This window comes from Polyodon spathula, chromosome 3 (assembly GCF_017654505.1).
Source record: "Polyodon spathula isolate WHYD16114869_AA chromosome 3, ASM1765450v1, whole genome shotgun sequence".
In the NCBI taxonomy this organism is placed as follows: domain Eukaryota; kingdom Metazoa; phylum Chordata; class Actinopteri; order Acipenseriformes; family Polyodontidae; genus Polyodon; species Polyodon spathula.
Window position 1 is genome coordinate 8,744,575 of NC_054536.1, and position 72,089 is coordinate 8,816,663.

The following is a 72,089-nucleotide window of genomic DNA, read 5'->3' on the forward strand; positions in this document are numbered from 1 at the left end:
GCATTTCAACACATTTTTGTCGCTGATCAATGATGCCTAAAACTATCTCCTCACCTTTCCATAAAATAGGAAATTGATTATTAGCTTATTTACTTGTATTAAGTCACATTTTAGTATCCTTGTCCAGTTTTTAAGGCTTTTGCAAACACATCAACTGCTTTAATAAATAAAAATATCAACTCTGATCCATAAGTAAGGAGAAGGGTTTTCATATTGTATTGTAATAAAACAGCAGACAGTGTTCCAATGCAGCAAAGGAGATAAATTAAAAGAAAACCTGCAGCTGTTAATAGTATATATTGTGCAGGGATTTTTTTTTTTTTTTAATAACCAGTGTAGTTTTCTAGTAAGTTTTCTCATGTCACTGTTTAATAAGGGATTTGTAAGAACATGTTGATCCTGTTTGACTTTATGCAATGTTTTAAATGTAAAAAAGCATATTTGACAATAAAGTCAAAACAGACAATTGATCTCAAATAGTTTTTACATGCGAGTAAATCATGCCATTTCATAATTCAATACAACCCTAAAGGAAGACTCATTTGGCACTTGGTGTGTCTTACCTTATTATTTCTTCTGGGTAGCAGTTGTTTATGGAGTTAATATACTCTTGGAGAACTGAACCTGGCTCACTCTTGATCTCCTGAATCTTTCTGAGGCCACCGCTGGTTACAAAGAGCCAACGAGCCTTACTGTCATGTGGAAGTACCTTAAGAGACAAGGGTTATAACTGATCAAAAACAACACAGATTATATCTATCTCTATCTATACATATCTATCTATATATCTATCTTTATATCTATCTATGGTTAAAAAGAAACAACTTCCTTTGGTAATTAGTGAATCAGCTCAAAATATGTTTAAATGGGACATCATGTGATCAAAAATAAAACTAGAAGTCCTAATTATAAAACACTTATTACTGGTATCAGAAACCCTGGTTAGCACTAATCTTGGAATTACAATAAATGAGTAAGCTGTCCAAGGTTGTCCAAGATTAGCGCTAATCAGGTTCTGTGAATCCAGTCGACTGAGCTTAAATCAGTGTTTTCATGCTATAACTTCATGGCAAAACACATTTTGTATTGAATTCTTTTCTTTTTTTTCCCTACCTTGCTGAACTGCCCAACTACATGCTTTAGAATATTGAGAGGAGCCTCATGTAACAAGGGTTCCAGTGCTGGCAGATATGTACATTTCTGCAGGATGCTCTTGAGGGCCTTTTTCGTCTGTATTAGTGAAACACATTAATGGAAACTGTTAGGCATCTGCCTAAAACAATGACAGGAATTCACAGCCCATGGTGTTCTGCATTCCTGGGCCTTGAAAGCTAGAAAGCCGGCTTACTGCTTCAGACAGACTGGTGTCTATTTTCAGAAATGCTACAGCAGCCTGAAACTAAATACCAATTATGTCAGCTGAGCAAGAACACACTTCAATTGCTTCATGATTTACCGTATTCCATATACAGGATTAGAGATGACAACAACAATAGCAGAATGTACATGTGGTATGGAGTTTAAGGTATTTATGATATCCACCAGTCTTAAGGAAGCTGGCACTTCAACAGAGTAACTGAATGAAACAGCTGAATGCATACACAATTAATCAGTTTCAAGCAGTTTACCAGTAACATGTTTTGATTTTATTCTATCTGACGGAGATAATTAAAGAAGAATACATTAAAAAAAATTGGTTTAACCCAAACATCTTTTGTAACGGATAACTGCATTATAAAGAAATATATCTATTATTGGGGAACATATGTGAAAAGAAGTTTATCTCTAAAGCAATAAGGTCTTAAAGAGCAACTTGGTACACCATTTGAAACATCAGGCTTATCTTTGCTAATGTATTACTCTTCTTGTTAAGATTCACTTTGTATCGTTTTCTGTTTCATGTGACTTTTTAAAACTCAAGGCATTTAAGCACCCCTGTGGCATCATTCGACCTAAAAGTAGGTCTGGTACACCAGACTGTAGCCACTAACCTGTCCCCCTTTAAAACACTGCCTCAAATGGGTGTAATTACTACATCAGACAAAAATATCACGTAGAACAAATGTGACATTTCTTACATCCACTAGGAGCAGTGTTGAAGAGGATGGGTTAATGATTATACTATGATGTATCTGATGTGCCTTTAGTTTAGAAATAACATGATGCCTAAAACAGAAAATGAGTCAAACTGAATCTAAAAAAACAAGATTATTACTTTTTATACCAATGTGTGTGTGTGTTTTTTTTTTATAACTAATCTAGTTCTTTCTAATTAAACACGTTTTTTAAAAGTAACACAGTACAGTATCATTCTTAGGCAAGTGGCACACGAGTGACACATCTCATTTCAGATGAAGAATCAGAAGGCATCACATTTTATTTGTTTTACCTTAACCTGAAGGTCCTCTGAGCTTTCAGATTCCATGTAAAGGGAAAGCAGCCTAGGAAGAACATTTGCCACGGCAACAGCACGCACGTGCTCTGGAGTGTGCCTTCCAATCTGCCCCAGGGCCCAGGCCATCGCTGCCTTAATGTGGTCCTCTGGTTCCTCTGACAGGCAGATAGCCAACTGTGGCACCCCCTGCCGTGCCCGTCAAAAAACCAAACACACACAATGCCAGTCTGACAGGAGATCTTTGATAGGTTCATACTAATAAGGAAATTTAGCAAAAGCACGCTTCCACTTTTCCTATTGCACTACTTCTCCTGCAAGCTAAAGAGCAGCTGATTATTATCACACAGCTGCTCGGTTTGGTCGGATTGGGTGACAGAATGACAGAAACACAAAGATTCTGGAAATAATAGAGACACTACCTCTGTTTCTTTTTCAGGTTTGTGGGAAGGTTAAGAAAGGAATCGACAGATTACAGGAAAGAAAGAAAGACATTAGTGATAAATATTTTGCATTATCACGAAAGAATGATATGAGGACTTATTTCATAGAATGGCTGCAGAAAACCACAATACCCACTGGACAAGTGTAATTTATGAGTCTGTTTGAGGCCCTCATTATAAATGGTAATGAGCAGATAATGAAGCAAGCACTAACCTTGGAGACAATCACTGCCATGGCCAGGTTCTCTGAGTGAGCTGCCACATAACCAAGCATCATAATACCAGGCAATCTGACATTCCCTCTGGAGTCACCGATGTAATCAATGACAGCAGCCACTCCTTCAGCATTAACAATGAGTTGGGAGAGCTACAAAAAGTGAGAGATGCTACTCTTAGAGAAACAGATGAGACAAAACATACACAGGACAATCAAAGGAAAATTCAATTTCACACTTAAATAAAGATATTCTAGCACAATATACATTTTTGCTGACACTGCTGATATTTGTATTTGAATTTGTAAAGCCATCTCAATTTCTCTTAGACCAATATTTATAAATTTGAGTTGTGATCAGAAAGTAGGGAGTTAAGAATTATAAAAAGATATATAATTATTCTATTTAGAATACAATTTTACACAGGGGTTTGTGAAACTGTAATAAATACTTTCTAAGACATCATTATTTTAAGCAATTTAAAACTAATTTTTGAAACTAGATTTGTTATCAGCACATTAAAAATCTTAATCAGTCATTTAGAATTTACAAAATTGTAATCTACATTTCAAGTTAGTAATCCCCCTTGATTTATCATCACCAAACGCATATCTAAAATGAACCATAACACAGCAGATTTGCTCTTTACAGCACCAGTCAGGATCTCTGACTAAACCTCACATATATGATGTTTACAAGTTCCTTCGAAGGATGTTGGGTTATATATTGAAGTCTGTCATTATCACATATCTGTAAGATAGAAGTCTCCATGCATTGTTCATTACGTGGTTTAAACTTTCTCAAATCAAGTACTCCCTGGGAAAAAAGTATTTTTACATATACTGCTGCTATACCAGAGCTCTATTAATGGAAAGTTATAATGGAATTCACAGCACTTCTGAAATAACATGCATTTTGTATATAAAACTGTTCAGCCCTGCATCAATTTCATTACAACCAACACACTAATGCAGTATATGCCCTAAAACAGACAAACAGTGCTTTTATTTTCTATACCAATACTTACCTCAGGAGTGTGCTTAGTGATTTCCCTGATTAAAGTTGCAACGTTTTTCTTCACATATTCATCAGGATCTTTTAGGCACGCAAGGACAGCTGGGAAGATTTCTGCTTCAACCACCATTTCTGCAAGATCCACGGAGTGTTTTGATATCTGGCTGAGGGCTGAAAACACCTGACGCTGGAATAAAAAAATAAAATAAAAAAGGATAAGAGTCAGACGGGAACAATAAACGTAGATGAATACTATCATAACTCAATAACAGTCACTCACTATGACTGTATTCCTTTGTACCAGCGGAGCAGAGCTCTGCCGCCTCTAGCAGACGCTCTCTGAAGGAATGCTTAGAAGGGTTATAGGTCTGTGCTGGGCGAAATAACAATTTTTAGCCAGCACCATAGTAACTGACATCACATTGAATGAAGACCTCCTCTGCTCTTTCAGGCTAGCTAATATCTACTTGATCTCTGTTCCTGCAGACAAGCTGTCTTTTTACCTGCCGAAACTAAGCAGCGGATGTTACCAAGCTGCTGAACCCTGGAAGTCTGCCTAGACCCAGTAGTGGTCACTGGAGAGACATAATGATGATAATGCAAACAAGCCCCATCAATTTTTTCCTCACTGACCATGTGTCAGCGCAAAGGCCAATGGCACACTCATTATTGGTCTCTAGCCAAGATAAAAAATTTGGCATAATCAAGGTTCAAACCACTCATGCATGGCACATATTGCACTTTAATTGTCAATGATATTGCTGGATGGGTTGTTAGTAGTTATAACTAAGGTGTAAAACAAGTATACAAATCGTGCATCTGACTACAGAATGAATATGATTTAATTATTATGAAAACACACAAATAATTCCCTAAATGTAGCCATTGCTAATGTTCTTAGAAGATCTGTGTCTTTTTTAAATATATATATATATATATATATATATATATATATATATATATATATATATATATATATATATATATATATATAAAAATGTTGACTCATAATTACAGATTATAATAATCTAGCTCTGCCCTGAGTTTGCATAACAAATGCAGATGATGACATTCTAATTAATGTTTTTTTTATTATGTTTATATAAAATAAATCACAAATAATTAAACTGTTTGTATGGTAAATTAAGACTCATGAATACAATTGTAGTTATCCTTACTTTTAGTTTAGCATCGGGGTTGAGAATCATTTGGCATAAATGAGCAATAGCCCCAGCGTCCACCACAGTCTGTGCCAGCTCTGGGGAGTGCTTTGAGATGTTACTTAGGGCTGAAGCAGCAATCCTTTTCAAAGCAACTTCTGGCTCTTGGATACACAGGACTAAAAGAGGGATGGCTCTCTACAACAGCCTGTGATAGCTCTGTAGACCAAAAGAAAAATAATGAAGTGAGTATAGGTGAATGACCCTTGTGCTGGTCATTTTTCACCCTGACAGATGCAGCGATGAATGAAAAAAAAAAAAAGGGGGTATGTCCCGTCACCACATCTGCATTTCAAATCAGCTGGTCTTGCCTCATACAGCATGTGGACTGATCATCAGATGAAGAGGACACAGGTCAATGGATTGGCCCCATTAACATGCGCACATTTCAGGCAGATTGCGCTGCTGTATTTTGTTATTCTGTTAAGAAGGCGAGCACATCTCAGCTGTTTAAACACTGGGTATTTTACAATTGTCAACAGGCAAACACATTGACGATGAGCAGCTCAGAACAACAAACAGCACGGCTCAATTTAAAAAGATTTTCCAGTTATCCCAATTAGACAATATTATGTGCTGTTTACAGTACAGATTAATGGCTTTTCAAATGTTTATTTTAGATGTATCTTTGAACGACACTGATGATTTTTTAATTACTGTGAAAAAAAATTATACAAATAACAGGCAAAGCATATAACTAAATGTTGACAGAACTTTTAGGGTAATTTTGATGTTGTGTTAGAAAACTAATTACAGAATGTTTGGACAATACAGTAATTATTTTGCTAGGAAATTAGATGGATAGAGTTTGGATAACACTTTTTTTTAACTAATCCGATCGTTCCATTGCAGTAACTTTTTTATTTTTTATTTCAGTATTGTTTGAAATAGAACTAGAATGAACTACAAAGATAATTTAAGAAATAGAAGAACGCTGCATAAAAATGTGTTTTATGATAATTTCCTATAAAGTCAGACAGTGCAGTGAACTCAGATATAACCATATTCTAAAATAGAATATTTATCACATTTTGCATTACACTTAAAAACTAATTATTGCTTAATTATCCAATATCTAGCCATCTCACATCTTGTTTATACACTGGACCCTTTCTTGGTGTTCCCAGTGGCAGATCTGGAAATGTCAGAGAGAAAGAGAGAAACTGCAAACACTACTATATCCAAAGACAATTAATCTATTATAGTGCACAGTATCAAGAGGTAAACACAATCCTCATTCATTTGACAGCAGGATTCTAGGAAGAAGAAACAAGCCGCTGTAATTAATGGAAGCAACACTGTACATATGCGTAAATGAAATGAAAATGCTCGGGCACAGAAAAACTAAAACAACAGAGCAGATTTCAGAGAATTTCTAATTGATCCTTTAGAGGACCAAAAAAGCAATATTAAAAATAGGTGTCATGGTAATTATTTAATTAATTATAATTATTATTAGGACTTGATTTGCTAATCCTTACGTAATTTACAAAAGCAGTGCAAGGGTGTAGTTGCATGTCTGCTCCAGATTTATTTCTATATTACATCAGTATTTAGTTTTATAAGTAGAGCAACTGTCCTAGTTAAAATGTGCTCCCAGAAATAAAACTTCCTGTGACAATACCAGGGAATTCTATATGCAGTATTTTACAGTTGCACAACAAGAATTGAAAGAAATCTTGTTGACCAGGTGTCATTTTGAAGTCTATCTTGCATTGATCCGGCATGCTGAGAGAATGACTGGATGAATCACACTGTTCCAAATTATAATAATTTAGGTTTAAACTTTTTTTTTTTTTCTTTTTCAAACAGTGTACTTGGTATATGAACAGGACACTACATGAACATACGTGGAGTGCTGTAATTATTTAACATCATGTATTCATCTATCCTCATTTTTGGAAAAACTACAGTACTCCATGAAGGTTAAAAAGTGCTCCATGAACATTGGTAAAGCATGCTCTCTTTATCACATGCTGAACAAAATGTTCCAGAACTTTTCATCAGTGATCTGGGTGAGCTGACAACAATGTGTGTTCATCGAGAACTCTCACTTACCCACAGTTATGCCAAACAACAGAGTATCACACCATTCTAACGGGAACAATAATCGTAGATGAATATAGTTAAGTCCAACATGTTTTTGTTTGGAGATGTTTTTACATATTATGAGTACATATTAGAAAATAATGTTCATTTACATAATATAAATGCACACATTACTTACACATGTATTGTAGTGTATACATACATCAGTTTTGTGTTCATGTCCCTTGGCGTGGGATTTGTATTCATTTTAGATTTCTGTATAGTATAAGTCTAGGCCCTTGACTACCAGTGATGTCTGGTGATTGTTCTAAGATATATAAAGGTACTTGTTCCTTATTGTCTATTTTAACATTCATTTTATAATATTTTTAAGTATGTTATTCTTCGCAATTATTATTATTACATTTTTATGGGATTGTAGCTGAATGTTTTTTAACCACATATATTTCATACTGTTAAGTATTGAAACCTTTATTCATTGACTAACATCTACAGTATCTGCTCAACCAATCAAACACAAAATTATTATACTGTATTTACAGTATAATTGTAAATCTCGAAAAACTACTCACTTCTAAATCTTTTGTAGTCATTTTTGTATTACTTTAGTATAAATACATGTTAATTTGGATTCATATGTTGTTTTTTTCTGACTTTATGTGAACAAAAAGACACACATTTGCCCGTTTTCCCATTAGAAATAGTGATATTTTGAAATATCACTGTCCTGGTCACAACAGCAAAGTTTGTGGGGAATAATAGCCATTTTCTATACTTTTGAGGCATAAGCAATTAGGAAGTAACACTTACTACCCAGGAACAAAAATTGTGTTACATAGTGTTAACCATGTGCCCACATAAGCCAAGAAGTGTGTCAACATACAGCTTGCAGTTTTAAATTGAGTTAATAGCTATCCACAAGGTTTTAAGAGACAGGTGTATTTCATTTAGTAATTGTGCAAAACGTTTTTTGTTTGTTTTTTTACCTCCATTGTGTCTTGCAATATATCCTAGAGCCCAGGCTGCTGCCTCCTTTACTCCAGGATCAAATTCCTCCAGGGAAATGACAAGGGCATCCAGTGCACCACAGTCCACCACTGCCTGGGCCAGTTCGGGGGAGTGCTTGGCCACAGCCCTCAGCACAAACGCAGCAGCTTTCTTATAGAACCTCTGAATGAACACAAACACAAGATTAATATTGAATTAACATGCATACATTTGATTAGCACGTTACACTTTCTAAATGTATACTATTGCATAACAGATCTGATGGCCAACTATTTCAGATTTTTGTGTTTGGATCCTTTGACAGGGGGGGTTCTGTGTTCATTTCGATTTTGTGTTTGGATCCTTTGACAGCGGGTTTTGTGTTCATGTAGATTTTGTGTTTGCACCCTTTGACAGGGGGTTCTGTGTTCATTTAGAATTTGCCAGTAGCAAAACCTTTTCTCAAGTACTTTTATCACTGAATGACAAATGCATCCCTGGTAATCTCTTATGCTTTCTATAACAGGGTAGAAATAATATCTTAGTACAGTGTTTTAGAGGTAGATAGGTTGCATGCACAACTCAACTCAACGTGTCAAACAGAAAAACACATTTTTTAAAAACTGACAATTTAATATAGAAATCTGCACCTTAATACTAAAATAAACAGTTTAGCAAATCTAGAAAATGTGTTTTTTTTTTTTTTTTTTTTTGTGGATGAAATGTCTGCAAAGTTAGAATGTCTTTTTGTGTAACTAGTGCATATTTTACCTTGACTCACTAATGTTAAGGGGCCTTGGTAATGATAAATAGCTTACATGTAAACAAGCAATTAAACATGTTGCTTTTTTGAAAATGCTTTATTGGCATATTTCCAGCTTTAAAATATAGCCTTTGGTTTAATAAAATGAAAAAGGGGGTCTATTCAATTAAACAGTGGCACATCTAAATACCACCACAAATTAGTACTAAACCCATAGCATTTTACTCATTAAAAAAAAAAAAAAAAAAAAAAAAAAATATATATATATATATATATATATATATATATATATATATATATATATATATATATATATATATATATATATATATAATGTATTATCTTAAGTATGGCTACCGACAGAAATGTTGGTTGTATCAAAGTCACCTTCTTTTAATGATTTAAAATGGTAGTGTTTAGAGCTGACAATTAAATAGACCTCACAATGTTTTACTTCATTTCTTTAAATTTGCCCAAATGTACTTAAACATAACACTTGGTATTTTCATTTCTTTTTTTTTGTAATGCTCTCTTTCACAAAGTTGTATTATTTTATACAGTAACTGCATATTGTATTGTATTGTAAGTTTCTAATTATTTAAAAGAAAGATGCATACATGTTTTCTATTATTATTATTGTTGTTGTTGTTGTTTGTTGTTATTATTATTATTATTAATAATAATAATAATAATAATATTATTATTATTATTATTATTATTATTATTATTATTATAATAATAATAATAATAATAATAATAATAAATAATAATAATAATAATAATAATAATAATACGTTTTGCTCAGCCAAAGAGTACACAAGCTGTGGAAGAATGTCTCCCTTAACGACTGCCTCTGCCAGGTTATCGTTATAATTGGCTAGCCTCCCCAGAGCCAAAGCTACTGTCTGCTGAATAGTTGGGACCACATCCAACAGAAGAGGCCTCAGCAGGGACATTACACCTAAACCAAACAAAGAAAGGGCTTGCTCATGAGCAAGAAAAAAAAATGGCTTCAAGTAAATACTTCTTTATGACTCATTTCCCAAACAAACTTTTCTTTAACCCAAAGTTGTCATGTTGCATGTCATTGATTAACTGGTATTCCTACAATAATAAACAAATACATCATTAACAAAATATATAGTTCTTTAAAATCAGTGTAAACCAGTCGAAATCAATAAAAAACGAAAAAGGAAATCTTATCAAAACAATAACTTAATAGTTTGCTTATAAAAAAAAATCCCTAGAAATTTGAAAAAATACTTGATACCACTGGGCTATTAGTAAGATACAAAATACTTTTTATCCCAACCAGGGCATATAGAGATGGCGTATATCTGTCCACACATCTGTATGTTTGCTACACTTAGTTTTGCATATATCTAGAGAAACAATTGTCGCTAAGGATATTTTTTTCCCACAAGTTAGTCTATAATCTCAAGATGTATAGAGGCTGTCTGTCTGCCTACATGCATGTCTCACTTAAATTTTTTACATATAGAAAAGCGCTTATTCAATTTTAATGAAGCTTTTATACAACCCTGCAAATATAAAGTCAAATGGTTTCTGAGATACGAGGCATCGAGACTGTGGTGGCTGCAGCTATGTAAAACTACTAATATGAAAGGGTTCATTTTTCATGTACAATTCAATCGAACTTGAATCAAAGGATACAGCTGTTTACCAAGTATAAAACCAATATATTGAATACTTAGATCTTTATCATCTGGAAAACAAAAGTCACATTGCCATGAAATCTTCTGTAAGTTTCTGTAACACTGAAAATGTGAAGTCTGCAACTATTTGAGATAAAAACAGTTGAAGTGGAGCCTACAGGGCCAAAGGTGGGATGGCTGTGGCAGTGGCGGGTTTACAAAAAAACAAAAGTTCCTCTCAGATGGATGTTGGGACCAGGGCATGCAATGAAGTAAGACTTAATTAAATCATAAACACACACACACACACACACACACACACACACACACACACACACACACACACACACACACAAAATATATTTTAAGTTACTTTAAAAAAAAAAAAATAGAAATCAATGTAATATTATTTTTTGTCAAAGACATTTTTATTTATATTTTGTATTATTTATTTTTTTGGACACCATACATTCACATGTGTACATTCATTTTATTTAGTCCTGCTGTACACATAGTTGCAATAGCTTCTTTCTTACTTGTACTTATTTATTTATTTAATAAATAATGCAGTTTGTTCAGTGCATTATACTAAATAATAACACTAAAAACAAAATAAAAGATATATTTGCCCAGTTAATGTCTTTAGTATTACCAAACAATTTTAATAACAGAAGTACAATGGCAAAACCTCTTTTCCTGCATTTGTGTAATTTTAGCTCCAGAAAGGGTACCAAGTATGAAGGCAATATTTGTAAGATTATATGGTTGCCTGAACTTATGACAGATGCTCCTCCACACTTCTTCAATTCCATTATGACTGGATTTTTTAATTTTTTTTTTTTTTTTTTTAATCAGGGTTTATGCCAATAACATACATGGTTCTAGTGATAGCATACCTGCATTCCAGATTTATAGACTTGGAATAGCCATTTCACAGTCCTTACCTGCATTTTGAAGTTAATTAAATACTAAATAATATGCGTAACAGATCAATATAAACAAAACAAACAATAATAATACAAACTAATTCAAAGGCGAATTACCTTGCAAAACCTGTCTTTGGCTCATGGTTCAAGTTATTCGTGAGGAAAACAGCTGGTAAAACAAGCCTCTCTCTCTCTCTCTCTCTCTCTCTCTCTCTCTCTCTCTCTCTCTCTCTCTCTCTCTCTCTCTCTCTCTCTCTCTCTCTCTCTCTCTCTCTTCCCAGTATTCTCCCTATTTCCCAAGCTCCGGTTCGTGTGCTCCCTTAAGCTGATCGGCTCTATTATCTGTCATTAGCAGCCCTTTCAGTTTGTGCTTCAGTGTAGCAGCAGTCGTCTTGGCAACAAACCGGAAATGAATGCTCAAAACATTCTCTTTCTGTGGCTAGTCAGCGACAGAAAGATCAAGAGCAGATCATTTGAAGGAACCACTGCTCGATGCAGAAAAGCCGATAACCTGCAATCGCCGTAAATATATACAGCCAACAGCATTATGATTACAACGTGATCTTAACGTAGAACACACCGATATTTAAAATGTGTTTTTTTGTTTGTTTGTTTTGTTTTTTGTTTTTTTTAAATAGCCAAATTAAAAGAATCAGCCCCTGGTCGACAGTGATAAACTGAGTAATTGGTGAAACATAAATTATATATTTTCCTTTAAGAATGTATAATCATAATTACGAATTAACTGCCAGTTGAAATAGTTATTGGTTGAGTTCTACTTGAAAGTGTATGTTAAACATCAGGGAAAAGCGGCATAGGAGAGCCTATCTGAGCTGTGTTTAGACCACAAGCATTCTCACTCAGACAAGTTCATCAGGGAAGCCTTCTGACACGATCGATCTCACACCTATTTTGTTATTACATGTTTAGTTTAATCAGTTTGTAGGGTGTGTTTCTGATAATGTCTGTGAAGGAGACGCTTCTTTATTGTGACATTTTTCAGTTGTTTCGATATCTTCTAGGGGTGGGTCGGTATACCGGTTTTTCGGTTTACCGCGATTTAGGTACATTACGGTATTAATACCGTTCCTTTTATTCTAAACCGCAATTATCGTAATTCGGTTATACAACAGTTAACGCATTTTTCAGCTATAAACACGCTTCTTCTAAATCAAGCGATGGTACTTGCAGCCTTAGCAAAGTGTCTGAGGAAGCTCTTTTTGTGAACTGATACTGTATTTTGATAATGGTTTTGAAGGAAACTGTCAACGACAATGAATACACGTTACAATTGCTGCGTTGTTACCCACAGCTTGCTTCGCCAGCTGCTCTTGGCTGCTGTCTTTCTGACGTCACACGCAGCTTTAGAGAAACGCCTTCTCCAAACCTTGCAGCATAGCATACATTCAACGTGCTATATTTACATTTGTCTGGATTGTCAACAGTCAGTTTAATGTAATAGATGAACATTAACTTTATTGTAAAATTATACATCATGTATCACGGATTTCAACTTCCCCCATATAAAATGGGAAAACCTGGTGGGTAGCACGAAGTATGAAATTGAAATAGTGGAAATGACAAATGACTGCTTCCTAACACAACTTGTCAAGGCACCGACTAGAGGGGAGGCATGCCTTGATTTAGTCTTTTCAAACAACAAAGACAGAATAACTAAAACAGAGGTCAGAGAACCACTGGCAAACTCAGACCACAACATGGTCTCATTTGAAGTGTTTTTTAAAACCCCAAAAGTAATGACTAAAGCTAAGGTTTACAATTTTAGAAAAGCAAACTATGAAGGTATGAAACAGAGACTAACAGAAGTAGATTGGAGTAAAATTGAGAAAACACCCACAGAAGAAGGATGGTTGTTCTTCAAAAATGTAGTACTAGAGGCGCAAAACAATTATATCCCTAAAGTAGACAAATCTAAATGTAAAACTAAATTGCCAAAATGGTTTAATAGATCAATTAAAAAAAATATTCAGTGAAAAAAGACACTTTATAGAGCATTAAAAAGGACCAAAAAGAAAGTACGCAGAAAGAGTACACGGAACTGCAAATGCAAGTCAAAAAGGAAGTTAGAAAGGCCAAGAGAGAAATAGAAATGAACATTGCTAAGGGAGCTAAAACCAATTCCAAAATGTTTTTCCAATATTACAACAGCAAGAGAACATTCAAAGAGAAGATTAAATGTTTAAGAGATACAAATGGCAAAATCGTAGATGAAGAAAAAAAATAGCAAATATATTAAATTATTACTTTTCACAAGTTTTTACAAAGGAAGATACTGACAACATGCCCCACATGTCATCCAGTTACTATCCAGTTTTAAATAACTTTAGCATAACTGAGGCAGAAGTGTTAAAGGGACTAGGAGCTCTTAAAATAAACAAATCCCCTGGGCCGGATGAGATCCTCCCAGTAGTACTCAAAGAAATGAAAGAAGTAATTTACAAACCGCTAACCAAGATCATGCAGCAGTCTCTTGACACAGGGGTGGTACCAACAGACTGGAAAATTGCAAACGTAATACCGATCCACAAAAAGGGAAACAAAACTGAACCAGGTAACTACAGACCAGTAAGCCTGACTTCTATTATATGCAAACTTATGGAAACTATAATAAGATCCAAAATGGAAAATTACCTATATGGTAACAGGGTCCTGGGAGACAGTCAACATGGTTTTAGGAAAGGGAGATTGTGTCTAACTAACTTGCTTGATTTTTTTGAGGATGCAACATCGATAATGGATAATTGCAAAGCATATGACTTGGTTTATTTAGATTTCCAGAAAGCTTTTGACAAAGTCCCACACAAAAGATTAATTCTCAAACTGAACGCAGTTGGGATTCAAGGAAACACATGTACATGGATTAGGGAGTGGTTAACATGTAGAAAACAGAAAGTACTGATTAGAGGAAAAACATCAGAATGGAGTGTGGTAACCAGTGGTGTACCACAGGGATCAGTATTAGGTCCTCTGCTATTCCTAATCTACATTAATGATTTAGATTCTGGTATAGTAAGCACACTTGTTAAATTTTCAGACAACACAAAAGTAGGAGGAGTGGCAAACACTGTTGTAGCAGCAAAGGTCATTCAAAATGATCTAGACAAGATTCAGAACGGGGCAGACACATGGCAAATGACATTTAATAGAGAAAAGTGTAAGGTACTGCACGCAGGAAATAAAAATGTACATTATAAATATCATATGGGAGATACTGAAATTGGAGAAGGAATCTATGAAAAAGACCTAGGAGTTTTTGTTGACTCAGAAATGTCTTCATCTAGACAATGTGGGGAAGCTATAAAAAAAGGCCAACAAGATGCTTGGATACATTGTGAAAAGTGTTGAATTTAAATCAAGGTAAGTAATGTTAAAACTGTACAATGCACTAGTAAGACCTCATCTTGAATATTGTGTTTAGTTCTGGTCACCTCGCTATAAAAAAGATATTGCTGCTCTAGAAAGAGTGCAAAGAAGAGCCAACAGAATTATTCCAGGTTTAAAAGGCATGTCATATGCAGACAGGCTAAAAGAATTGAATCTGTTCAGTCTTGAACAAAGAAGACTACGTGGCGACCTAATTCAAGCATTCAAAATTCTAAAAGGTATTGACAGTGTCGACACAAGGGACTTTTTCAGCCTGAAAAAAGAAACAAGGACCAAGGTTCACAAATGGAGATTAGACAAAGAGGCATTCAGAACAGAAAATAGGAGACACTTTTTTACACAGAGAATTGTGAGGGTCTGGAATCAACTCCCCAGTAATGTTGTTGAAGCTGACACCCTGGGATCCTTCAAGAAGCTGCTTGATGAGATTTTGGGATCAATAAGCTACTAACAACCAAACGAGCAAGATGGGCCGAATGGCCTCCTCTCATTTGTAAACTTTCTTATGTTCTTATGTTCTTATGATTTAGTACATTATGTTTGTTTAGATTATTTATCTATGTATTTAATATAGCGTTGAAAAGGCTGTTCACCGCTTCATTATATAAAGAATTTGGGGAAATGCCGTTTTAAAACCTTGAAATATACCTTTGCCTCTGTGACTCAATCCCACATATCCCACAATTCTATAAAGAAAAAAGGCAGTGTATATTTTAGCACTAGTACAACAACCAAATTAAAATGAATGCACTATAGAATAGTCATTTTTTTGTAACAATTTAATTGGTTTAAAAGCAAACAAGATTATCCATAAACTAATGTTCACGGAAAATAAATATAAAAAAGGGAATTTCGACAAAAGCTGCCGCGAAGCCCTGTCGCTGCTGATTGTTTGTTTCTACGCACTTTGAAAAGGGAGTCACGTCTTCCAGAATATCAGCATACATTCTGTTTGCTTTTGAAGGCCTGGATTTCCATAACAACTTTCTTGTTGAAGGCTGTCAAAAGAGGAGGAGCGAGTGCACCATACCAGCCCTTACATGGTACTTTCTTTCATTGCTTCTCACAATGATATCAATTATTTTGATTATAGAACTGTAAGGTCTACAAAAAAAAACCCATATGTATATACTGTATTGTGTACGGGCGGAGGCAGCAGCAGGGCTGGTAGGTGACGTAATCACAAACAAAGACATAAGCCCAATATACACTCCTTGCAAAGGGGCTGGTTCTTTTGTACAGCGGTATCGGCACTATGCTTTAGTGCGAGAGGACCCGGGTTCGCACCCGCCCTCCACCTGTGTATGGATTGCCTCGCCCTGTGTGATGCGCCCACTTGCGTTAACTGAGATCGCTGCTGGTGTCAGAAGTGAACGCAGGTACCCCGGCACGCACTCGTCGGACTGTAGCCTGGTGGACTTGAGGCTGGAGAGTGTTACGTGCATGGGTGAAGGCAGCAGCAGGGCTGGTAGGTAATGTAATCACATACAAAGACCTAAGCGATGCGAAGCTGTGCGATGAGCCGTCTGTTAATCCAGCTAAGAAACTGTTATGTAGGCTACCCTTCTGTTTGCCTTTCCCATAGCAATAGAAAGTGTGTTCTAATTTAAATGAACCACCGTTTCAGAAAAAAACAAAAAAAAAACAAAAAACAAAAAAACATGTAATACACAACAGCGCCACATCGTCACACTGTGGAAATTAAAAAACAATGGCAGCTTTATTTTTTCAGAGTAAAAGTAAGGGGAGCAAACTACACTGAACAAAAATATAAATGCAACATGCAACAATTTCAGAGATTTTACTGAGTTACAGTTCATATAAGGAAATCAGTCAATTGAATGAATCTATGGATTTACAGATATGCAAATGATGGTCACAGATACCTTAAAAAAAAAGGTATGGGTGTGGATCAGAAAACCAGTCAGTATCTGGTGTGACCACCATTTGCCTCATGCAGCGCGACACATCTCCTTCGCATAGATTTGATCAGGCTGTTGATTGTGGCCTGTGGAATGTTGTCCCACTCCTCTTCAATGGCTGTGCAAAGTTGCTGGATATTGGCGGGAACTGGAACACGCTGTCATGCAGGTCAATCCAGAGCATCCCAAACATGCTCAATGGGTGACATGTCTGGTGAGTATGCAGGCCATGGAAGAACTAGGACATTTTCAGCTTCCAGGAATTGTGTACAGATCCTTGCGACATGGGGCCGTATAATCATGCTGAAACATGAGGTGATGGCGGCAAATGAATGACACGACAATGGGCCTTAGGATCTCGTCATGGTATCTCTGTGCATTCAAATTGCCATCGATAAACGAATTGTATTCGTTGTCCGTAGCTTATGCCTGCCCATACCATAACCCCACTTCCACCATGGTGCACTCTGTTCACAACGTTGACATAGGCAAACAGCTCGTCCACGTGAGGCCATACACGCTGTCTGCCATCTGCTCGGTACAGTTAAAACCAGGATCCATCTGTGAAGAGCACACTTCTTCAGTGTGCCAGTGGCCATCGAAGGTGAACATTTGCCCACTGAATTCGGTTACGGCTCCGAACTGCAGTCAGGTCAAGACCCTGGTGAGGATGACGAGCACGCAGATGAGCTTCCCTGAGATGGTTTCTGACAGTTTGTGCAGAAATTCTTCAGTTGTGCAAACCCACAGTTTCATCAGCTGTCCAAGTGGCTGGTCTCAGACGATCCCGCAGGTGAAGAAGCCGGATGTGGAAGTCCTGGGTTGGCATGGTTACACGTGGTCTGCGGTTGTGAGGCCGGTTGGACATATTGCCAAATTTTCTAAAAAGACATTGGAGGTGGCTTATGGTAGAGAAATGAACATTCAATTCTTTGGCAACAACTCTGGTGAACATTCCTCAATTGCATGCTCCCTCAAAACTTGAGACATCTGTGGCATTGTGTTGTGTGACAAAACTACACATTTTAGAGTGACCTTTAATTGTCCCCAGCACAAGGTGCACCTGTGTAATGATCATACTGTTTAATCAGCTTCTTGATATGCCACACCTGTCAGGTGGATGGATTATCTTGGCAAAGGAGAAATGACAAGAAATGCTCACTAACTGGGATGTAAACACTTTACATGTTGCGTTTATATTTTTGTTCAGAGTATATACACTGAACAAAAATATAAACGCAACATGTAAAGTGTTGGTCCCATGTTTCATTAGCTGAAATAAAAGATCCCAGAAATTTTCCATGCGCACAAAAAGCTTATTTCTCTCAAGTTTTGTGCACAAATTTGTTTACATCCCAGTTAGTGAGCATTTCTCCTTTGCCAAGATAATCCATCCACCTGACAGGTTGTCAGAAAAGTGCAGGGGCCATGGTGCCCTGGCCCCCCAGGTGGGCGCGTTCCTGATACACATAAATTGCCCCTACTTTCACAAGGCCTTATCAGGAGTATGCCTTTAACACAGCACGCTTCACCGTCTATAATCATCAGAACCTATTTCATTCCTGAAATCAATGACTAAAAATGTGAATTCTTAGCCTAACGTTTGTTCTGAATATTATAGTCCTTCAAATTAACATTTTAAAAAATGTATTTAACAATTCACTCTTATTGATTTTATAGTGGAGTTAATTACAAAATACAAAAATCGCTTTGTATGGCATATCTGGCCAGGGACACATTATTGTCAACTGGCTGAAGTTGGGTGTGCAAAGCCAGACACCAGCGCGGTAGTAGCTCCGCACGTTCCAGGTAAATTTTATAGCCTACACTGCAGCATTACTGCATATCCGTTATGCTGGTAACATGGGCTTCCGCAGGGGAGGGCAAAGTTAGATGAGTGATTGGAACCCTACCGGCACCAGACAAGTAAACGACTCCTGAGAAGAATATTAAGTTAATTTAACTCTCTCTGTTAGTGGTACGCAGTATTACAGAGGAGCCATCTATTCGGGTGATGAAATATTGTTTTTGAAAGCTATTGGAAAGCCCACCAAGCTGATCAAAAGGATAACAAGCTGGCTGCCCTGCTGAAAGGCTGGGCGGGCTGCCCAGCGATTTTTATGTAGGATCTTTGTTTTATTTGTTTTTTTCCTTTTGGGGAAAATAACTTGTGCGTTCGGTAGTGCACACTACAGGATCAGAAAGTTCGTGCGACTTTAAAGAACTCACACATGTACCGTATTAGATCAAATAATTTGACTCTGTGTTTGTTGACGTTCGTTAGTCTCAATTTGATAATCGTAGTCGGCATGGAGGGACATTTAGCGTATTGGTTTTCATCAGATGTTGTTTTAGTTGATATATGACATATAGTCTATATGCTTTACCGTTCTGCAGCATTTATAAAAACGTAAACTTTGATTCATATACTCACAGATTAAATGCTATGAAACGAGTGTGTTGGGTTCCAGTATGAATTGAACTGTTAATGATAGTGGCGCGGTGCCACCACAGTTAGGGTTGAATAGGCTTTATTGTTAAACACCAGTTTTTGCACTTTAACAATCCCGAATCCGTTAAATGGACTGGCACGACATTTTGCATGGATAGTCTTGTACGGTTAATGTCTCTTGACTTAGCTGAATTCGTTCTCAGTCTAGCGCTGAGAAAGTTTGGAGTTTTAGCCTGAAATTTTTAGTAAGGGAATAGCCCAAAGATTGTGCTGTTACAAAAATATAAATATTTGGTGTTTTAAAAACACTGCATTTATAGCGCATTTCTTTTAAATGTAAAATGGTAAATCGTCAGGCTACTCTCAGACCTATAGTCTAGTTGTTTATAGCATCTGCCACTTGCCTTGGATGAAGGTGTCTGCTAGAGAAATAAATATATAATAATATTATTATATACTGCTATTATAATTATTCATTATAAACAACATGTTTAATCATCAGGGAACTTGTTTTCATGTATTCTACAGTAAAATCATTCTTATATTTTTTACCCAACTTAGTGTTATGATAAGTTTAAACTTAATGAAATGGCTTCCTGCTGGCCATTTTCAAGATTGTAATACTGTACCTTGTTTTAAAGATCTCAGTTTGCCTGGAGCAGTGTGTTTAACATGCATTTCGTTACTGCAATATGTCAGTAGGTGGCATATTTTGTATTACAGTTTACACTTCCTGCTCTACTTGGTTGTGGTTGTTTTTCTTTGCAAAGTATATTCATAATGTTTCAATGTTCAGAACGCACACTTTATGACTGCTTTTTTCAACTTTTATTCCTACACGTTCCTGTGTGGTTAAGATAATTCTATAGATGTGGTGACAGTAGCTGACGTGTATTCTTAAATCCCCGTTTCTGTGCAGCACAGCCTGTGCGTTTGAATTAAATAAAGATAGACAAGTCTAACTGCAGCCTGAAAATGAAAAGGATCTCTGCTCTCTATCTATGCCTGCTTAAGTCTGACTTGATAATGAGGCTAAGGAGTGTAATAATTATTATGCGATACAACCCCACTCTGTGTGTGGTGTGGTAGCGAGTCACACGTAAAGCCGCCACTCGTTTTAATATGCACAAAACATATTTTTTTTTTACCCCAAAGATAAACTTCACTCTAAAAGCGGAATGGCGTGTGTTTCAAAAGTAAATGTCGCATACTTACGTTAATATAGTATATCTGTTTGTAATATATATTTTGTATTATGTTATTTATTATCAAAGTTCAGGACGTTTTTATACAAGATGTAGTGCAGTACGTGTTTTGTTTTTTCTATATTGATTTATCTCTCTATATTTTCTGTTATTTTTCATATATCTGTTTGCTTGTTTGTATGTTAAATTGAAACTCCGTAATAAAGAACCCCGGATCCTGGTTGTATTATACACACGCTCTCTATTTGGAGATTCTCTTATTTCAAGTTCTAAGGCAGCTGTGTATACATTGAACGAGAGGGTTCTATTTAGGTTCTATTTAAACCAAATGGTTCAATATAAAACCAAACGGTTCAATATTAAATCATTGGACGGTTTTGGTTTGGTGTTTTATATTCGGAAATGGTTCGAATGAAACATCCAATCATTGAACCCTCAGAACTTAGTACAGTAAAACAAGGGTTAAAGAAACCGGAGCCAGATGCCCCAGTATAATGCCCAGTGTTTGTTAGGTTTAGGCTCTTGAAGACATAACGCGTATGAGAAGGTTAACAGTAACTGACTGGTGCTACAGGTAGTTTCCATTTCTATCTGTTAACATATGGGGTTTTCCTGTGTCTTTCAAAGGGGATTTCGTGTTTAAGAACACTGAAGGCGGATGCTAACCGCTTACAAAGCTTCGTCTCCACGGCAACTTCTTTTTTTTTTCTTTTTTTTTAATGAAATGTTTTATAGGTTAATAGCTATGTATTTTAAATTAGGTGAAAACCTTTGAATTGACCTTTCAATCACTTTTTAAAAATCTGTACATGAACAGAAGTACATCTACAAATGAACACATTATGGATGGGAAGTTTATTATAACATACAACTGTTCGAATAAAATAATAAGTAAACATATTAGTAAGATATAACTGTATTTATTTTATTGTATTTGTTTTATTTTACTTTACTTTTGGCCAATTTTAGCACGAGAAATAGCCTATTCCGTTTATAGCCTACTTTATTAACGAAGATGACGAATGAGTATGTTGAAATATAACACAAACCAACTTTAGAAACAATCGCTAACCCATGCAAGTTAGTAATCACAGAAAAACATTACTTCAAAGCAACTTTTTACTGCAATGTCAAGACTTCTGTCAGCTTATTATTGGAACAGTAAGGTTGAATAATTAGGATTTGAATGACCTCGAATATGTATTTGAATAAATTGTTTAAATGTCAGCTGCGTTTTATTAGTATCTTGCCGGTCACTGTATTCGCTCTGTGGGACAGTAAGCACATGCACCTGAGCGACAGTGAGTGATTGTGTTTCCAGTGGCCTAAGAGAATAGCACCAATGTGCTTGTGTATTTTTGTTTATTCAGTAGATAGTATTTGTTCACACATGTAGGCCTAAATCCTATAAACTTTTAATGGGGACGTGTTTAATATTACACCATATATTACACAAACGAACTAACATCATTGCAGATAAGCTGTTTTTATGTGTAAACTTTTTGGGTTATTAACAAAAGTATTTTTAACATGTTCAATCGTGAAGGATCGTCTAAGGCGGACTATCTGTATTAGAAATATTGAAATCAAATTACAAAAAATATATTTAAAAAGAGTATTCAGGCTGAGTGAATGCACCAAAGGAAGTAGGCCTGTTCTTTTAGGTACACAATGTATATTTGTTTAAGTTAAGCAACAAACATACAAGTATTTACACTAATATTGCACAACCTTTACCATAATTTAAACAACTAAAGAAAAAAACATGTCAATATTAAGGTAAATTTCCGTACAAATAAGGCATTTCTTTACCGTATACAAAGACATAGAGAAACATAACGTGATGTCCTGCAAAAAGCATTCACTATACTGGCTGTGTCTAGAGCTAAAAATAGAGATGATATACATTATTGGCGTAGGCCTACCTTTGCAATAGGATAAATATTTCCATTTACCTGCTTTTTTTTAGGAGGGTTTTTAACAAACCTGTCTAGCCTCAGATGAGCGTCGTGTTTGAAATGGGGTGCCGCATATGCTAAAATGGTAGAGTTTAATGAAAGTTAAAATTTAAATATATTTGGGACATAGCCTATAATCATAATATGAATACACAGGCGAGACGGGGGACAGTTGTAACACACACACACACACACACACACACACACACACACACATATATATATATATATATATATATATATATATATATATATATATATATATATATATATATATATATATATATATATATATATATATATTATATATATATATCAGTATATAATTGACACCGTTGATTGATGTTAGTTTTGTTGTTTCTTGCCAGAACATGAAGTTTAATAATGTCTCCCAGGGTTGGTCATTTTTTGTATTCATTATTTTGCTTTCAGTATGCTAAGAATTAGACAAGTGAAAGCGTACAGTTACACACCCCTTGGAGAAAGCCTACAGTGAGTTGCAGAATGAAGGAAAGTCAGTGCGGTCTGGCCAAATCATTTGATATTTGCCATATAACAGTGTCTAGATTTTATAAGGCCAGAAGGAAGTTAGCTGAGGAAGGATCTAATAAACTATCTAATTGGCTACTGCAGTGCAAGTCGAGTCTTCACTGAGGAACATGGAGAAAAAGCAGAATATCTAATGAAGGCTGCTGATTCTGCAGATAGGATGCTAGACTTAGTTAATAGTTGATCGACAACACAAGTGTTGAGAAAACTGGCAGTATGCTATAGCTATAGCCTATCCTCTGTGTTCATGGCGCTTTTCATTTATTCATATGTAATAGCGCAAAGTGGATCTGAAACTATTTTAAAAGTAAAGAGATGTTTTAAATAAGAATTATAGTAATTGATTGTGTGTATATCCTCTGAATTACAAATCATTGCTGGACCTTGTTTGAGTTTAATAACTATATATCGTATTGAATAAAGATAATTTGTGATGAAAGTGTGTTGTTATTTATTTGTTATGCGGCAATTTGTCAGTTGTTTGTAAGTTGTTTGTAGAATTTGTAAGTTGTTTGTATCCAAAAAATGACAAAACCAGCTCAAATGGTTTCTGAGTAGTGACGCGAAATGTAAAAACTGTTACACCTGTCCCCGATCTCCCCTAATGTTATAACACAGCAAAATAGCGCACAGTCAAGCAAAGCCATGATTCATTGAAGTGGTTTATAGGGTTTTTGTACATATACTGTTAACATAGGCAACCTGTTATGTCAAATGAGAACAAATTATGTTTTTGTGTTAAAAATTATATATATGTAAAATATTATATATATATATATATATATATATATATATATATATATATATATATATATATATATATATATATATATATATATATATATATATATATATATATATAATATATAATTAAAAAACAAACAAACAGATATGTTGGAATTTAACCCTCAACATCAGCATTAGAAAGGTTTGTGTTGGCACCGTACCACCAGTTCTCCTTCAAAAACGCACAAAATCCTACTTATTACAAAATGACGTCATATGAGATCTGCTGTGGTACAAGATTTTTATGTGAGATTATTATGTATGGATTTCATAAATAGATTACAGTGGGCATTGGTAGAAGAAAAAAATACTGTGTGTCACTCATCGTTACAAAACTTCAAAATGATAAGAAAACAATTCAGTTTGAACTTCTGTTTTCAGGTACACTATTGTACTATCCCACTGTCCACATATGTGATGGTTAGACATTACTACAATTTAAAGTTAAAAATTTGGATTATTACATTTCGAAATGCTGGTTGATTCCTGTTCATAGGTGTGAAGAGGTTCCACAAAAAAAAAAGCAAAAATTAAATATCTGGCAACACCCTAATGGTATACTTTATATGCATTTAAATGGTCATAGCTTTAAATGTTGATATAATAATAATAATAATAATAATAATAATAATAATAATAATAATAATAATAATAATAATAATAATAATAATAATAATAATGTCAGCGTTGTGGTATTCTCAACCAGAAACAAAAAAAGTGAAATTTATTGACACTTTAAATAACTGTCACTAATTGTAAAAACATTTTCCCAACAAAATCATTTTGCAATTACGTTTTATTCAAAATATATGCAATATACAATAATGTATAGGTTTATATATATATATATATATATTCCTATATATATGCGTAGCATATATATTGTATAATGTGTGTGTGTATATATATATATATATATATATATATATATATATATATATATATATATATATATATATATATATATACTTTGACTTATATATACATGAACTTTTAATGTAAACATGAAAATAAGTGTGCAAGTGTGCGTGCTTTAAAATGTATGATTCGGTAAAATTGAGTGGTAAAGCATTTTTTTAAACAGAAAACAATACTTTTACACTACAGTATTTTCAAAAACGCTCCAACTCGTTTTTTTCCTTTTTTTGTTGTTGTAGAGAGACAGACAATGTAGGTTAATCCTTTCTAGTTGTGATCTTGTTTGTATCTTAACTGGAAACACAAACGCCCGTTCTTATTTACATTCTCTAATTGTGCTTAATGGAAACGTGTCGCATGTGCAGGTGCAAGGTGATCCATAGTGCCAGGTATGAGATGGAGACTATAGTTTTCAGGACTGACGAGAAAGAAGTGAATGGTGAAATCTTAAAGTATACATATTGATTAAAGTCTATATGGTAAGCAATCAAACATGTTTGTATTTGTTTTGTGGAATTTGAATAATTGCTTGATTTTTTGTTAATGGCACACTCCTTTGAGTCATTTCATTTCATGACAATTTTGTTGGCCATCTTAAGTTTGTATTTTGGCTTCAGTAATATATGTAACGATACAGCTGCTGTTATTCCAAGCAATGCAAGGACACTGTCTAAAAAACAATAACGTCGTGTGAAGGAAAAAATGACTCGAGCTGTTTGTTTTCAGGTGGTCTGCTATGAGTTCATTTCGAAGAAGGCGTTCTTTGTCAGTCGCGCATTACTAGCAGTAAGCAGAATGCCTCTGGCTGAAGTTCAGCTGACGGTATGGTGCGTACCAAGATAAATATATGAAGTGGCCATTTCAAACCGTGTTTAAGTCTCCTGATTACTTTTACTGATCAAACTGCCCTAAAACACTTAATCTGCTCCACTGCAGCTATTGTAAAAGGAATATCAAGGCAGTGTGAGATTAATTAAATACTTATTATTATTATTATTATTATTATTATTATTATTATTATTACTATTATTATTATATATTTTTAGCAGACGTTTTTATCTAAAGCAACTTACAGAGACTAAGGGGTGAACTATGCATCACTGCTGCTGCGATAAAGAGGAAATCCGTTTCGAGTGCAAAGCAGTGAAAAGAGCTCAAGGAAAATAAATAAATAAATAGAAAGAAAAAAAAAAAACATACCCACCCCTGACAGCGGAAACAGGAAGCACATATGATAAAAGGTTATAGAGAGAATGACTGTTTAAATTTGGAGCTCACAGTCCCATATGGGAGACGGGGGACAGATGTAAACATTGTTACCTTTCTTTCCATTACGCACAGACGATTTTGGCCAGATTGACTTTGATACAAACAACATACCCCCTATCTACCAATCCCCATAGTTATCCTGTTTTAAAAGCTGATATGCATACGGAAATAGCGCTTTAAATGTAAGGTTCGATGTTACAATCAACCCCATCGCCCGGTAATTTGTAAGAGGGGGTGGGGTCAGATGTAATATTCTGTGAAGAACAATTAAATAACTCAATTTAAGAACTGCATGTTTTCTTGAATAAGATCAATTTTTACATAAAGCAAATATCTTTTTTTTTTATTTAACTCAAAAACTGAATGTCTTTATTGAAAAATAAAAATGTGCATATAAGTCAAATTTTCATGTCCTAGTTTTTTTTTTTTTTTTTTTTACTTTTTACCATCCCTAAACTTATAAGCCTTTTCATGCAAGAATCTGTCACTGTGAGTCACAATTGTGACATATGCACATTGCGTTGCCTTCAGTGCAAGCTCTAGATGCCCAAATCTAATTGAGCCATTAACAAACCCCATGTTCCAACAAGAAACAGCAAAACTAAGAGCAATCAATTGTGTCAATTTTAAGTACAGAGATCAGAGATGAGCATGCTAAAAGCCTGGATCCATGGGTAATACAGGTATATATCCCAAAAACAAATTAAGAAAAAATATAAATGTACTGTCCTAGGTCAAGAAGTTTTTAGATAAAATATCCAGGCTTTGGCACAGGCAGCTCCTCTTCCACAGGCAGACATAGACCTGAACTGGGCATGAACCCAGTGAGTGATGACACTCCAGCATGTTTCTGATTGGAGAAATTCAAGGTGTTACAACCGTCCCCAGTTACAACTGTCCCAGGTCTCCCCTACACACACACACACCCATATTATTTATATGTATAGCCTAGCCTATATATTTCTAGCCTATATGTTTCTGTGGGTTTCAATTTTGGATTTTGCAATATAATTTAAACTGATTGACAATGTGTGAAACAATTTACTGCAAGGGGACAGATGGATTCCACGCAGGATAAAAGCTCCCTTCCACCCATGCAGCTTTATCTCTGTATGTGGATAGAAAAGAGATTACTGTAGTAGTGTTTTAGACAGCAGAGTTTGCTTGGATTGAGTTCACGTTAATCTGAACTTATGTTGCACCACCAACCCTAAATAAAGTATACATTCACATCTCAAATCTAATATTGCTTTGTGTTCCAAATATTGAATCACTACAGATTTCAAGAAACATCAGAAGTAATTTTAGAGTTTTCTATTTCTAGAATAGGTTACATGAACTGAACGATCATATATATATATATATATATATATATATATATATATATATATATATATATATATATATACACACACACAGAGAGAGAGAGAGAGAGAGAGAGAGAGAGAGAGAGAGAGAGAGAGAGAGAGAGAGAGAGAGAGAGAGGCTATGCCCAGAAATACAAATGCAAGATCAGGCTACTCACAGTTCAAGAACAAAAACTGAAATTTAAAGAACTGTTACCCTGTATTCTCACTGATCCATGATCAGGTGACTGGTCACCTCAGTAAGTTTTTTTGTCTGTGTGCTGCTGCTGACCATTTGAATTAAATTAATTCAGTTAATTAAATTAATTCAAAAGTTGATCTGACTGCACAAGAACCTGCTGCTTCTCCTGCACAAGATTGTGTTGGCTCGATTTTTTTTAACAGTTTTATTTATCTTGATCCGAACATCTAGACTATGGAAAACAGTCAAGACAGCATTGATTTTTCCACCAGTACAAGTCTAAATAACCTATATACACCTATGCTCATGCATAGACCTATGTGCTCACTTCAAATATAAAAATATAAAAAGAACAAGAAGTAACACTGGGCATTAACAGATAATTAATTTGACCTTTTGCAGAAACAACTTTAAAACTCCACAAGGGCAAACTCAGTGAGACATGAAGCAAAGAGGAAAGTGCTTCTCTTCTGATCATATTTCAGTAGAGGATGGGGACATTTGCCTTTTCCAAGTCCGTTCTGATTAAAGCTACTTGAAACATGAACATTGGCAAGTATTCATTTTTTTAAAACACATTTTTAGCAGTGCGCTGGTTGTGTATGTTGTTTAAAGTTAGGATGATGGCAGTTGTGCTGCAGTTTCTCCTTGATATCACAGAGTGTAAGAGCAGAGGGTTAGGGTAGTGTGGATCAAGGCTTTGTGGGTATATGTACTAGTCTGCACACTTTTTATTCTGTTCTAGCATTACTTTTTCATCTTGTAATGCATACTGTTACTTCTTAAAAAGATTCAGAATAATACACCGTTTTCATTTATTTAAATTTACAAATATGCTTATTCAAGAATTTGCCAGACAGAATTATGCTGTGAAGTAAAATTGAAATACGAATAGTATACCGGATCCCCTTTACATTTCCTAACTGGCTAAAACAGGAGATCTTTAATATGTTTGATAGGAATCTATTAAATTCCCATAAACTAGCCCTACAAAAGATTAACTTGCTTCCATGCTGACATTTCCTTCTCAGGTGTGCGCAGTCTCGTTTGTTGTCTGCAGATTATCAAAACCAGAATAGCTTTTAATTTGGAGTTCATGTTTGTGAACACTGTGTATGCTATTCCGTTTATTTTTAAAAATAGCTAAACTCCAAGTAAGTAAGTGGAATTGTGTTTTACTCCACAGTACAATTAAAATGTGGCAACTAAAGTTTCAGTTTATAACATTGGTTCTAAAACATTAAGGCACATCAAACATTATGATGCAAAAGGTATTATTTAATAACTAGACCGCAAGAAAACGCAGAAGGATTTGTGCTTTTTTTTTTTTTTTTTTTTTTTTTTTTTTTGCAAACTGGCAGCAATGAAATGCATATTATGCATATATAAAATAATTTTGAGCTGAACAACCAAAGTTCAACCAGCGCATAGCACAAAATAGCAAATATTCTGAAAATATGGAAATGTGTCACAACAGCAGTAAAAATAATAATAATAATTGGTACTTCAGTTTATCACTGGGGGAAACACATATAATTTATACTCATGTAAACAATTCTGCTTTCCAATGTACAAGAGATATAAAAAAGTAGTAGAAACTTTTTTTTTTTTTTTTTTTTTTTTTAATAATACTACTGTTACTGAACTGGCCCACTGTTTGCAGTAGCACAACTGAGTACCAGGTGAGTACACTTACACTACAGTGACCTTGATAAAAAGTATTCTAACTGTTTATTTAGATAGATTTTATAATGTGCAATAGTAACAACACAGTAATTACACATGCAAAGACCAATACAGCTATTCAATATATAACACTGGGATACACACAACCACAAAACACTTTTTCCTATAAATGAAGTGGTTCAATTGACGTGTGCAGAATGGACGTCTTGTTCTTTTTTCCTAAATAGGATGCAAATTCGATTATGCTTTGCGTTGGCCGAACCCAAGTGGAGCATCATACAAGCTTAACGTTACTTTCCACGAACATTAAAAGAAAATAGCTTATTGAAAATTAAATGACCTGTTTTACAGCAACATCTGAGCATGTCCATCAGAATGAAAATCTTCTTTTATAGAATCTATAAATATATCTTATAATACTGCCCCTAATTCAGATATCTACCAATATGGCAATGTAGTGAACTATGTGTCATCTGATACTTGTGAACTCTTACCAATTTGCTGTAAAAATCACTTTTATTACAAGCTTTTAGCTTAAGGGTTGTACTTTTTTTTATATATATAAAAGTGTCCAATTCCATCATTGCTTTCACTAATTATGATACAGGGAATGATTTTCAAGCCATTTTACAGTTCCAGAGTGACATGACTGAATAGAATAAAATATTCTAGGTCCACTTACATGCTTCTCATTATGTGGTTTATTCTGCAGAAAAGCATGGACCAGATTTACAATATAGAAACGAAACACATTTAACAATTAAAGCAAATCAAAACATGGGTAAAAGTGGTTCAACCAGGGGAAAAAGCACATTGTATAAAATTATATTCCATGGTTTCTCCTTTTCCAGTAGAAAAAAAATTAAAATATGTCTATCCAAATAAAAAATCAGAAACTTTCCGATATTTTCATCATCTGCAGAAACTTAAAATGTCTTCAAAAAACATCTTTACTGTAATGCAAAAAAATATATATAATAATTGAAGTACCAGATACGGAACTGTCCATACGCTAGTATCCAGTATGCATTTTCCACTAGAAACTGTCACAAATATAAAAGCTTCTACTATAGAGCTGCAATGGCATGGAAAGATCTATGGGATCAAGTGTTCTCAGCCAAGTCGTCCTGTCCACAGGACGATCATCCTGAAGATGTTGAAGATCCGTTAACAGATGTTTGTCGAGCTGGTTTGGAAAAAGGTGGCTGGCGATTGGTGCTGGGGTTGGTGGAGGTTCCATTCATGGTGCTGGAGATGTGAGGAAAGTGTGGATGTGGAGACTGAACAGGGGTGCTGGGGCTTGGCAAAGACGACGAGGTGGATGGCACTCCGGCTGGGCTGTTGGCCTTGTCACTCCCGCTGTCGCTCTCCAGTTCAGCGCCTGTGCTGTTTAATCCATCTTGCGGGTGGTTTAGCTTCATCTTTTTACAGCTTTGGCGGACCCTGTACTTTAAAGGGAGTGGTCCATTCTGAAATTAAGAAAAAAAAAAAAATACATTTTTATATAGAATTTAAATTAATACTAAAACTGCAGCTCTGCCATCTGTTACTTTTGTATTATCTGCAGTGGGTTGAATTAATGGAGCAGGGCATTGTGGAGGAACGTTTGTTTTATATTTTCCTCTCTAAGCATTCTTTACCCTTAAAAATTAACTCTCCAATAAGTGCAATTTTTTAAAAAATACTTACCTTTTTATTCATGTTAAATTATCAGTGTCAGCTGCATATTTTTCTTGAATGTATCCATTTATTTCATTTTTGATGCATACATTTAAATTAGTATTTTTAATTAATATTTAATTATAGGCAAGTTCTCAATTAACATTATTAAAACTGTCAAAACAAATCAGCACTGTATTCTGATGCTATGATTTCACACTTTTACTGGCAAAGTCAAGTTGTTTTACAGAAATAATTTCTTACCCGTCTCCATGTATAAATGTAGGCAATGTCCATGAGTGTGTAATAATCCTTTAATGGCTCCTCTTCATACATGACTTCAATCTATGAACAATAATATGTATTCAATGTTGAAAAGAGGCGTGCAGACATTTTATATTAATTTATGAAGTAGAAATAAACTAAATATATAAAAAAAAAAAATAAAAAATACAATAACAAAACATGATTTTTAACCAAGAAAAAACATACTACCTCTTTTAGAACATATTCAGCTCATTTACCTGATGAGTTATTCACTAACCCCAGCCAGAATTAAAGAAAAGTTTAAAGTTATGCTACACTTTATATTGGGAGCCCCCTGTTCTGGTGGTACCCTACTTTAGTACAACAGTCCAAAATGAGAGTGAATTGGGCACTGTGACACTAGACGTTACATACTTTCAAACATAGTGAACATAGTATTTTATTGAAAGTTTACAACCCCCCCCCCCCCATAATAAGTAAAAGAAGACTAACCTGAAAGGTATTAGGGATATCCATCTTACTCCTCAGAAACTTTCTTAAATGCATCACTGTCATTGCTGCAGGACATCGCAAATACCTCTTATTCACCTGTTAACAAGACCACAATACATCCCTAACTATTAGACACTCAATACTACAAAAACTCTCATTCACCAACACACATTTGACAAACACTTGTAGTTAAATGTCTTCAATGTTGAAATGAAGGTGTCCAAATCCTCCCTTGATATATGAATTCTGTTTAAAATTCAAGACACCGAGAATGACTTCGAGTCTAAACGTATTTATTATGTTTTTTTTTGTATTTCTAAGAACTCATCCTATGGATGAGACTTAAAACAGAAGTGATGCATCAGCAGCAGTTGTTGATAAATGTTTTACCTCCTCCATTTTCTCTTTTTGTGCATCCCCTTGGTTTTTATCCCTACAAAAAAAAAAAAGAAGAATTTTAGATATTACCATTAAAAAAAATCTAATTTTAAAAAGTAATAAAGATGAATTCACCTGCAACTTACTTATTTTGATCAAAGAACTCAATGGACAAACTTATGATTTCATCGTCTGTAATAATCCTTTTGTCTTCATCTGAAACTTGTCCTCTGTCTTCATTAGATCCATTTGCACCTAGAAACAGAAACATTATGTTTAGAAGAGACATTTGGACAAAATGTGGGCCGATATATATATCACAATATTAAGAAAAAACAAGCTTTTTCTACAAGAATTAATTGAATTTCCTAAATTACCATCAGCTAAAGGGTGATCAGCATAAAAATCCCTCCTTCGTTTCATTTCATCTGGAAAGAGAAATGCTGTTATTGCATTTTAATTCCAAATTCAAGTACTTAAACTTTATTAGAACACCACTCCCCCCCCCCCCCCCCCCCCCTCCCTTCATTTTAAGTACTTACTTTTGAAAAGACCAGGAACCAACTTGTACACAATGTCTTGGAGAGTTTTATCCGACCTAAAAGACAAGTGTATGGACTCTTTAAATACAAAAACTAAATTACAGAGATCATAGTTAGAAACATTTCCTTTGTCTGCTTACAGCATTAGCTGCCTTGTGTATCAATGCTTTTTTTAAAAAAAAAATTATAGGATATCAAAAGCTAAACTGAATTTGTTTCAAAGGACAACCTTTTTAGAAGCTCAAAACCCACTTACCTAATATTATGAAGCGGTTTAGTTTTATGAACCTGGACATCACAAATAGGACAGAACTTGCTGGTTTCCAAATACTGGACAATGCAGGTTTTACAAACTGTGAATGAAAAGTAACTATAGGTGACCTTCGCAACATTTCTTTAAAAAGGGGTTTAAACTGGCAGCAATGCAAACAAAGGTTGGCGAAACCACAGCTAAAAGCATAATTAACAACGTGTCATGCCAGTGAAAATGCATGCAAGACGTGTAGGTGCCCATAACTGAGACCCAATCCAAGTTAAACGGTAAGCCTACTACAAAAATGGTAAGAGATCAGAAATTGGTTTGAATGTCTTTACACATCCATAACTCTCCTGTGTACTTACATGAGTGCAGACATTCTATTATGGTTGATGCATCTATGAAGTATCCACCACAGAGCACGCACATTAAATGCGGGTTCAGCTCAGTGATTTTTATTCTCGTTGTCCGATGCATTATTCTGTATATAACGTGGAGTCCTTAAAAAAAAAAAAAAAAAAAAAAAAAAAAAAAGTACATTTGTAGATCAACATGTTATATATAGTGAACATTAACAAACACATATCCCAGCCTTGCTGAATTCCTCAGATTAATGGAAAGGCATCCGATAGGCTAGCAAACCATTATGAAGCAGATCAACGGTTGTTTTCATTAGCGGATGTATACACAAAAAATAGATGACTGTAGTTAGGGGCTTTCGGAAGAACACAAACATTTCCGCTAGTGGATAGGTATAAAAACAATAAACAAAAAAATAGGTTAAGGAACCTTTTGTGGTTGATAAAAACCACAACTCGACCACAGCGCTCAGGTATTGACAGCGATCCCAGTTCTACTGCATGTGCATTTCTGAGTCACGCTGCCTTTGTCTACTGAAAAAAAAAAAAAAAAAAAAAAAAAAAACAGGAGGTATACCCATACTTAAAAAAACGATTACAATAGCAACGATAATCCGACATGGCTTTAATAGCATGTTGACAAAGCCACCATTTAAACAATAAATAAAATAAAAAGGACATTACATTTTCAATTAGATATCACAGCTGCAAGAGGGGTAACGACGTACGTCATCATTGTACAACTAAACAGGTAGCCCATTTCGCATCAAAACGAAACTCCAAAATCACTTTCAGGCTATGTATTATGTATACAACTAAGGCTCTGCGACCTGAAACAAAGGGCTGGAGCCTATCGAAGGGGAAAATCTATATAACTTACGCAACATTTAGCGGGAGACGTTTGAACTGCACATTTAGTAGCCTATTCTCATGATAACGGGGGAAAAGTCTAGGTGCCCAAACACGGTAAGTCATACCGTTGCTATAGCAACTTAGGTTATACTTGGAATTTTGCCAAGGAGTGAAAATACAGCGAAGCTTTTGAGAGGAACCGTGGCTGTAAAAGTAAGATATGAGAAAGAATAACCAGACATCTTAACCCTATTCATACAATTGGTTCAGAGGGGTGCCATCAGGTTGTCTAATATCGAAAATGCAGCTGCCATTTAACCTAAAATTCCGTTTAACATACATGGCACAGATCTGTAGCTGGTTTGTGGCTAAGGGGGGCTTTTCCACGTCGACACTCGATTCAAGAAGAGTTTTTTTTGTGATCAAGATTTCATTGCAAGACGCCCCTCTCATCTCTTTTCCAAACTTAATGAGATTCAGTTTGAATCACAAAAAAAGAAAATCGCAACACACACAACCGAACAGCTTTTCACTCAGATGTTAACATACGGGACCGTTTAATAGCAAGACTCGACCTTAACACATTTACATAATGAGTCTGTATTCTCAGCAGCACGTGGGGGGACGCGATATTAAAACACAAACACTGCAGTCATCACATACGAATCTCTACGACTGAAAGGATCTAACCAAGACATCGCCGTGCAAACGATCATGTGATTCCGATTTCACAACACTCAAAACACCAGTCTACTTAACGTGTCTTCACCACTTTCAGCGCACATATATTGATTAAAAAAGGAACATTTTATTTTATCAAATTACCAATAAGCCTATTTGCGAACGCAATCACATTTAAGTAAATACTATAGGCTATATGTTCTAATTTTCAGACGTCTGTTTGAATTGATGATATTCAGTCATCAGTAACTGTATGTGCACGTCTTACACACAACATAACATGCACCCACATGCAAGCTATTTGACCTTTACAACTGGACGAGGCATTTGTTGTGATACAATGCATCACGCCCATTAATTGAAGATCCGCGAGGCGTGTCTAAACTGCAATGATTTGGATTCTTAAAAATCTACTGGATCTGTTACATCTTATACATAATGCAATCCGAATATTCATCATGCTGTAATAAACCAATTCAAATATTCACTCACTATATTACAGCTTTGTTTTCTAACATAAATTTAAGAGTCGTTATATATATATATATATATTATATATATTATATATATATATCTATATATATATATATATTATATATATATATATATATAAAACACAATATCCAAAAAATAATTAAAGTTTTTTTTTTTTTTTTTTTTTTTCTGTTAGCCTGTATGTTTGGCAGTCGGAAAACTGGTTTCTGAAAAACTGTCCCCACTTTCAATGACTGTTCAGCAAGCTCATTATACAAAACACATATGTTTTATTTCACACCACAGTGGCCTTTCTGTGAATTCGGTTCAGCTGCGGAACTATGCCAAATGCATTTCAACCACTTTTTATTATGAATTACTTACAATTAGCTTGTAAGTAAGTCAAAACAAAAACATTTGTATAAATGGTACCCAACAGTACAGGCCTGACACGGTTCAACCCGTGCAGACAACACCAGTAACAGAGGTTGCGCTGAACTATATCAACCATTCACTGTTTAATCCTTTAATAGATTTGAAACACTTGCAGTTTCACCGCCGATGCACATAGAAAAATACATGCGACTGGGTTTCAATAAATGACACTCAACTAGAATTTTTTTCCCCGTGATACAGGCCTGGCAGTTGTTCGAGGAAGCCAATATAAATGGCTTTTAGTGCAATATGCCACTTGTTCATTAAGTGCTTTCCATTTGACAGATGTGCATGAGCATTGAAAACGCACATGATCTTAACTGTAGTAAAATAAAGAAGTATAGGTCTAAGATATAGGGTGCTCTTAAATATAGTTACTAAAACATCTCCAATATCCTATATTGCCGACTTTTTATTTGCGTGAACGAAAAATAACTGTGGTCATCCTGCTGCCCATTTAGAAGAGGGAAAACATTCGGAATATATTAGTGGGGGGAAAAACACCTATTTCTTTTCCTGACCATGTAGATTCAACAACATTATATAATTTTGTTTAAATATATATATATATATATATATATATATATATATATATATATAATATATATAAAAGTCATATCATTACTTTTTATAGTAGTACTTTCTGTAAAAAGTTGTTACTCACAAGTCATTTTCATTTCAAGTAAAGTTAACACAGCCTAAAGGCAAGCAATCAAGTAAAATATATATATATATATATATATATATATATATATATATATATATATATATATATATATATATATATATATATGGTACATTGATACGCTGGTGATGCTTAGTCTTCCCATAATGAACACAGTTGTAATCGTCTCTCACTTACTGGCAAGATTATCTGAGTTTGTTAACTAAAAACCAATGCACAGCTTGTTAAAATAATACCAAGGCCAGTACAACGCGTATCAACGGTTTGGATATGACACAATGTGAACCAGAACAACATTTTAGAAACCGCAGTCAGATCTGGCACATATGTCTTACACTGCCAACAAATTCAAGGAGTTTAACCTAGTCATTCCTCGCTGCAAAACAAACAAAAAAAATGGACCACCAGTAACCTAAGACTTTTGCACTTTGACTCAAAGAAAAAAGGACAAAACGAACATTATATTTGCTGTATAGTTGTTGGCATCAAACTATGGCATCACATTATCTTTCTAAAGTTACAAACAATGAAGAATTGAGTATTTTGCAATACAAAAAACCCCACAAACTGCTGTCAACCGCCATCTTTAACGTCAACTACCCCTCAAGTGCCCATATATTTTAAGTTCATAACATTTTAAATGACAATATAAAACATAATTTTAATATGTTAACAGATTCGCCGATTTCCACAGATTCTGTTTCTATAAAATAGGAACATTCACTTAAGTTGTTAATGAAAATAAAACAGTTTGAATCGTGCAGACTCAAACACTTGACCCATGCTGCTCTAGCTTTTACAAAACGACCAGGATTTCACACACTACTTAATAATTCCTACCCATGCTTCCTCTTGCAATTTATAATGCAAAGACAGCCAAGATATCTTTCTACAAGACAGTGTAATCAGAATGGTAAAACACAGATCCATCTTAGAGAAGTGAACTAAACCTGAAAGTATTGTGCGCAGCTAAACTGCGAGAGCCCTTGCGGTTTCGAGTATATTACTGTCAGAGCTTGCACAGAGCAGTCATCTCCTCTCCAAATCAAGCTGAAAGATATTATCTACAGCGTCCATCTACCCGCTACATGATTAAACTATTGGTAAGAAGAGGTCTGGACTTATACATACCCAGGGACTGTGAAGCTGGTCGCAGAGATAGGTGGTGGAAAGACAATGAAAGTTAAAAGTCGATCAGCAGAAAGTGAATGCGAGCCAAGCGGCCATCTTGAAATGAACTGCAGACGCTGTCAATTGCAATAAGCGTGCAGCAGCACTGAGCTCACTTTAGTTGCACAAAATCCATTCTTTATCTCCCAGGCAGTGCTGTGTGTAGCTTAATAGCATGAAGGAACTTGATATTTCGAGCTATGCCTGTTGGATTCCAGTGATCGCACTGTGCATCCCTCGAGCTCGTCTTTAATTCAGTAGTTTGAAAAATGCAATGCCGAACTGAAGGTTCAGGGGAAACTGACACCGTCCCCAAAATGGCTCGTAGTTCGACCGCCCCGCTCTGTCACGTGGCCTCATTCCTTAAGGGTGGCCTGGGAATTACTGTTGGTGTAATCAGAGACTATCAATCCGTAAACCCTCGAAAATACCACGGAATCTTTTTATTTACATCCCATAATACCCAACTGTATTCACAATGCATCTGCAGTAAACTAGACGTTCGCAGTAGCCTAGTGTCAACGCTAGTGTGTGTATATATATATATTATATAATATATAATATATATATATATATATATATATATATATATATATAAAATTTTTGTTTGATGCGCAACAAGTTTTATATTATTATTATTATTAAATATTATATTATGTATTTTTCACCGTTCTCCTGAGTCTCTTTCGTTCCCCCGGTGACTAAGAATAAAATTTCCCCGAAACATAACACAGTGTGTAGATCATTGTAACATTTTTTTACCATGACTTATTTGTCTTGGCCACACTCATTATCTTCATGAGGTTTAGCGTTTTTAGGAACATGGTGCTTCGTGCTATGTTGCCCTGTGCCAACTTAACTCTGTGAATCATCTCTTCAGTTGATAAATTGTCTTTTATTTAAAACACGTATCCCTACTAATTAAATTCGATTTGCAATTTACTTTTTCAGTTTCTGCTTTCTTACATTGAGTTTATGAAAAACTTTAGTTTAAGCAGTGGGATTATCATGCGGGAACGACATATTAACAAGTAAATCAATCAAACATATTTGCATGCAAGCTTTGGAAGGAAGCCCGTTATACTTTCATGGTATGTTCCTGCAAGTCTAAAATTCCACACACTAAACCTGAATATGCGCTAAACATACATGGCCTATAGTTATGGTGGTAGCCAAAATAATTAGCAGAAACGAGAAAACGTATCGGCCTATGAAGTGGTGTTGTTTCCATGTAAAACTGGTCAGAAGCAAATTCCGTTACCTGGACAAAAACAAACCCCGGCTTAATATGACGTCTTGGGAGCGTACAAGCGGACAGTGATACTAACTAATTCGTGTAAACGGAATAAACGTTTTAAAACCAATTTTAATTAACAAATGTTGACCGTTCCTTCTTCAAAAGATAAGGAGTGATAATATCTCAATTGTGTGTTTTTTCACTATTAATTAAAAGACTATTGACACCTCGGTGTATGTGATTATTATATTGTTAATTATGTGACAAATTGAATCCAAACAGGTTGTAAATGGATATAAGCCTGATAAAGATCTGCCGGCTTTAAATCCAGCAGAAACATGCTGAATCCCACAAATATTGCTGAAGCAGAACAAAAACTCAGAAAACGTTTGTATGCTCCATAATGCAGAAGTAAACACGATAATGTTGAGAAGATCATTTTCCTAGTGATCAATGGGGGAAAAAAAAAAAAAAAAAACACAAAACTCATGTACTTTTGAAATGTTTTTTTATTGTTACACACAAATATATAGCACGTGTTCTGCACGCCTTTTACAGTATTTGTTTAGTAGGGCTTGCTGTTTGACATTGGTTCATTAGATTTACGTATCAAATACATTTAAATTACTTCAACAATATACAATGCCCTGTGAAATATTTGAATTGGCGAAATTAAAACCCGAAGGTCGCTGTCTTGTTGTCAGGTTCCACCAGATTCTTCCAGCTATTCATCTCGCTTCATCGTTTATGTCCGAGTTTCTTTTTCGAGGCTTTTCGCTGCGTCTTTCATCTTCCCCACCAGGTCCTATAATTAAATAAGGCACAAGTTCCGAATTAATACGTGAATTGTAATGGGCGCTGTGCTCCAAGTCCACCAGCACAATGATGTGTATAAAACCAAATTACAAAAAAAACATGATGAATTTAGGCTAAACGAAAGGTCTGAGCTGCAAAATACTCTTTTGCTTAACGATGCAATGGAAATTTCTCCATGCTTTTTTTTTTTCAAAAGTTGCCTACACATTTGTTTTTAAGTCAAAATGTGCACTAATGAGAAATCATTATTTCTAACGAGTTCCCAAAGTAGATTTATAAACATACAAGCAATTTATATAGCATTACAAATCTAACTGTACTGAAAATAGTTAAGCAAACTCAAAAAAGCAAAACAACTGAGTTAAGATATTTAACCAACTTTAACGTTAAACGTCTCAATGCTATCTATTTCCACAGTTTTTGTCAAAAAGGAAACAATTGAAAATGCTTAGGAACAAAGAGATTTTTTTTTCTTTAACGGCGTTTTAAGAGCTAAATTTCTGACTGAGATTTACAAAGTATCCTCTCTGGGAAATATAATTTTCAAAATGTTCAAATTATTTTAAGTTTGATTTGACTTTTATAATGAGTTAAACTTGCCAGTTTTACAATTCGAATCAGTGACACTGGGGTTTCTCAAAGCAAATGTAGTTAATTACACAAAATATAAAAGAACGCCACGTGCAACATGATCAGGTATGCAATGTAAAACTAAAGTAATACTATAATTAACCTTTTAAACATCAAACACACTGTATATGTGAAACTGAACACTCTTGATAAATAGGAAAGGGGTGTGTGCACCGATTATACATTAAAAAAATCACAAGAACATATTTTCTTTAAATTGGGCCACTATTGTTTTTTTTTGTTTGTTTGTTTGAAAGCAACTGTAGGTTCATTGCAGAGCTCATCCTGCAAATTTATTTAAAAAAGAGTATCAATTACAAATCAGGTGGAAAGCATGTCACACACACAGTCAACGTATATATGTAAACCCCCCCCCCCCCCCCCCCCCGAATAAATCGATCTCCCAACTATAAAACGTTATTGTACAGTAAACACTATACGTGTAACTCCATCAAAACCATCAAGCAACCAATATTACTCACAAGTAATGTTGTTGAAGCTGACACCCTGGGATCCTTCAAGAAGCTGCTTGATGAGATTCTGGGATCAATAAGCTACTAACAACCAAACGAGCAAGATGGGCCGAATGGCCTCCTCTCGTTTGTAAACTTTCTTATGTTCTTATCATTATTTTTTTCTTCATAGAGCGGAAATATAATAATCAATTGAAAGGATAAACCATGTGTTGATCGTTTGCACAATACACTAATATTTGAGATTAATCACCTTGGGGGGGGGGGGGGGGGGTGTTCCTAACTGTGCAATCACAATTTTTATTTGAATTGCAAATCAAAATATGTCAAGTATTGCAGTATTTTGTCACAGATAAAATCGATTTACTGCACACTAATGACTATATAAGCTCAAAGAGCCAGCTGCCACTATACATATATATATATATATATATATATATATATATATATATATATATATATATATATATATAGAGAGAGAGAGAGAGAGAGAGAGAGAGAGAGAGAGAGAGAGAGAGAGAGAGAGAGAGATGTATGAAGAAGTTGTTAAGTACATATATAGATACTATCAACAAGTGTGCCACTTCCAGCAGCTGGGCAATAGTTTTACATTTTATGGACTCCCTTTTAATCAATAGGCACAAACATTACCCAACAGGTTGGATGTAAAAATCAGTCACTTACGGAAATCCTGCATGAATAATAAGTTTGTTAAGCATGTTGGTTAATAAGCACAGTACTACGTTGTTATTGTTGAAGGATTTAAATTTTAAATGCAAAATATTTTTTATTATTATTATTATTATAAAAAAAAAACGAGGTCTTACACATTAAATATATTTTACTAGCCGACACTTAGGGTTATATTCATACTATGATACAGGGGTCCTTATTTAAAATGGTCTAGTTACTGAAATATGCATGAGTGAATCTACTGCAAAAAAAAAAAAAAAAAAAAGGATGACGTCAGTTTGCAGAAGGTAATTAGGCAAGACAAAAATCAGAGTTTTGACAAAATAATGTACTGGAAAGGAATGTTGTAATTGATAGTTACAGCAGTGGGAAATTTTTATTAATTAATTTTTTCTTATACATTAAGGAGAGTGTCCTGATAGAGCAACATTCTCCTTGCTACTACTTCTTGAATATTGTCAAGACATCTTTTAGAAATACAAATCTTAGCTAATTGTTTCAAAAGTTATTGAGCTATTTCCACTTTATTATCCTTTCAGTTTGACCCTTGTGTTGTTCATATTGATTGAGGACAATCTTTTGTTTGGGTTTTTAGAGAAATTACAGACTACATGTTATTCTGGGGAAAAAAATAAAATAAAATTTAAAAAATAAAAAATCAGATTTATAACATTGAATCTTTCCTGTGCTAACATTCACATTATATAACTTTCATTCAAAAACTCTTTAAAATAAACAACACATCTGTTGCATTCTTTCAAAATTGGTTGTAAAGTGTAGATTAGTTTATCCAGTCTGCTGTTTTGTGATCACTATCTTTCCTGTTCCACCAGGCGGGTCTGCAAAATTGTGAGGGGTAAACTAGATCTAATATCTGCTGTGTTGAAATTTAATAATTGAATTGCCATTAATACCTGTAGTTGCTCCATTGTACAACTGAAATTAATATCATCTGTGGATCCTGAGCCCTTGATCTGTAACAAATATGTACATGTATTCAGAAACCATTCTGCACAATTAAACTTGAAAAATGTAATAAAATAGTGTGTGTGTGTGTGTGTGTGTGTGTGTGTGTCTGTCTATATATATATATATATATGCAATACTGTACCTCTACATTCAAGGTAATCAGATATGCAGGCTGGTTGACCTTGTGAACATGGCTGTTCTAAAATACAACAAAACACACTAAGTACAACTGAAACAAATGTCATGCAATTAATGACTTAAATCTTAATAAAAGCTTTTCCCAATACCTTTAGTTGATAATATTGTCGCCAAGAACCATCACATATATGCTATATTTTTAACGCAAAATGCTCAATCAATATACCATTTGCCATGACAATGAAGAAAATATGCACGTTTAACTTATTAAGGGTTATATTGTATTTAACGTTAGCCCAACGTAACATCTGAAACGTTTGTTGCTTTAAACATACCAAATCGTGCAAACAACTCACCTTCCTAGCAAGTTTTCCAATTTAGTTTGTTTTTTCTATAAAACAGAATGATCAAACAGGATCACAACAACGCAGTAATGGAGCTGGTTAATTGAACACAGTTACTTTGTGGTTAAGTGCATATGAACAAATCCTAACCTGGTGTTCACTGTAAAAAATGTCTATTCGTTTCCCATCAAATTTACATTCTTCAAGAAATGTGCTGAAATAGAAAAACAATGATATATATATATATATATATATATATATATATATATATATATATATATATATATATATATATATATATATATATATATAAATGTAACAATTAAATAACTGAAGGTCTTTACCTAAGTGTTGATTTGTCTGCATTGTGTTTTGAAATCTCCAGTATTGAGGTTGTGGCAGCTACATGGCAATGTTTTAACAAAGTAGGGTCAACATGTTTTAACTCGCCCAGCAGATACTCGGGGTCATCTAAAATTAATAATAATAATAATAATAATAATAATAATAATAATAATAATAATAATAATAATAATAATAATGTGTTTAATTGTCTACAACCTGACAAACAGTGGCTAATTGTGGTTGTTGTTCATGATATTCTAATGTACATTTAAATAAAAATGTACATTTAAATAAAAATGTACTATGAATTACATTTCTTTGCCGTATAATCCACAACCAACGAACTGCAAAAATAACGTGTATTGTAATGGGCCAACATTTAGGATATAAGCGATGCTTACTGGACGCCATGTCACACGATACAAAAAAAAAAAAAAAAAAAAAAAAAAGTTTTTAAGATGGCTATATTATACACCATAAACACAACACAGCGTTAATCCCAGCATGCTCTAATAGCGACAGTCACGAGTGCAAGTTTATTTGCCATGACAACGACAGGAATACCGTCGCTGCAGACCGGTGAATTTACAGAAAAGCAAGCTCCTGGTTGAAATGCACAGACGGAATTGAAATACGGCCAGTAGGTTAGTGGATTCGTCGTGGCCACCTTGCCATTGAGATAACTTATGAAGATATATCCACAGCAGCATATTTTACATTGTAAACCGATGAACTGGGAAAATGGCACAATGCTACAGATCAATGGTGTGTGTTTACAAACATTGTATAGACCCGATTTTGTCCTCCTCTTTTTTACTTACAACAGCACACTTTAGTTGACACAGTGTGAATACAATGGGCAAACAAGTTTGGTATGTAGTCTCTACGAAATAAGAACATGGTTAACGTTAATTTTGATAACAGACGTAAGGTCAAGAAATAAAGGTTGCGATATCAACACTAAGCAATAACAGACACTGAATCTCCGCTTCCTTTTGGGCCATGCATAAGTCTACACGTATATGGGTCAATTCGAGGACATGCTGTGTTTATTTTTTAGATTCTCGTTTTAAGAGCCCGTCGCACAATTCTGCGGTGTTGTTATGGGTATACGGCCCTGCTTGTTGCCTGGTCTTGTGAAACCCTCACAAAGCAGAGAGGCCAGACAGAAACAATCGGTGGAGGTTTCCTGTGTCTGAAAACTCAATCGCAATACACTGAAATTAGGTATTAAAAAGAGCTCACCTAAGATCGCGGCACCACAGTGGGGAGATATAAGGCTTTGAAATGAGATACGTAAAAAAACTTAGAACATTTTTGTGCTAAATTGTTCAGGATCCGCCAAAAACTGAAGCCCCATTTGCACATACTCCGACAGCTCCATTGTGGTTGCATCGACCTTCGACACCGGCCACGTGACTACAATCAGCTGGTGCTTTTGCTGCCTCGATCCACTTCTCTATACATCAAGCAGTTACAGCTTTTCCACATCATAGCTTGCTTTGTGCGGGATTTAGATTGATGCTTGCTTATCACCACCTTGATCACTTTACTGTAAAATGCCCCCAAAAGGCTATATTGTTATCAGTTGTGTTATGCGAGAGGCTTCTACTATGATACCATACATTGTACAGGGCTACCCCTAGTCTAGATTACTGATCATTTCTGATAACGATCGTCATTCTGTAGAACGTGACATTTGTTTATAATAAATGGTTTCAATTTTGAAGCCCCGATAAAATATTACCATTATGTCTAAGTTGTTTCTTATTAATTTTCGCAACCACAGCGTCAATAGCCATTGTTCTTCAGTTCATTTTTACTTTGGGGATGAAGGTTCAACATCTTTCAAGTATTTTCTATATTGCTCAGTCTCATAGTTTTTAGTCAGAAGTCGGTACTTCTTCATTTGAGAAACCGATTCGTTAAAGGTCCTACCTTCTTAAATACCTACGATCTTAATTCAAAATGGATTGCAAATTATTGGAAGCCTAATCTTAGTAAAGCTTCCCATAGAAAAGCAAAGTGTAATAAAGCATAGTGAATGCATGGTAAAGTGTAGGTAAGCATCAAAATCCCAGAGATGTATGGTAAAATATATTAGAAAAAAACGTGGCAAAGCATGGTAACCTATGGTAAATGTATTATATAACCATGGGAAAATTACAAGGTACAGTGCAAAACACGTGGCAAACTTTTATAAATGTAATTACTAAGATATATATATATATATATATATATATATATATATATATATATATATATATATATATATATATATATATATATACATACACACACACACATACACACACATATATATAATTTAAGTAGACGTATACTGGAAGGTCATTCGTACCTTAGATATATATGTATATTTGTATAAAAATATTTTTATGTTTAGAGAGAGAGAGAGGAGAGAGAGAGAAGCAGGAGGAGAGAGTAGAAGAAGCTCGAGGTCGCTCTCTTCGTCTCTCTCTCTCTCTCTCTCTCTCTCTCTCCATTGTGGATTATTGGATTGAATGATCACTAGTAACTCGATTATTTCATTCATAAATCTATGTTTTGTAACATTTTGTAAAGTTTGTTGAAACATGCCTGGATACTTTGTAATCAATTCGTTAGGCTTCATTGCACTAGTTAACTAAGCAGTCATAGAAGATAATGAATGGATGCCTACAAAAGTAACTTAGGTGTTTGCACATTATTTATTATAAATATAAAGCGACACCGGTACAGTATGTGATTGTATTATTTACTTAAATTATAATTTAAAAGTTTGTGCATAACTTATTATTCATTGCAGGTTTTCAGTTATACCCCTTTAATTGCGCATTTTGCGTGCCGTGGTGCAACTATGTACCGTTTGATTAATAAGCAACACTTACGCCAATATAAAGCTCTGAATACCAACTCCAGCGTATATTCTTATCTTCATACGTTCTCTTTCTGTTATAAAATCAGTCGAGCGAGCAAGCAGGTAAATAAATACACAAATAAATATATAAATAAAATACGCATTATACGTGCTTTAATAAATTAAGATACGACTGAAATATGTTTATTTATTTATTTATTTATTTATTTATTTTTATTGAATATGTTATTCAACATCATATTTTCAGAATCCCAGCAATTACTAATGTATTGGATTGATTATTTCTATGAGGTGAGAAAAGGGCTATGTTTGGTCATTGCGTTAAACAATCAAACCAGCACCAACATTATTATTATTATTATTATTATTATTATTAGTTTGTTTGTTTGTACATTTTTGGTAACATTTCACTAGTTTGTAAGGGGCTAAATGTTGTATGCTTGCGTTGGTCTGTGGATGGAAAGTATAGACACTGCATTAGCCACCATAGAAAAGGACAATCCCTGCCATCATGTACCTGGCATCATAATGTATTTATATAATCTTATATTGTTATTTACATATTCATGATGTAGGCTTCAATATCAACCACAAAAATATGAATTGAATGTATTACTGTACATATTTGTTTGTAAGGCATTGGTGAATATTTGAATGTCATTTTACTCTTTGATATTTTAATTGTTATTTGAAACCATAAAACAATTAGAAACAATTAGAAATGTTTTGTCTAGACTTTACCAAGCTGTAGTTGTCTGTTAGGACTATGTTTAGAATGAGCGTTTTTTTAAGATCTGGCCCTGGCAGGCTGGGATCAACAGACACAATGTATACAAAAAGACATTCATTGACATGTGGTTTGTTTGATGAGGAAGAGCTAGCAACACAGGTTAAGTCTTCTATTGTTCAGATTAAAGTAGAAGCTGGGACTTGAATTAATTCATGCCTGGGGCTAGTTTTAAAATAGCTAAGCTGTAACCATCACCATTATTTATTGATGGAATTTCAATCAGAATGTGCTCATCTGTTTACAGCATGGGGATATGAGTACTGGGTGTGGGAGTGAAGTTACAATGAGCTTGTGTGATTTATTTTGCTTTTCTGGATACCCGTTGTTGTGATTTTAAAACAGTAGACAAAAGTATTTATTTTGTTTCCTACATAATTTGAGGTGGCTGGAGCTCTCTACTAAATACATACAATAAGAGGAGGCGAAGTGGCTTACATTGAGCTGAAAATGTAGATTTCTTACTGTTTAATAATGGCTGAGCCATAACCAGGTCAATACGCTATAAGAGTGATGGCTGTGGCTTCATTTTGATTTTCTCTCGGGCTGGATTCTAAAATGTACAGTGCATGTTACGACAGTGAATACCCCATTGAACAGGGGTCGGGAACGCTGGTCAGGGGTTTAACTGGTTCAATTGAACAAATAAGGACATGGTTGAATCAAAGACCTAGAATAAATGTTGCATACCCATTCATCCTGCACCTAACACTGGATTGAATACGTGGACTGTAAGAAGTGGACTCAGAATCAGGGGCCAGAACTATGACAGAGACTAGATAAAGAACAAACTCTAATATGTCCTACCCTAGCGTAACTCAGGGAGGGCCAGTTCCATTTCAGGAGGGTCATTACACTCCTGGTGAATAGCCACAATTAAATCATTAACTACTTTATGGCCTGGAAGGAGGTTTAATTAATTCAATTAACACTGAAGAACAGACTTACCAGCGGCTTACAAGATGTGTTTGTTGTAGCTATTTATACGTTATGATGAGGCATGTGAAATGTGATGAAAATTAATTCAATTTAAATGAGTCTGTGTAAATTGCATCTCTAAAAACTAGACGATTGTTGTTTAATTGTATTCAGGTTCAGTCGTTAAGTTAGATGCTCGTCCCTTGCACACACTCCATATTTACATATTTAAATCATAATGATCTCAGTGAGAGGTCTCAAGTGGCTCCTGCGGTAGAAGCACCATCGATTGGGTGCAATGTCAGTCATGCAAGAGTGGATCCAATTGTCCTGAGTTGCCAGTCTTAGCTGGAGGCCCACAGGAAGCGCATCGTTGATATTGTTTCTGGTACTACAGGGTAGAAAGTAAAAATGACTGGGTTAATAGTTTGGACAGAAAAACGTGTGCTATTTAAAAATAATACTCCTTAAGGTTTTGTGACTAGGGATTTATATACCAGGACCAAGCTTTGCAGGCAATTCCAATGGCTGCACGTTTGATATGCATGTTAGGTCAGTGTGTTCCTGTAGGATAGTAGACACATGTCTTAAAGGTATATCAACTCTTACAACACTATGATATGAGATTTTGTTACTTCAAAATGACATTTCACCAATTTTCTGAAGTGCTACTGGTTTCATGCATTAAACAAGGTTGGATTATTTGCTTTAAAACAGTGGTATAAATTGTAAATAGCATTAAGATAAATGTAGTTCAACATTTGAGTACCTGCAGCTATATTATTTTCAATTATTAAATTAAATATTTAAGCATATTGGTAAGACTCATATTTGATAATACATACATATGCACGTTTGCCATCATATAATACAATGGCAAGCTTTGTCAGTCTCTTTTCAAACAAAGCTAGTTACAGCACATCCCTGTGCTATCATGTGATGGAACTGAAATGACATTGTTGTACACATGTGATCGGATATAGCTTAACAGTCTAATAATAAAAGGAAAACACCAATTATTGGCCCACGGTTCTCCCTTAAAAGTCTCTCTAAAAATTCAGATTATGCAGTATAAATAACAGACGATTGCATTTTAATATGCATGATTGAGTATATATGTGATAGATTGCCCTCTGGTCACACTTTTTCCTTCTTCAAATAAACACTTTTAGATACAGAATGCCAGGAAACACCGTAGCATGTGTTTATTATGTACAACAAACAGAAAAATAAACAAAACAAAACCTAACCCGATCTTGGGTCCTAACTAAACAAATGTTTCCCTAACTAATAACAAGGCAGGCTAAGCCTGTTACCTTGTCACCAAAACCAAATCGTAATCCAAATACCTTTCCAATAGTTTGTTGTCCTGTTTCCACAATAAACAGCCCACTTGCCCAACAAAACTCCTACTATTTCACTCACTCACTCACTCACTCACTCACTCACACACACACACACACACACACACACACACACACACACACACATAAGAACATAAGAACATAAGAAAGTTTACAAACGAGAGGAGGCCATTCGGCCCATCTTGCTCGTTTGGTTGTTAGTAGCTTATTGATCCCAAAATCTCATCAAGCAGCTTCTTGAAGGATCCCAGGGTGTCAGCTTCAACAACATTACTGGGGAGTTGATTCCAGACCCTCACAATTCTCTGTGTAAAAAAGTGTCTCCTATTTTCTGTTCTGAATGCCCCTTTTTCTAAACTCCATTTGTGACCCCTGGTCCTTGTTTCTTTTTTCAGGCTGAAAAAGTCCCTTGGGTCGACACTGTCAATACCTTTTAGAATTTTGAATGCTTGAATTAGGTCGCCACGTAGTCTTCTTTGTTCAAGACTGAACACGCACACACACACACACACACACACACACACACACACACATCCTTTTAAACTTAACTAATTAATGAGTTCATTGAATTAACCTGGAGTTGGTTCCAACTCCAGTAACCACTACTGCTTAAAAGACAAGACCAAAACTGTGGTATTTTCTAGGATACTGCCGGCACCTTACAAAGGACCATATGGACAGCTGGAAATAATTAATCTAAACGCATGGCTGAAGACGTGGTGAATATAGGCTTCACCTATCTTGATCGCTGGACCACATTCTACAACAAGGACTATCTGTATAGACAGGACGGACTGCACTTAAATAAAAAGGGAACCAATCTACTTGGAGAAAAGATCCTCAATGCAGGTTCAGAAGCATTTAAACTAGAAAGGAAGTGGGGAGAAATCAACAAAAAAACAGAATGGAGACATCATCAAAACAAGGACAACAACTCATTTGAACTGCGTGTAGCAAAGGAGAAGCCATACTAATGGGGGATTTCAGCTTCCCACATATAAAATGAGAAAACCTGGTGGTAGCACGACAGACGAAATTGAAATGGTGGAAATGACAAACGACTGCTTCCTAACACAATTTGTCAAGGCACCGACTAGAGGGGAGGCATGCCTTGATTTAGTCTTTTCAAATAATGAAGACAGAATAACTAAAACATTGGTCAGAGAACCACTAGCAAACTCAGACCACAACATGTGCTTTTTAAAGCCCCCAAAGTAATGACTAAAGCTAAGGTTTACTATTTTAGAAAAGCAAACTATGAAGGTATGAAACAGAGACTAACTGTAGATTGGAGTAAAATAGAGAAAACATCCACAGAAAAAGGATGTCTGTTCTTCAAAAATGTAGTACTAGAGGCGCAAAATAATTACATCCCTAAAGCACACAAATCTAAATGTAAAACTAAATTGCCAAAATGGTTTAATAGATCAATTAAAAAAAAATATTCAGCGAAAAATGGCACTTTAAAAAGGGACCAAAAACGAAGTACACAGAAAGAGTACACGGAACTGCAAACACAAGTCAAAAAGGAAGTTAGAAAGGCCAAGTGAAAAATAGAAATTAACATTGCTAAGGGGGCTAAAACCAATTCCAAAATGTTTTTCCAATATTACAACACCAAGAGAACATTCAAAGAGGAGGTTAAATGTTTAAGAGATACAAATGGCAAAATCATAGAAGCAAATATATTAAATGATTACTTTTCACAAGTTTTTACAAAGGAGGATACGGACAACGTGCCTCACATTGTCCCAGTTCCTATCCAGTTTTAAATAACTTTAGCATAACCGAGGCAGAAGTGTTAAATGGACTAGGAGCTCTTAAAATAAACAAATTCCCAATAGTACTCAAAGAAATGAAAGAAGTTATTTACAAACCGATAACCAAGATCATGCAACAGTCTCTTGACACAGGGGTTGTACCGACAGACTGGAAAATTAGAAATGTAATACCGATCCACAAAAAGGGAAACGAAACTGAACCAGGTAACTACAGGCCAATAAACCTAACTTCTATTATATGCAAACTTATGGAAACTATAAGAAGATCCAAAATAGAAAATTACCTATATGGTAACAATATACTGGGAGGTTTTAGGAAAGGGAGATCGTGTCTAACTAACCTGCTTGATTTTTTTGAGGATGCAACATTGATAACAGATCACTGCAAAGCATATGACATGGTTTATTTAGATTTCCAGAAAGCTTTTGACAAAGTCCCACATAAAAGATTAATTCTCAAACTGAACGCAGTAGAGATTCAAGGAAACACATGTACATGAATTAGGGAGTGTTTAACATGTAGAAAACAGAAAGTACTGATTAGAGGAGAAACCTCAGAATGGAGCGAGGTAACCAGTGGAGCACCACAGGGATCAGTATTAGGTCCACTGCTATTCCTAATCTACATTAACGATTTAGATTCTGGTGTAGTAAGCAAACTTGTTAAATTTGCAGACGACACAAAAATAAGAGGAGTGGCAAACACTATAAATATCATATTGGAGATACTGAAATTGAAGAAGGAAACTATGAAAAAGACCTAGGAGTTTTTTTGACTCAGAAATATCTTCATCTAGACAATGTGGGGAAGCTATAAAAAAGGCCAACAAGATGCTCGGCTACATTGTGAAAAGTGTTGAATTTAAATCAAAGGAAGTAATGTTAAAACTGTACAATGCATTAGTAAGACCTCATCTTGAACATTGTGTTTAGTTCTGGTTACCTCGCTATAACAAGGATATTGCTGCTCTAGAAAGAGTGCAAAGAAGAGCGACCAGAATTATTCCGGGTTTAAAAGGCATGTCATATACAGACAGGCTAAAAGAATTGAATCTACTCAGTCTTGAACAAAGAAGACTATGCGGCGACCTAATTCAAGCATTCAAAATTCTAAAAGGTATTGACAATGTCGACCCAAGGGATTTTTTCGACCTGAAAAAAGAAACAAGCACCAGGGGTCACAAATGGAGATTAGACAAAGAGGCATTCAGAACAGAAAATAGGAGGCACTTTTTACACAGAGAATCGTGAGGGTCTGGAATCAACTCCCCAGTAATGTTGTTGAAGCTGATACCCTGGGATCCTTCAATAAGCTGCTTGATGAGATTCTGGGATTGATAAGCTACTAACAACCAAATGAGCAAGATGGGCCGAATGGCCAACTCTCGTTTGTAAACTTTCTTATGTTCTTATATATATATATATATATATATATATATATATATATATATATTTCTTTTTCTAATGCTTGCAATCCTTCTGGGTGTTTTGTGTTTGTACTGTCTTTTTTTATATAGCTTATATAAGATGCTTTGCCCAGACTCAAGAGCTGGTCTTCAGTTCCCGTTGCTTGCCATTGACATGTGTAAAACAGGTTAGATACACTAAAGTGTTTTTTTATACAAGTAAAAGCCAGCTCCATGTAGTGATCAGCTGCTTTAGATCAAGTTTCCTTTTGCTTTTCTGCCAGTACACTCCTGTGCATTAGATGAGGCTGCTGACACTTACTGTTATAAAGACACTTTGACTGCTTTAGCCAACAACTAGAACAAAACCGTAACACAGACTTATTAGAAACATAGAACAACACAATATTTGAGTAATTGCAATAAGAACCACAGCTAAAAAGGAATGGGGTCATAAAAAATGCTTTGAAAATAAATGTACTTGGAAGAAGCTTCTTACTCTGGAACAAGTACTCAGATAATGCCTTATTTGTTATGGTTACAAATATGGATTTACGTTTCTGAAACTGTCCATGGTACTTGCAGGCTCTCTTCACTGACAATAGGAAGCACTGAACTGTATAATCATGGAAATAGGCATGTGAGCTTATATGGGAAGTCCATTTATACACAAGAGCATGTGCTTTTATGTATGAAGTGAAAGAATTCTCATGCTCCCCCACACAGTGGGTTTTTTTTTTTTTATAATCTCTGGTGAGCATTTTTTTCCTGCCAGTTCGAAAGTTTTGCATGTTGTGGGGGGCTTATTATTGGAAATATCAACTGGATGAGCCCATTGAAAAAACTGCTCACCAGTTATTATAAGATTATGATGGAACTGGTTTAATAAAGCATCTTTTGAATGAGGGTGTTTCATTATTATCAAGGAACATGCCTCGCCAATGCCTTTATCACTATCATACTACAACTTTTTTTATAAAGTGAATTGAGCAAAAGCGATTTATTTCATTGATTAATTTTCTTACTCAAACTGAATTTAAGATGATTTTCAGATAAGGTTAGAGAAGATTTCTTATTTTATTGACACTGTTTACCTATTTGATTTTGCATGTTGGTCAGTAAGTAAATCTCCTTTGAAAAGAACTAGAAATGAGACATGTACAAATAGAGCCCTGCTGTACTCCAGTACACAACTGCACACAAAGGACAACCAATTCAATGGTGAGCAACATTATCACTGGGCCATCATCTGTTTTGCTGATGGGTAAGTCACATGTACTAATTGCAGTAACACTTCTGCAGTACGTTTGACCGTCAAACAAAGCGATTAGAAGGCTCTTTTTGGTTCCACTGTATTCAAAAGAGGTGATTGTCCAAAAAAATAACGGCAGCTAAGTTTATGTGAAGGTTAGTTCATTAATAGAAGGAATTAATAAATGAATTAATTGACTGCTGAATTATTCTGTCTAATGGTATTATATGTTGGCCTACATCATGGCAATTTGATATACTGTAAAGACCTATATAAGGAATTGTAAATTTAGCATTTTTGGTTCCCAAGCCCCAGCAAAGAAGCAAAAATGCCCCAAGTTCACAGACAGTTTGTAGAATTCCTAGCTGTGCTCTGGTAGATTTTTTAATAGGTTTGAGTTCACATGGACCCCTTGCTTCTCATTTTCAATTAATGATTCCAGCGTGTTTTATTCTTTAACTATATCGAAAAGACATATGGATTTACAGAGTCAGTATCACATCCATATAAGTTATGACAACACCTCTAAGATGCATTGAACCTTGCTATGCTATTTCCTGTCTTCCCAGAGCACTTGAAATCATTTGCTATACTTTTTCAGCATTAAGAACTTCTTTGGGCAGCTCTGATCTATCCCGGTGTTTGGTGGTATGTTTACGTTTTTGGCTACAGTCCTGGAATTAGCCTCTTCATTTTTTCCAGTCAGGTAGGGTGCTATGAAAGTCAGTAGATGCACCTATTTTTCTCATTGGGAGGTTACCCAATCTGCTGAGGTTGCTAGGATATGCACCGTGTCTAGCAGTGCTATCTGGGATGAATGAACTCAAAGCCTATCGTTTTTAGACACCATTAAAACATCATTTTTTAAATTTCATAAAATGTCTACTGCCATAGTAATTATACACCAAGAGGGCTCTGGTTGTGAGCTTAAAATTTCAACTCTCCAAAGTTCCCTAAAATTATCTTCCCTAATATTAGCAGCAAGAAATAAAACAGAGCAGCATTTCCCTTTTCTTTTTTAAAATAATAATTATTTACTAGCGTATGTGTAGACTAGATATCTTTTATATTTGATTTTGCCTATGTCTTGAAAATACACCTTCTAATAAATAATTTGAAAATGTTTATAACAAACATGAGTCTAAGAACGTACATCATTACTGGTTCTGCTGATGGCCTTAAAGTGAGGTTTAACTGTAATCTGCTGTGCAAGTATATACTATTTTTTAACGTAATCTATGCTGTCTCCATGTTAGTGGAACTGCATTAGCTTCAGCTGTTGCTTTGGTTTGATACTTGACATCTGTTATTAAGTTAGATCTACAAACGGTTTCTGGATGTAGTTCATGCACAATGTTTTCTTAAGAACAATCTGCTGATGTATTTTATTAAAAACATGGGGCCTAAACTTTTTTTTTTTTTTTAATCTCCGATTGGCACAATATCTCACTATAGTTCTCTAAAACATAGGCTCTTAAATCTTAAGCTTAATTCTTCCAAAACAACAAGTAAAGTGCTTTCTTCTGTCAGACAACTTGTACTGTACTGTATTGCCATGTGTTTCACTTCAGCTTCTACTGGTGCATAATTATTTGATAGCATCAGTCGCTTCTTTCAGCCTTTTAATACTAGTAGGGCCTGACCCACAGTGGGAACTGGGATAGGTGTTTTTATACATCTTAGTATTTGTATTAATTGTTTTACATTATAGTTTAGATGCACAAAAAAAACGTACCACAAAAAAGCTCAGTGTAGAGTATATTAATAAAGAAATGGTTCAGAATCTGCTGCATATTCATTATTAATAAACACTTGATGTACTGCGTATACTCTTTGTGTGCTGTGGAGAATCGTAGGCTCATATTTTGAAGTAAGTGAAAAAAAAATCAATGTGAACAATATGAAACTGGTAAGAAACTAATGAACACAATAATTTAATTATTCCTCTAGTATTAAATGAATGTTTTTATACTTAAAGAAAAATACACAGACTTTGCACTTCAGAATAACAACAACAACAATTAATATTTCTACAGCACCTTTCATCACAAGGATCCCAAGGTGCTTCACGTACACACACACACACACACACACACACACACACAAAGAGCAATTCAATTAAAAACAAACTGATACAGAATTTGATAGAAATTTAAAAGAGATACAAAATTTAAATTAATTGTAAAAAATCTTGTTTGTAGAAATAAAAAATAGCCTAAAACAAGAACATTAGAAAATTGGAATTTAAAAAAGGACAAAAAGAAAATACAGTTTTGATTGTAAAATAGGAAAGCTAAGGTAGTAAAGCATAAGTAGGTTTTCAATCTTGACATAAAAAAAGAGTCTATAACTCAGGAGCTTTACAAGGCCCTTGACTCTTTCTCTGTGTTCTCACTGTAAAAAAACAATAAGATTTTAAACAGGACTGAGATAATGAGAAATGTTTTCAGGTGAGATAAAAACTTACAGAATAAAACACACTAAAATATTGCCTGTTTAACTATGAAGCAGAACATTTTCCAAAATGCATCATACTTTTACAGTCACTAAAGCTATTGATGTGATGAGTGCTTATTTTGGAAAATGAATCACACAACTCAGTATTTCTGTAGACTTGACTGTGTCAGAGGTCTAAAATCTACACATGAGTAATGATGCACTGAGCTTATATGTATGAATCATCTTATACGTGTGTAGGTATATCACTTTTACACAGGTATATCATACATTTTCGCATGAACAGCTTATTACATTTTGATTAAAATTATATTGTTATTTCTCTTAATTTATTTAGGAGTATTAGATTCTGGTGATATATGGCAATGTCTGTCTGTACATTTGCCTATCTGTATGTCACACTGACATTTTTCCATATGCTTATTGAGTGCATTAGATGGCATACTTGTTTGAAGAAATGTCACTATTCACCTGAAAGATATGCATGGCTTCAATGCATGAAGCCCTGAATCTTAAACAAGATGGTGAAAATGACGGCCAGCATTCCACCAATAAAGATGAAGATTCTGACAAATCTAACGAAATAGGTTGAATGCATTACTATTCATCTCAATCTTACTGGATAAAGATGAACATGTCCAATTGGAACAAGCCCAATGATAAATGCTAAAAATATAGCAATGAATGTGTTTAGAAGAATATTTTGGCATTAAACTCTGCTTAACAGTGTATAATTTTGACCCTTGTGTGCTATGAAAATGTTCCTATCCTGTAATAAATACAAGAATACAAATAGACCAGGGCAGCACCTGTATATTTAATTCCATCTACTTTAATGTATGAAATCTACAGATCGCTTTGATAGTTTTTTTTTTTTTTTTTTTTTTTTTTTTTTTTCCAGCAGTGAACCTCTAAAGGGATAATATGAATTAAAAAAGGTTAGTATGTCATGAGCATGATGTAAGATCTGGTGAGCATGACATACTGGTAGTTTCTTGTGAGCACAGCATAATATCTTATTTGCACAACATGGATAAGCCCCTTTCACACTGGCATGCTCTACCCGGGTTGGAACCTGCTTGGGTCAGGACCCGATGTTATGCAGGTCAGCTGTGCGATTTCACACTGCTTTTGATAAAAAGGTTGACCTGGGTGACAGTACACAATGCCTGTATCAATGCCCTGGAAGCAGCTTGTTTGAGGACGCTTCCATCCAAACTTCTTTGGATTGAACCATCAACCGAGGTGCAAATGTTTCTTCATCCCTGCTGCAATCTGGCTCATGGTGTGTCTCAAGCAACACAAATATGGCTAAACAGAATAAACAAAAAATGGTTCTTGTGGAAGTGAAACCTTCAGGCAGGTGTGGCTGTTTATTACTTCGTCCACTTTCTGACATCATCATGCATTTTGTCTTGTTCAACCCAGGTATGACCAAGGATTGACCGAAAATATGATATGACCAAAGATTGTGATCTGGGTAGCAAGGACTAGGGTCGGGACCAGTGTGAAACGGAGTCAGTAAATGACTTTGTCAATACAAGTGGAACCTTTTCTATGAAATAATCCCATACTTCTCAAAATACGTTTTAAATGTCTTTCAATTGTCACCAGCATCTAACCAGAGGTGGCATTCTAACGAGGTCAAACTCAGGTTTCAAGCTGTAGCTGGCAGTGTTTATATGACTGCTTGGTATTTACTACTCAGCCTCCAAATCATGTTACACTGCACCAACAGAGAAAATGAAGGAGTCTTTTGTACTGCACTAGAATTTTTACATGAACATCAGCATTGATGATACAAAAAAAAAAACAACCGAGGACACGCCCTCCGTGTCGTCATAGCTAGTTACAGCCATGCTTGTCACATAATTATGACGGGTGTGAAGTACAAAAATATATTCTTCATACCGATGTGCCCGACTTCATACCCCGACCCACCCACACCATACTGTGTAACATTGCAGTAAAGCCAGTGTCTCTGTGGCGCAATCGGTTAGCGCGTTCGGCTGTTAACCGAAAGGTTGGTGGTTCAAGCCCACCCAGGGACGACGGTTTTTTATTTTATTTTTTTATTATATTTAAAAAAAAAAAAAAAAAAAGTTTTTAAACATATTTCTACATATGTTAGTGCACGCATGGTGCATTGTTCTTTGATGTTATGGATATTTAGATTAAAACAAAGCTAATATCCTTGTACCTGTTGTTCCTTCAGTAATACACTGAGTGGAGTTGTGAAATCAAACAGTAGCATCGGTGTAATTTGACGTTTTTATGATTTCGTTATTAATCATTAGATTGTACCTACTTTAAAAGGGTAAATAAGCAAATTGGGTCCAGACTGAGAATTACCTTTCTACGATTCTTTAATTGCTTGACGAATAGTTTATCATTTTAATGAGAATATATTGCATAAGCCTACTGCATTTTTTAAAAATTATTTTAAGGACCCCTATTTCACTCAAAGGGATTTATATAGCCTATCTGCACCGCATATCGTGTCCTAATTAGCCTATATCAGAGGGCAGTTGTTAGAATATGGATTCTGAAACAAAACGTGATTCGATGGGCTTGTCTGGAATGGGTAGCCTACTATATGGTATGGGGGGAAATAAAAAACACCCCGAATGCTATTGATTACAGGCAGTATAATTTTAAAGTACAGCGCATTGGTAATGTTTTGCTAGTGCTGGTCGCAATACGTAAATGGAAAAGCTGAGTTTTCAGTGTCGTCATAAGATTAACTGTAGCCTTTGCAGACAAATGATCGCCAATGTTATGTAAATTAGCTATCATTTCAACGATGAACGCATTGATTCCGGGAAATATGTGCAAAACAGCAAGCACGTCTTTGCTGTGTGTCTAGGGACTGACTAGTCGATTACATGACAGGCGCCTTTCCCCTTTTCCGTGGGCTTAACAGCAGCTGCGGTTTTTAAAGTGTTGAGATAGCGCCTAAAGGTCATATAGCACTTGCGTTTTTCAATGATGTAACACTGCCATTATTATTACTAGTATTATTTTTTCTCGGTTTGCATTAGGTTATTAGAATGCTATATTAAAGTAAAAAACAAAAACAAAAAAAAAAAAAAAAACAAGACTCGATACATCGTACACTGAAAGACATTTCATTAACACTCCGTTTGGTGTACTATCGCTAGTACTACTACTGTTTATTTAACACGATTTTAATATGAAACAAGTTTTAAATGTTTTTATGTTTTAAAAGAAAATTAAAATTAAAACTTTTTTTTTTACTATAGCCTACTAAATTAATAAATTAATAATTACTTTATCACATCATTATTAGAAAAAAGTTGTAGCCTACTGTTTCCTAGAGAAATGTATTTGATATTTTAAAGCAAGGACAGTGACCTTTTAATCTAAATGCCCTTATCGACATTAGTGCAGTAAAAATAAATAAATAAACAAACAAATAAATAAATAAATGCATTGTCTGATTTAAATAATCGGAATTAACATTGGAATTCTAATAATTCAATTTTAAAACACTCAGATTAATGGACTGTTCACGCAAATAATAACAAATACCAAATAGGCCAAGTAAACCTGTGCCTATTAAAACGACCTGTACAAACGCAGGCTAAGTTACAATACATTCAAGTTTAAGTTAATAATACATCTTATTTTTAGACGTATGGTCAATTTTGGCGTGCTCAGTTTAGATCACATAGGCTACATATGGCAACTGAGTATTGTCGGAATGGGTTACAAAACAAATTGTAAAATCGTTAGATTATTTATTTATTTATTTATTTATTATTAAGTTTATATAGCGCTTTTCATATAATGAATCACAAAGCACTCACTGTACAGTACATTTAAAAAGGAGCCTAATTAGACTACTTTTCATTGCTTGAAATCCAATGGAAAGAACACAGGTGCAGCGCACAGCGTGAGCGGCGTCGCAGATAACACAACACAACCCTGCTTGTGTAACAATGCACAGTATTTCAAATATTTTTCATTCTCACGACATTAAGGTACTACTAGCTGATACGGATGGAGAATCACCTTATTGCCTACTGGTACGTATGCTCTGTAATTAGTCGCGGTTTTGTAAATACAGTAGCACATACATACATGATAGAAATGTGTAATTTTCAAAGGACTGAAAGAGTGATTTTAAAACAGTTTTAAAATACAGTATTGAACAGAAGGGCAGCGCGGCCATCTTGGGTATGTAAATCTCAAGTGAAAGCTGTATTCGACAAAATGGATGTGCCAATAGTTGCTAGTACGTCTCGTCCATACTTGTTCTCAAGCGCAGGTAGCCGACATGTTCACTGAGACCCACCCGGATCGCAGCGTGTATTAGCTTTCATAGTCTACAGAGCAGAAGCTAAAACCCAGAGAGGGAGGTGTTTCAGTACGGGACAAACAGCGTCGACTGACCGCTGGTTGCCATCATTCAGGTCTCCCTGCTGTTTTCAGCTCGCGGCGTAACAAGACGAAACACCGAAAGCATCATTAGAATCAGTGTTGCTACCGCAGCTGGAGACAGATGTAAGAATTGAACTCAGAACAGTATTTATTACACAGACATACACATTGTATTTGTATATTTTAGAATTATAACCACGAGTAGTTAAATGTAATTTAACATATATATATATATATATATATATATTATATTATATATATATATATATATATATATATATATATATTTATAATGATAATTGGAAAATGTAACCGTGGATCTTAGTTTTCTATTACATATTGTATAAATTATTGTTTGAAAAAAGACGTCTGCACAACTGTGTTCATTTGAATTTATTAGTCATTGTATATATAATATAATATTATATTATTATATTATATAATATATGCTGTGTTATTATTATTATTATTATTATTTCCCTTTTATGCACTAACTTAATTTTACACTGAGATGTAAACTTTTATAAATAGTGTATTTTTTTTTTCAATATTTGAATCTACAAATATTATCTTAATATTAGGTTTTTTTCTGAATATGTCTTTTCTGTTCATTTGTCTCACAGTCATGAAATCAAGAATAACACCAGCCTTTATGCTATATTTAAAACTGCACACCAAAAAAATATTTTTAAAAGGTGACGGCCATTATGGCAGTTATAATGTAAAGGTTTATAAGTTATGGGGATTCAAGTGGGCTAATAATCTGAACAGTGGCATATCTGAATACCGCCCATCTAAACCCCAAACTACAAATCTGCACTTCAGCTCATTTAACTGTATACAGTGTATTTGTTTTGTTCAAACACCACCCAAGATAAAGATCATTCATCTCAAGATCTAGCCCTGATAACAACATTCAAATAATTCTTAAACTAAACTAAAGAAACCTTAGATGTTTAGCAGTCATACTGTTGTAAAAGAAGACAAATGCCAACTAAACATTTACCAAAACATCTCTTTTTATGTGTGTTTTTTTAATGAATAAAATGTGTTTAAAATTCACGAATGTCAAATACCGGTAGTTTTTTTTGTTAATAACACAGCTGGGGAAAAAAAAAAAAAAAGTGTTAAATAACTCACAAGTCACCATAAAACATCATTACATCACTCACGCCTTTGTACTTTTTAACTGTTTAACATAGAGGAAGTGTAATAGTCTTGAAATGACTGTCCGGCCCTGGGGACCAGCACCGAGGTGTGAAGTTTCCTGGGCCTGGCATTGTATTACAGGTGGTTCACCTAAATCATGGTTCACTTGGGACTCAGACTGTGCTGCCACCTTTAAAGTCACGCGCCATAAACCGATTGCAGCCGGTTCAAAATGCAGCTGCTAGGATCCTTACCAGATGTAAAAAACATGATCAAATTACCCCCTGTCTTGCCCAGCTGTACTGGCTACCTGTAAAGTTAAGGATTACTTTCAAAATTCTCCTGCTTGCCTGCAAGGCCCTTCATTACACAGGTCCAGAGTATCTCTCCAGCCTGCTGACCCGCTATGTCCCTGCACACAAGCTGAGGTCCTCTGACTCTGGATTGCTTGTCATACCCAAGCAAAAGTGCACCACACTTGGAGAGTGCTCTTTTAGCTTCATGGCACCGACTCTGTGGAACTCTCCCAGCTCTAGTGCATGTAGCTCCCAGTCGCTCACTTCAAATCAACTCTTATGACCCACTTCTCTCTTGCTTTCAATGCTGTTCAAGCCTGATATCTGTTATTAGCAATCATTATTCATATGATTAGAATCATTATTCATATGATTCTGCATAACGCACACATACACAATGTATTTAATGTATTTGCATTTTATTCATATGATTCTGCATAACACACACACAATGTATTTAATGTATTTGCATTGTATTTTTACTGTTTGTATTTAATCTACTATTCCCTGTATTTAATGTATTATGCATTGTTTTTGCTATGTTGTAAAGCACTTTTTGATGGTGGTCCACTATGAAAGGCTGTATATAAAATAAATATTGATTGATCGATATTGATTACTATTACACTGTAAAATCCATTATATGAAATTACAGTAGTTTAAGTAAAAAACAAGCAAGCAAGAAGCAATTAGCACTACACTACACTAGTGATTACCGAACTAAAAAAGTCTCACAGCGTGTGTAAACCTAAACCCGGAAGCTCACCGAAGTCCCATACAATGGCAGTGTGTGTGCGGCAGGTTGCTCAGCAACCTGGCGCAGGCCCAGGCTGTCAAGTCCTCCTCGCCGGTGTCGGGTATAGCGGACAGCGGATCACAAATGAAGCGCGGCTCCTTTAAGGGGCCGAGAGCTGTAGCCACGTCTTTGGTTTACCAGGGGACCAGGTCAAGGAATACTTAAAAGGGATATAAACTTTCTATAGCCTTGTTTTATTTCCCCTCCAGAGGTGCATTGAATTACCGTGCCCACACGAGCATGGCTTCCACAGGTCCAGCTTTCTTGGCTGTGTTGCTTATTTTCATCACAAACCCGCTTCCATCTTTCACATGGGATACTGATCTGGAGCTATTTGACTTGGTGGAAGAGATTCAGCAGAACTTTTATGAATTTCTGGCGGTTGCTCAGGTAAACTTTTTAATTGTAATCGTCCTTCTGCTGACATTACTGGTGTTGCAAATTGTTTTACTGAAGGGATGTACTTCCGCTTTACAGAGGTTCCAGTGAGTATTCCTTCATCAGCGGGGTGATAGGGTTTCATTTTCACTCAAATCGACAGGAATGCTTTGCTTTCTAATTTACAAGAAGTAACAGGAACTGCAGAGGAACGTTTTTGTGCGTTACAAAGTGTTCCATTGTTTATTAATTCTGTTTGTTGGGAGCTCGACACGGATTTAAACTTTTGAATGAAACTGGTTTTCTATTAATTTGGTTCGTTCTTCTGTCAATCCAAAATTAAACAGTGAGGGACTATTGATTGATCTGGATGTAAGGATGGTCTGAAGTGAGCAATGCATTTTATATTTGTACCTTTGTGAGAGAGAGGGGTGCGCGACCGGTAAGGGAAATGGAACTAACAGGGAAGCAGCTTTGACATGAGGATAATTAAGTATGCGAAAACCAGGCTAGGTTAGTTTCACTATTTTGCAAAAAAAAAAAAAAAAAAAAAATGATATTGTGTGATGAATAGGCTTGGTTTTCGGCATGAGTAAGTTTAACAATTTACGTGATGACGTTTTCCTTTTCATTGCAGTAGCCGTCTGCAGTTTCTCAGAAACGAGACTCTTGACATTGCATCTGTTCAGGCGCAGAATTTAGTATGTATCTCCTGAACCAGCAAATATTTAAGGATGCCAAAACGGTTTACATAGGGTTAACACCGATATTCAGCTATCATCACACATGTATATTTGTTTGACAGTTGTATGAATGCTTAAATGTGCATCTGACGGGACTTTTGTTAGTCCCTTTGTAATATAGAATCAGAAAACTATAGACAAATTATTATATTAAAAAAAAAAAAAAAAAAATACTATCGCTAATGCTTTACCTAGGGCTAGAAGCAAAGCCCTTCAGTTAAATATAAATACAGCTATTTAGGATATTCATGTAATTGCAATGCAAATTTACTTAAGCAGTTAAACCGTTTGAATAACAGATTTGGATAGCAGCAGAGGGAAGGGTTCTAGTGCCTTTGCACAGTCAGTATGCTGGAACAAATTTAGCCAATAGAAGATACCAGAGTTAAGAGCCTCCAAAGTGGATGTCAGGCCAGAAATTGCTTCAGCACCCCAGAACTCGAAAGGGATAGCAGATACACACTTGTGCTTTTAATATGCCCCCCCCCCCCCAAGTCTACACTTTTTGTACACTCACTAGTGGTGTTTTGCTGGTTTACATTAATCCAGACAGCAAATAATTGATGGAACAGATATCAAAACAAACAATGGTTTCTGTGTAAATTCAGCTAAGCTATGTATAGTACATTGTGTTGTGTACAGTTGGCAAAATTGAACTTGTATCCATCTCTTGCAGAGTGGCCCTGATGCCAGTGCAGAAAGGTCTGTTGAACATTCTGAGTCAGGCATTTTATTGATTTGAAATAAAATAATCTATGTTCTAGCAATGTGATCAAGCCCATGCTAAATACTGTACAGTATGATGTCAACTGGTTAAGATAAACTGCTTTATTTGCCTTTATGGCTGATTCTATTGCAACAGGTACATGAATTAGACCTACCTTGATTTCTGGTTGGGTAGCCTGCAATAAGTATGATCAGTTAAGAGCAGGTTTAACAGGGGCCTAGTTGTTCACATTACTGGCACTGATTAATGGTAATGGCTAACTCACCGTAATAGAAGGATATTGCTGTAACGACCAACAGATGGATGCGATTTTGCCGAAGATGTGTATATATACTGTACATACTGTAGCTTAGCTGATATTTTATAGAGTTTGCTGATGTGTCAATTATTTGCTGTATTGTATGTAAACCTTGCAAAATACTATTGGCGAGTGTACATTTAAGTAGGATCCACTTTACAATTCTCATTTTATTTCCCGACTTTGAAAAACCAGGGGAAAATGTTATGATGCACTGAAAACTGTATTGACCTCCACTAATGATATCTTTACACAGCAGCTAAAATAATTATGAACCCAGTTTTCCAGATGCTTGTTTTTAAACTGAGGCGTGAAAGCTGCTGACAGTTCTTTGGCAGGAGTGTCCCAGTCCCAGAATAAACTACTAGCCCCGGCCCTTTCATTACAATTACACAGACAGGAACCAGCCTGAGGCTCAAAAGAAGGTGAATTGCTATTAAGAAAAACAAGTCAAGATCTTTAACGTGAAACTGTCACTATTAAAATCATTAACACTTAACCTCAGTTTGGTATCATTTAGGTGCCAACCTCCCAAAACACTCTTTCTGCTACACTATGTAAATGTTCACACAGGCTGATCCGTTGGTAACAGTTGCAGTTTTGAATTATCTCGCTGCTGTCAGAGAGAGGTAGTAAAATATTCAAGAATGAATGAAGTTAGTGTTGGAGAGTGCTATATTAATCAGATGAAAATACATCATCACTTATGGTAAATCCCCTTTTTTTTCCTTGTTGGAGTTGATTTTGGAATGTGTGGAATTCTTTCCTGGACGCTTGCTTGGTATTTGTTAACAGAGTGTTTCCAAACTGCCAACCGGCTGTAATTTAAAAGGTCAGGTCAATTTTAGGAAAATGTATGAAAACAAACAAAAAAAAGTTACTGGGTTAGCCATACAACAGCATTGAAGATGAACTTTGTAATGTAACCTTAAGCTGAGGAGAAATGAAGCACTTTGTGGCTTGGAACTTGGTTTCAGGTTTCTAGGTTTCAGACAATGCATGGCACACCAGGGGGAGACCTGGGGTTTGATACAGCAAAGATGCCTCAAACTAGGCCTCCTGGAACCAGGTTGAAAGCCACTGTTCCCTCAACTTTAGACAAACATTTGAAGAAGAATTATTTTATCAGCACCTTACATGTTTTAAAATGTGTCTAATTTGTATTACTAACTCATTTTAGCACAGTAGACTCTTGCTTGTCCGATCCAGTTAGGGACAGATTTGTGACTTGTTCGGAATACTGTTTGAAATCTGTACTATTCCTTCTCTAGTCTTTTATTTTATGTTTTGGATACCCTCAAGTTATTGAATCAAAAAGTACAGGGGCAAATGTTTTTTTGTTTTTTTTTGTTTTTTTTTGTTTGCAGCTTTGTAATATGCATGAACCTATTTACTTAAATGATGATCTGCACTATAGACTACATATGGAAGCCACCAGTTGCAGTGATGTTTGAATTTACCTGTGTGTGAATTGTTTTCACAACTGCTTTTATTGTGTATTTCATTGTTATGATATTGTGATTTGCCTGGTAGGTCTGATTGTGAAACAGAGGTTCAGATTAGCAAGAGTAGGGCCTATACTTTGCTAGAAAAAGTCACCTGGCAGCATCAGACAACCTCTTTAGCAAGCCTGTCTGGCAGTTAGCACCTTACTTTAAATCTGCTGTTTTGTCTCCATGAAAATTATTGTAGCTCTAGATGTCAGAACCTCCACTGTGGTTATCACTAACAAGTTGGTAATGCCTTTGGTAAAAGTCTACAATACGTGAAGGTGTCTTGAAAGTATTGTTTTGTTTCCAGAGAACAGACTGTCCTGTTTTTTTGATTTGGAATCGGCTAAACAGACATTTCAGAATGATTTGATTTTCCTGGCATTATGTATATATTTTTTATTTAAGAGTGAGGACTGGGTAATTTGAGTATCAAATTAATTTGGCTGAAGCTGGTTCAGCTTTCTCACAAACCTCTCAAATGAAGTATCACCTTGTGCTGCTGGTTTTGCAGTCCTTTATTAGAACTAATCTTGGTCTACCTAATGCTATTGTTAACTTAGGTTAGGCAGTCCAAGATTAGTGCTAACCATGGTCTGAAATAAGCTGGTAGACTCCTCAATGAAAGAGAAATAAGCCGTTCAATTAGATGATTGCAATCAGTATCTCACTTCTCAGTCCAACAAACAAAGAAAGCTTTGTTGAATGCATCTTTTGTTTTTATGGTTTATAGTAAACAAGGTTGAGATATAGTCAAGTTACATTAAACTTGTGATTTTAAGACTGCTATGTGCATTTATTATTTTTTTGTATAAACCACCACAGCAGCAATTAAATGATGGATGGGGTCTTCTCAAAATACTGGTTTATTACATTTAAGAAAAAAAATAGATGACCTTACTTTACAATTGGGCATTTTACAGTACCTCCGTTTTACTACTAGATCAGTACATAATACATTTTTACTAAGTTGGAGAAATGGTGCCATTTGTCTTGAGCCCTTGTTAAATTGTGATGAAATGCCACTGTACATTTACTTTATGTGATTTGTTTATAGAGTGTATGTACAGTATTTGTTTATTTTGCTTGTATGCAAACAAACCAGTGAATGAATGACATGCCCTGTCTTTACCATGTTATCACTTTGTTTGCTGTTGTAAAATAACCCCTAACAGCTGCCATTATGAATACACTATTTTTTATTATTTGCTTATTTAGCAGACACCTTTATCCAAGTTGACTTGCAGAGACTATGGTATGTGAACTGTACATCAGCTGCAGAGTCATTACAACAACATTTCACCCAAAGGAGGTTAAGTGAATTGCTCAGGGTCACACAACGAGTTGGTGGCTGAGCTGGGATTTGAGCCGGGGACCTCCTGGTTACATGTCTGTTTCTCTAATCACTGGACCACACATTTGTCCTGTTTGCTTAACACAGCACTGTAATGAACTGCAGTTTATTTTTAATAACCAAAGATGAAACAACAAAGGTGTTTCTCAGGTGCACAGCCAAAACCAAGGCATATGAGTGAGCAGCATTAATCTTGTGAAACCAGGCAGAATACCGAACCGTTGTTGGTATAGTAACTGCATTGCATCCAGCAGTGTCTAGCTTAAACTTATATTCATCAGATTTTTAGAGCAGCCCCACTCCTCTCTTTTAATGTTGACTCAAAAACTGAGAAGAATTTATCTTCATGAATTCTGTTTTGAAGATTCAGTATCCTGTTCTCTAATAGAAAAGACATGATTCTAAAGTAGTTTCTTTAATTGATATTCCAGCAAGATACATTTCCCTTTTCTTGTTTTAATTAATAATAGATTAACCAACATTTTGAACTCTCTGAATTAAATTTTAGTAACATTTTAGAGCCTAATAATGTAAAATATCTTATTGCACTGAATGTTATGGAATAGGCTACTGAGACCTCAATGGTGGTCAATATATCATTTACATGATCTTAACTGATTTAAGATAAATTGTAAATAAACCCATATTATTCAGTCCTTGTCTACCTGGCTGTGTTTATGTAACTTTTTTTTTCCTTTCTTTTGATTTTAGTAGTTTCTGTGGAAATGATTTGTAGCACTCTTTGCAGTCATTTTATTTTTTTTCAGGAGTGTACCAACAAATAATTATTGTTACTTATTACTTTGCCTGGTGTTTATTATTTGCAGCTATTTCTGTGAACTCTGTTAGAAACACTCGCCTACTACAAACAACAGCAGTTCCATAGTCTTTCTCAACAGCTTGAGCGGGAAGGTCATGTGCTTGTGGGCTGATTTGGAAAGCCCACCCTCTACAGGGCTAAGATGGCACTTCAGTCTGTATGGATTTTATTACATGTGCAATGCTCTACATTAAGGAGGGAACAGATACACCAGATACTTGTATAACTGACAAGATTGCAAATTATCATTCCCTTTTAGCACAAAGCCAATGCTACTATAAATAGTTTGTGTCTGAAGGAGGAAGGTAAAAAAATTATATTGGTTTGATGGCTTGATGTGCTGAGCTGTTAATAATAATAATAATAATAATAATAATAATAATAATAATAATAATAATTTCTGTTCTACATCACTTTCAGTCTGATGGAGAACCTTTTAAATCCTTCCTACACAGCTCCATTGGGAAAGTGTAACCTAGTGCAGTAGAAGGCAGGCCTGGATTAAAACAAAATCACATTTAAATAGAAAATGATATATTTTGGTTGAATGATGTAAGGGTTAAACTGGAAACATGACCTTTTTTTTTTTTTTTTTTTTTTTTTTTTTTTAAAAGAACCAGTTCGTCAATGACTTGAAATAGAAAATTCAGAATGTGCCAATATTTAATACATTACTGTTTTCAGTAAATATTTAGTAAAACTGCTTTTTGGACGGTTTATCACAGAGTGCACTAGTGTTAAGCTCTTCTGCAGGGAAGCTTTCAACCAAAACCAAGTACCTCTGGCAGTGGCAGTATGGCAGTGTACGTCCAAGACTTTTACAAAATCCTGCACAGGCCTCCTCTGTAAAACAATCCATTGTGATTTAAACACTGGTTTATTACACCTAATACAAAAGTTTTTAATACCTTTGTGGCAGCCATTTTGAATGTTTCCTTTCAACAGTTAATCTGCCTAATAAATAAATGAGAGACAAACCTGTGCGAGTGATTATACTGGAAATAATACACTGACCAAAACAATGCAAGGACAAGAGGTACAATTTGCAGGAAGCTGCTTGAATAATCTTAATCCACAGTCATTTTTAAAGCGTGAACGCTGGTTGTTTGATGCTGTTGGTACTCCACCAATGGGACTTGTATATAACTGGTAGAGCCAGTCCCTCTGTGGAAAACCTTTCCTGTAAATATGTGTTCTGTGTTGTGACTTTTAATTGTTTAATTAAAAATCCATTTGGCAATACTGCCCAAGAGAATTTCATAGTGATTTTTAGGATTCATTGGTAAATACTTGCTTTAAAAAAAACATTTATTACATTTGTTAAAATCATTATTTCATTGGGTGAGAATCTGAATGAATAGACACAGAACACAAATTATTAGGCACTTACAAGTTTCTTTAATCGAGTGGTTCACCAGAAACAAAACAAAAAATATTTTTATGGGTTTTGTTGCTGTATAGCTGTGCAGTGCTTCTGTAGAATGTATTATTTGCACTCTGAACTGGATGACTGCCGGCACCTACTTTTTAAAGATCGTTATTTAAATCAATCATTAAAATAAATTGCTCATTAATAGGTGGTAGATATATTAGTTAGATAATAGATATTAATGGACTATTAATATTAATATACATATTATGAATGGAAATTACTGTGTGTTTGACCAATGAGCTTGAACAGCACGTGCATTTTGGACAGATTTGTTGTCTAAGTGCAACAGTAGGTTATGCAATAAGATTTATTTATTAAGACATTGAGAATGAAAATACAAATAAATCTTTTGTACAAGACTAAAGCTTGGCTACTTGTAGTGTAACTGTAGGTATTGTGCTCTTTACACTATGTGCTGTACTAGTGCTAACCCTGCGGATTGATTTACTGTACCCATGGCAGTCATTAGGTACATTAAGAAAGGGATGACTATGATTAGGAAGTCCAATTGATTAATCATTGCCTTTAAATATCTTGGGGTCTCAAGCTTGTCTTTTATTCTAAGACATGTGCACCCAGCATACTGTGCCTACTGCATTCACATTTCTTCCATTCTTCATGTATTACAAAAGGTGCCATGTTGGCCATGAATGTTAATGTGTGTTTCATTGTGTATGCAGTAACATTAAGAGTGGTATTTTCTAGTCAGTTATATCCATTTTAAAATGTAGCCTAATCAGAATGGTACATTTTAAGGTCAGTTAAAATTGATTTATATACAGCATTTGTCAACTGCAGTATTTTATAATGAAGCATGTCTTTTCTGAAGCTCATTTGCCAAGACTGATATGTATGTCTGACCATGATCAATGTTTTAGGAGATATTTGAGGTCAAGGTTCACAAAAATGCAACTTCTCTCATTTGCATTTAGGAGGCGCACAATACCTTTTCCCCCATTGATGTACCTCAGTAAGTTGAATGGCCCCCTGTCTTTTGTGCTATGACATAGAAATCAGTACATTTTAAGTTTTGTATTATTTAAAACCTCAACACCAATGATACTGTTTGAGCTAAGAAGTACTAATTGGGCCAATTCACTGGGGTTTATGTTGTCCTGATTAACATAGTGACTGAATGCAATATATATGATTGGAGTACAATGATTGTTCTCCAAGCTAGAAGATGGATGTTCCGATACATTTTTGTAATTCATACAGTACAACTGTATAATGTATAAAAGAAACAAACAAAAAAAAAAAAACAGTACAAAAACATTATTTATTTATTTTAACAGGCTCATCTTGACTGCTTTGTGGACTATCCATCTTGCTCACAGCATCTCTCTTCTGTCGTATTCTTCTGATATTGATTGAAACTTTAGCAGAGACTAGACCCCATTTCAGGGAGCAGACCCTGCTTACAAACACCACTGTAGTCTGTCTGAGCAGTGCAGTGTGAGTTTTGCACAGCAGATGACAGCATTTGTCTGATTTTAATCCCAAAACTGTCAAATACTTCCTTCTTCAAGGAAAAAATAATGTCTAAATACAAGTGTGAACTTCCTGTAAACAACAAAACCATAACGTTGTGTCTTGTGCTCAGTTGTAAACATGAGTTTGCTAAAAATAAACAAAGGTTGCCTGAAATCTGACCTGTAGCTAATGTTTCTTCCTCACATGAAATCTACAACAACTAGATTAGGTTGGGCAGCTGTTGGAGTTGTCCTAAATAGCTGCTGAAACAAAATATCATATAGAAAGGCTATGAAATCACTGCTGTCTGTGCAAGCGACATGGTTTGTTGGACACCTCCCTAGAACTGCAATACTTTTGGGGACCAGTTTTAAATATCTGAATAATAGTGGTGTTGTCAGTGTATTTGACATTATCTGAGTGTATAGTTTCTTCATCTTTTTCAGTAGTGTAGTAGGCCTGCACATCACATCTTTTTACCCTCCCAAGGCATGGAGAGAGAATTCAACGAATCAAGGTCTTTGCGCCACAATGCAATTGGCTGGTAAAGACAAATAAGTAACAACCACTTTCTGCACTCTCTTATGGTCTTTAAAGTATCCCCTGCAGAACAAGTTTATGCTGCCAGT

The 72,089-nt window shown here is 35.2% G+C and overlaps 2 protein-coding genes, 1 non-coding gene and 2 pseudogenes across 3 annotated transcripts; 2 read left to right on the forward strand and 3 right to left on the reverse strand.

The window, feature by feature from the left end:
• Positions 1–2,359: 2,359 nt before the first annotated feature.
• On the reverse strand, positions 2,360–10,039 carry LOC121307693 (annotated as a pseudogene).
• Positions 10,040–29,008: 18,969 nt separating this feature from the next.
• On the reverse strand, positions 29,009–37,865 carry LOC121312486 (polycomb complex protein BMI-1-like). The gene is made up of 10 exons (XM_041244271.1): positions 37,574–37,865; positions 33,322–33,456; positions 32,957–33,053; positions 32,701–32,756; positions 32,536–32,586; positions 32,305–32,413; positions 32,171–32,213; positions 31,781–31,876; positions 31,286–31,366; positions 29,009–30,831 (listed from the first exon to the last, which is right to left on the reverse strand). Exons 2-10 carry the CDS (start codon positions 33,431–33,433, stop codon positions 30,505–30,507), a joined length of 972 nt encoding a protein of 323 aa, XP_041100205.1. The 5' UTR covers positions 33,434–33,456; positions 37,574–37,865; the 3' UTR covers positions 29,009–30,504.
• A 1,475-nt stretch (positions 37,866–39,340) lies between these two features.
• On the reverse strand, positions 39,341–43,668 carry commd3 (COMM domain containing 3). The gene is made up of 6 exons (XM_041239953.1): positions 43,659–43,668; positions 43,257–43,383; positions 43,063–43,126; positions 42,573–42,629; positions 42,376–42,435; positions 39,341–39,654 (listed from the first exon to the last, which is right to left on the reverse strand). Exons 1-6 carry the CDS (start codon positions 43,666–43,668, stop codon positions 39,595–39,597), a joined length of 378 nt encoding a protein of 125 aa, XP_041095887.1. The 3' UTR covers positions 39,341–39,594.
• A 14,409-nt stretch (positions 43,669–58,077) lies between these two features.
• Positions 58,078–58,151, forward strand: trnan-guu. Its single transcript has one exon. It is a non-coding gene; the product is annotated as a tRNA-Asn (tRNA).
• A 4,622-nt stretch (positions 58,152–62,773) lies between these two features.
• The window catches only part of LOC121312470, a 50,489-nt pseudogene continuing 41,173 nt past the window's right edge, over positions 62,774–72,089 (forward strand).

Coding starts and splice junctions, on each gene's coding strand:
- LOC121312486 (XM_041244271.1), bottom strand. CDS start 33,433: ATGCATCGGACAACGAGAATAAAAATCACTGAGCTGAACCCGCATTTA. Junction 31,877..32,170: donor AAAAAGAGAAAATGGAGGAG/GTAAAACATTTA, acceptor TCTTGTTAACAG/GTGAATAAGAGGTATTTGCG. Junction 31,367..31,780: donor ATATCCCTAATACCTTTCAG/GTTAGTCTTCTT, acceptor TATTGTTCATAG/ATTGAAGTCATGTATGAAGA.
- commd3 (XM_041239953.1), bottom strand. Junction 42,630..43,062: donor TTTTTTACAGTGAACACCAG/GTTAGGATTTGT, acceptor GTTGTATTTTAG/AACAGCCATGTTCACAAGGT. Junction 42,436..42,572: donor TGATTACCTTGAATGTAGAG/GTACAGTATTGC, acceptor TATTTGTTACAG/ATCAAGGGCTCAGGATCCAC.